At 39.5% G+C, this 72,089-nt stretch overlaps 3 protein-coding genes and 1 long non-coding RNA gene across 5 annotated transcripts in view; 2 read left to right on the top strand and 2 right to left on the bottom strand.

Moving 5' to 3' along the window:
• The window catches only part of LOC133578383 (uncharacterized), a 12,615-nt gene extending 2,866 nt beyond the window's left edge, over positions 1–9,749 (bottom strand). Inside the window, exons 1-2 of one of the 2 annotated variants that reach the window (XR_012049388.1) lie at positions 9,647–9,749; positions 9,346–9,512 (exon numbers count right to left, since the gene is read on the bottom strand). This is a non-coding gene — a long non-coding RNA (uncharacterized lncRNA). Of the gene's footprint in view, positions 1–9,345; positions 9,550–9,646 lie in introns of both variants that reach the window. The other variant, XR_012049387.1, reaches the window with a different exon arrangement.
• A 1,997-nt stretch (positions 9,750–11,746) lies between these two features.
• Positions 11,747–26,803, top strand: LOC140677543 (uncharacterized). The gene is made up of 3 exons (XM_072912247.1): positions 11,747–12,072; positions 17,553–17,825; positions 24,420–26,803. The coding sequence occupies exons 1-3, from the start codon at positions 11,982–11,984 to the stop codon at positions 26,060–26,062; spliced, it is 2,007 nt and encodes a 668-aa protein (XP_072768348.1). The 5' UTR covers positions 11,747–11,981; the 3' UTR covers positions 26,063–26,803.
• A 7,515-nt stretch (positions 26,804–34,318) lies between these two features.
• On the top strand, positions 34,319–43,227 carry LOC133578358 (uncharacterized). Its single transcript, XM_061932726.1, has 2 exons — positions 34,319–34,593; positions 39,660–43,227. The coding sequence occupies exons 1-2, from the start codon at positions 34,494–34,496 to the stop codon at positions 41,354–41,356; spliced, it is 1,797 nt and encodes a 598-aa protein (XP_061788710.1). The 5' UTR covers positions 34,319–34,493; the 3' UTR covers positions 41,357–43,227.
• Positions 43,228–50,894: 7,667 nt separating this feature from the next.
• Positions 50,895–70,658, bottom strand: LOC140677607 (uncharacterized). Its single transcript, XM_072912605.1, has 3 exons — positions 70,371–70,658; positions 62,046–62,164; positions 50,895–53,739 (listed from the first exon to the last, which is right to left on the bottom strand). The coding sequence occupies exons 1-3, from the start codon at positions 70,540–70,542 to the stop codon at positions 52,996–52,998; spliced, it is 1,035 nt and encodes a 344-aa protein (XP_072768706.1). The 5' UTR covers positions 70,543–70,658; the 3' UTR covers positions 50,895–52,995.
• Positions 70,659–72,089: the final 1,431 nt, after the last annotated feature.

The following is a 72,089-nucleotide window of genomic DNA, read 5'->3' as shown; positions in this document are numbered from 1 at the left end:
TTCGCTCTCGGAGCGATGACGTCACAATGTGACGTCACCAGTGTTGGGACTAACGCGTTACAAAGTAACGCGTTACTGTAACGCCGTTAGATTCGGCGGTAACTAGTAATCTAACGCGTTATTTTTTATATTCAGTAACTCAGTTACCGTTACTACATGATGCGTTACTGCGTTATTTTACGTTATTTTTCATGTAGTATTGGCTAGAAACAGAAGATCTGAGTGTGTTTTATTGCAGCGCTTAGGTGGAAAGGAAAAGGCGTGCTTTGTGTGGGTGGGGGCGGGGGGGACTCCCATACCGCAGTTGAGGAGCACAGGGGAGACGTTCCTCCAGGGCCTATGTACGTCTTCGGGGCTAACAACCTTCACTTTACCCGGCAGTGGGTCTTTACAGCTGAGGGTGAATGACGAGACGGGCGGTTTGTTGCAACTTTGTGATTTTATTGGACGCAGCCATCCACCAAGCTAGAGCACCTGCACGCACTCACTGTCGCCGCTCGCTCACCTCTCTCGCCCACTCACTCACTGACGTCACTCACCTCACATGCTGTCATATCTTAAAGGGCCACACACACACACACACATACGCTACTCTCATAACAACTAACAAGACATCATGGCGAAGCCAGAAGTCGAGTTTTTTAACATGGAGACATTCTCAATACTTTTCTTTCGTCGAGCACAAAGAAAATAACATTTTAGTTAAATGTAAGTTGTGTCTTGGATCAAAGATCCTATCTACTTAAAGTTAAAGTGCCATTATGTTGCAGCTATTTAAAATAGTTTTGTCAATTTGTTCTGGCCTGAAATAAATTGGCCTTTTGAAACATATCTTTGTCTTTGTGTGTTGTATGTAGACCACATTGCTTAGCAGAGTTCAGTGATGCAAATGCATGTCAAGTTGATCAACACATTGTATTATTCTCCAGTGCAATAACAGTACTGAAATGAAGGCTAAAAGGGCATTAATGGGAGCCTTAAAAAAAAGGGGGGGGGAAAGAAGTAACTAAATAGTTACTTTTCACAGTAACGCATTACTTTTTGGTGTAAGTAACTGAGTTAGTAACTAAGTTACTTTTGAAATAAAGTAACTAGTAACTGTAACTAGTTACTGGTTTTCAGTAACTAACCCAACACTGGACGTCACATCGGGAAGCAGTCCGCCATTTTCTCACTTTCGTCGGTGTGTTGTCGGAGGGTGTAACAACACGAACAGGGACGGATTCAAGTTGCACCAGTGGCCCAAAGATGCGAAAGTGGCAAGAAGTTGGACGAAATTTGTTCAAAATACGAGGCTGTGGGGAAAGCCGACGAAATGGTCAGTCGTTTGTTCCGCACACTTTACCGACGAAAGCTATGCTACGACAGAGATGGCAAGAATGTGTGGATATCCTGCGACACTCAAAGCAGATGCATTTCCAACGATAAAGTCAAAGAAATCTGCCGCCAGACCCCCATTGAATCTGCCGGAGTGTGTGAGCAATTCAGGGACAAAGGACCTCGGTAGCACGGCAAGCAATGGCGGCAGTTTGTTCCCGCAGACGAGCGAGCTAAACCCCCTGGATGTCTTGGCTCACACCGTCCCTTATGCCAGTGGTTCTCAAATGGGGGTACGCATACCCCTAGGGGTTACTTGAAGGTATGCCAAGGGGTATGTGAGATTTTTTTCAAATATTCTAAAAATAGCAACAATTCAAAAATCCTTTATAAATATAAATAAAAACCTATCTTTTTTTCCAAATAGTTCAAGAAAGACCACTACAAATGAGCAATATATTGCACTGTTATACAATTTAATAAATCAGAAACTGATGACATAGTGCTGTATTTTATTTCTTTATCTCTTTTTTTCAACCAAAAATGCTTTGCTCTGATTAGGGGGTACTTGAATTAAAAAAAAAATTCACAGGGGGTACATCACTGAAAAAAGGTTGAGAACCACTGCCTTATGCCACCGACGATGATCAAGAGAAGAATATCGACCCTAGCTTCCCTGGCTTGCTGACATCAACTCCAAAACTGGACAGATCAGCTTTCAGGAAAAGAGAGCGGATGAGGGTATGTCTACAGAATATATTAATTGATGAAAACTTTATTCATTACTCGCGGTTTTACGTAAATTATTATACATAAACTGTGTTTACCAATAATTTAGCTTAAAAACATTTATTTTTTTCAATCATTCGAGTACATTCGTGTAGTCTTGTGTAATGCAGTATTTTGTGTCTATTTAGGTATGGTTAACCTGAGTGCTGAAATCGTGGAAAAATATATGTTCTTAGCGCGCCTGAAATGGGCTGTCTGCACTCTCAAAGTGCATGTTGTTGCCAAATGTATTTCATATGCTGTAAACCTAGTTCATAGTTGTTAGTAATTATCTTATCAGACAGTGTTAAGCCGCTGAAATCCGAGTCTGAATCCGAGCTAACGTCGCTATACCTTGCTGTTTGTTTGTATTGGCATCACTGTGTGACGTCACAGGAAAATGGACGGGTGTATATAACGATGGTTAAAATCGGGCACTTTGAAGCTTTTTTTAGGGATATTGCGTGATGGGTAAAATTTTGAAAAAAACGTTGAAAAATAAAATAAGCCACTGGGAACTGATTTTTAATGGTTTTAACCCTTCTGAAATTGTGATAAAGTTTCCCTTTAAGCCATTCTGCCTCTTATATCTTCACACCGTGTCTGCTTGTAAGTACTGCGTACGTCTGAGTTGCTGAACATGCGCCTCTGTTCCAGCAATATCACAACGGCGCACCATAATGTCTGTAAAAAATTTTTTTTAAATAAATAAATAAGCCACTGGGAACTGATTTTTAATGGTTTTAACACTTCTGAAACTGTGATAATGTTCCCCTTTAATTAAAAAAACAAAAAAACAATAGTGTCACAGTGGCACCCCCCTTTTAGACCAGTTGATCTGCCGTTTCTTTTCTTTTCTCCTCTGCTCCCCTCTTCCTTGTGGAGGGGGGGGCACAGGTCTGGTGGCCATGGATGAAGTGCTGGCTGTCCAGAGTCGGGACCCGAGGTGGACCGCTCGCCTGTGCATCGGCTGGGAACATCTCTGCGCTGCTGACCCGTCTCCGCTTGGGATGGTGTCCTGCTGGCCCCACTATGGACTGGACTCTTACTATTATGTTGGTTCCACTATGGACTGGACTCTTACTATTATGTTAGATCCATTATGGACTGGACTCTCACAATATTATGTCAGACCCACTCGACATCCATTGCATTCGGTCTCCCCTAGAGGGGTGGGGGGGTTACCCACATATGTGGTCCTCTCCAAGGTTTCTCATAGTCATTCACATCGACGTCCCACTGGGGTGAGTTTTTCCTTGCCCTTATGTGGGCTTTGTACCGAGGATGTCGTTGTGGCTTGTGCAGCCCTTTGAGACACTTGTGATTTAGGGCTATATAAATAAACATTGATTGATTGATTGATTGATTGATACACTTGCATCGCATCTCATAAACTTGACAACCCATTGTGTCCAATATTTTCCACAAAGATAGAATAAGTCATATTTTTGAATAGTTAAAACAAATTTAAATAATGGATCCCATATTACAATATATGACTCATTATTATCTAATCTAAATGCATTTTTTTCTACTGATATCAACTCCATAGCTTGTGTGTACCAGTCAGTTTGAGTTGGACTATCAACATCTATCCATTTTTTAAATATTACCCCTTTTGTTATTATGCATATTGAAAGAAAAGCATTTTTACTCTTTGATGACACGTTACTAAATTGATGGAGATCACCAAGAATACAAGTTTGCAGTGTCATTGGGATGTTTGTATTAAAGGGGAACATTATCACCAGACCTATGTAAGCGTCAATATATACCTTGATGTTGCAGAAAAAAGACCATATATTTTTTTAACCGATTTCCGAACTCTAAATGGGTGAATTTTGGCGAATTAAACGCCTTTCTATTATTCGCTCTCAGAGCGATGACGTCACAACGTGGCGTCACATCGGGAAGCAATCCGCCATTTTCTCAAACACCGAGTCAAATCAGCTCTGTTATTTTCCGTTTTTTTCGACTGTTTTCCGTACCTTGGAGACATCATGCCTCGTCGGTGTGTTGTCGGAGAGTGTAACAACACGAACAGGGACGGATTCAAGTTGCACCAGTGGCCCAAAGATGCGAAAGTGGCAAGAAATTGGACGTTTGTTCCGCACACTTTACCGACGAAAGCTATGCTACGACAGAGATGGCAAGAATGTGTGGATATCCTGCGACACTCAAAGCAGATGCATTTCCAACGATAAAGTCAAAGAAATCTGCCGCCAGACCCCCATTGAATCTGCCGGAGTGTGTGAGCAATTCAGGGACAAAGGACCTTGGTAGCACGGCAAGCAATGGCGGCAGTTTGTTCTCGCAGACGAGCGAGCTAAACCCCCTGGATGTCTTGGCTCACACCGTCCCTTATGCCACCGAAGATGATCAAGAGAAGAATATCGACCTTAGCTTCCCTGGCCTGCTGACATCAACTCCAAAACTGGACAGATCAACTTTCAGGAAAAGAGAGCGGATGAGGGTATGTCTACAGAATATATTAATTGATGAAAACTGGGCTGTCTGCACTCTCAAAGTGCATGTTGTTGCCAAATGTATTTCATATGCTGTAAACCTAGTTCATAGTTGTTAGTTTCCTTTAATGCCAAACAAACACATACCAATCGTTGGTTAGAAGGCGATCGCCGAATTCGTCCTCGCTTTCTCCCGTGTCGCTGGCTGTCGTGTCGTTTTCGTCGGTTTCGCTTGCATACGGTTCAAACCGATATGGCTCAATAGCTTCAGTTTCTTCTTCAATTTCGTTTTCGCTACCTGCCTCCACACTACAACCATCCGTTTCAATACATGCGTAATCTGTTGAATCGCTTAAGCCGCTGAAATCCGAGTCTGAATCCGAGCTAATGTCGCTATAGCTTGCTGTTCTATGCGCCATGTTTGTTTGTGTCGGCATCACTATGTGACGTCACAGGAAAATGGACGGGTGTATATAACGATGGTTAAAATCAGGCACTTTGAAGGTTTTTTTTAGGGATATTGCGTGATGGGTAAAATTTTGAAAAAGACTTCGAAAAATAAAATAAGCCACTGGGAACTGATTTTTAATGGTTTTAACCCTTCTGAAATTGTGATAATGTTCCCCTTTAAGGAATGTGATTGCTTCTTTTGTTGTTTTCAACCATAACTTTTTTATTCTCTGACATTCCCATAATAAATGAACAAGAGTTGCCTCGGCTGCCCGACACTTCATACATAACTTGCTATCTACTACGCCAATTTTAAACAGCTGAGAAGATGTCAAATACAATCTATTCAAGATCTTAAATTGAGTCAGCCTATCTTTAATGCTTCTAAAGGGCTTATTGGCATTTTTCCAAATATCATTCCATGTATCCAAAAGTTGTTTAACATAAACATAGTGGACCGGGTTCACGTTTAGAGCATCAATACAACCAGGACTAAACTATTCTGGTTTCTTTCTGAGATGCAGTTAACTTCAGATTAAATTCCAAACTTGGAGGCAAGCCGCAGATGAACACAGTGGCCCCTACCTTGTGGGAGAACAGAAACACACATGTTGACAACCTAAAGTCCATCCATCCATCCATTTTCTACCGCTTGTCCCTTTCGGGGTCGCGGAGGTGGCTGGAGCCTATCTCAGCTGCATTCAGGCGGAAGGCAGGATACACCCTGGACAAGTCGCCACCTAAAGTCACTGGCTAAAATACTCTTAAGTAGAAGACGTCGCTCATTTCTACTTACTAGATTGTTTTTTAATGTACAATTATAATTAGTATAGATGTCCGATAATGGCTTTTTTGCCGATATCCCGCTATTGTCCAACTCTTGATTACCGATTCCGATATCAACCGATACCGATATATACAGTCGTGGAATTAACACATTATTATGCCTAATTTTGTTGTGATGCCCCGCTGGATGCATTAAACAATGTAACAAGGTTTTCCAAAATAAATCAACTCAAGTTATGGAAAAAAAAAATGCCAACATGGCACTGCCATATTTATTATTGAAGTCACAAAGTGCATTATTTTTTTTTAACATGCCTCAAAACAGCAGCTTGGAATTTGGGACATGCTCTCCCTGAGGGAGGCGGGGTTGAGGTGGGAAGGGGGTAGGGGGTAGCGGGGGGTGTAAATTGCTGCAAGAGGTTCTGGGTATTTGTTCTGTTGTGTTTAAGTTGTGTTACGGTGGCGGATGTTCTCCCGAAATGTGTTTGTCATTCTTGTTTGGTGTGGGTTCACAGTGTAGCGCATATTTGTAACAGTGTTAAAGTTGTTTATACGGCCACCCTCAGTGTTACTGGGCCGGCACGCAAAGGCAGTGCCTTTAAGGATTATTGGCGCTCTGTACTTCTCCCTACGTTCGTGTACCACTCCGTACAGCGGCGTTTTAAAAAGTCATACATTTTACTTTTTGAAACCTATACCGATAATTTGCGATATCACATTTTTTCAAGCATTTATCTGCCGATAATATCGGCAGTCTGATATTATCGGACATCTCTAATATTTAGTCTATGTAAATCATACTTGCCAACCCTCCCGAATTTTCCGGGAGACTCCCGAAATTCAGCGCCTCTCCCGAAAACCTCCCGGGACAAATATTCTCCCGAAAATCTCCCGATTTTCAGCCGGAGCTGGAAGCCACGCCCCCTCCAGCTCCATGCGGACCTGAGTGAGGACAGCCTTTTTTCATGACGGGAGGACAACAGGGTGACAAGAACTAAATCATCCAGACTAGAGATAAATTGTATTACTATGTTTATCTTACCTACAAATAAATATATTTGTTAATTAAAAAAAAACAACTAAATAAATGTTTACTATATTTTGCTAAAAACATCAAAATTAATTGTATTTTTATTTGTATTTTTTCTGACTCCTTATTACATCCAGTCATAGAATTATACATTTAAATAAACATCCATCCATCCATTTTCTACCGCTTATTCCCTTTGGGGTCGCGGGGGGCACTGGAGCCTATCTCAGCTACAACCGGGTGGAAGGCGGTGTACACCCTGGACAAGTCGCTACCTCATCGCAGGGCCAACACAGATAGACAATATTCACACTCACATTCACACACTAGGGCCAATTTAGTGTTGCCAATCAACTTATCCCCAGGTAAATAAACATGTTTGAAATAATTAATTTTAAATGATCATAATAATTAATTTAAAATGACCATATCTAATTATTAAAATAATTATTTCTTTATCAACAACTTTAGCATTTTATTCATTACATTTTGAAGCTCTCAGAAGCCAAGTTATGTTATATTAAGATTTATTTATGCAAGTTTGAAGTATCAATTATCTAAACACAGTTTTGTTTGCATATTTTCAGGATGTGTGTATGTATATACAGGTAAAAGCCAGTAAATTAGAATATTTTGAAAAACTTGATTTATTTCAGTAATTGCATTCAAAAGGTGTAACTTGTACATTATATTTATTCATTGCACACAGACTGATGCATTCAAATGTTTATTTCATTTAATTTTGATGATTTGAAGTGGCAACAAATGAAAATCCAAAATTCCGTGTGTCACAAAATTAGAATATTACTTAAGGCTAATACAAAAAAGGGATTTTTAGAAATGTTGGCCAACTGAAAAGTATGAAAATGAAAAATATGAGCATGTACAATACTCAATACTTGGTTGGAGCTTCTTTTGCCTCAATTACTGCGTTAATGCGGCGTGGCATGGAGTCGATGAGTTTCTGGCACTGCTCAGGTGTTATGAGAGCCCAGGTTGCTCTGATAGTGGCCTTCAACTCTTCTGCGTTTTTGGGTCTGGCATTCTGCATCTTCCTTTTCACAATACCCCACAGATTTTCTATGGGGCTAAGGTCAGGGGAGTTGGCGGGCCAATTTAGAACAGAAATACCATGGTCCGTAAACCAGGCACGGGAAGATTTTGCGCTGTGTGCAGGCGCCAAGTCCTGTTGGAACTTGAAATCTCCATCTCCATAGAGCAGGTCAGCAGCAGGAAGCATGAAGTGCTCTAAAACTTGCTGGTAGACGGCTGCGTTGACCCTGGATCTCAGGAAACAGAGTGGACCGACACCAGCAGATGACATGGCACCCCAAACCATCACGCAACCATGCAAATTTTGCATTTCCTTTGGAAATCGAGGTCCCAGAGTCTGGAGGAAGACAGGAGAGGCACAGGATCCACGTTGCCTGAAGTCTAGTGTAAAGTTTCCACCATCAGTGATGGTTTGGGGTGCCATGTCATCTGCTGGTGTCGGTTCACTCTTTTTCCTGAGATCCAGGGTCAACGCAGCCGTCTACCAGCAAGTTTTAGAGCACTTCATGCTTCCTGCTGCTGACCTGCTCTATGGAGATGGAGATTTCAAGTTCCAACAGGACTTGGCGCCTGCACACAGCGCAAAATCTACCCGTGCCTGGTTTACGGACCATGGTATTTCTGTTCTAAATTGGCCCGCCAACTCCCCTGACCTTAGCCCCATAGAAAATCTGTGGGGTATTGTGAAAAGGAAGATGCAGAATGCCAGACCCAAAAACGCAGAAGAATTGAAGGCCACTATCAGAGCAACCTGGGCTCTCATAACACCTGAGCAGTGCCAGAAACTCATCCACTCCATGCCACGCCGCATTAACGCAGTAATTGAGGCAAAAGGAGCTCCAACCAAGTATTGAGTATTGTACATGCTCATATTTTTCATTTTCATACTTTTCAGTTGGCCAACATTTCTAAAAATCCCTTTTTTGTATTAGCCTTAAGTAATATTCTAATTTTGTGACACACGGAATTTTGGATTTTCATTTGTTGCCACTTCAAATCATCAAAATTAAATGAAATAAACATTTGAATGCATCAGTCTGTGTGCAATGAATAAATATAATGTACAAGTTACACCTTTTGAATGCAATTACTGAAATAAATCAAGTTTTTCAAAATATTCTAATTTACTGGCTTTTACCTGTATATGTGTGTGTATGAAATACTTGACTTGGTGAATTCTAGCTGTCAATATACTCCTCCCCTCTTAACCACGCCCACAACCACGCCCTGCCCCACCCCCGACCACGCCCCCACCTCCCGAAATCGGAGGTCTCAAGGTTGGCAAGTATGATGTAAATTGTGATTTGTGTTATCATTTATGGGTGTCTGGAACGGCGAAATTGGATTTAAGAATGTTTTTTTAACAAAATATTATAAAAACACTGTAGATCTCTTCTCTTTTATGGCTTTTCGTCTCCTCTGATTTGAACTTCAGTGCCTTTTCCAAGCTAACAATCATGGCGGTTCTTTGTTTACCTTTCTCAACGCTCTGTTCAGGGCTCAGGCTGCTTTCCAAAATGATATTGTCGGATACTTCAAGTCTGCCGTTTTTGCCTTTTTCTTCCATTGGTGACGCCGAATCTCTTTCGTGTTGACTGGACGTGGTCGCCATCTCAGCACAGCAGTGGTCGTCCAGACAGGTTCTGTCATCAGTTCTTCACGTCACATAACACTCCATTTCTTCAAACACAATTTCCGGTTGTTTTTTTTACTTTAAAAAAAATACAAAAATGTGTAGCTATGCTGTTAGATTGTAAATTTGGAGAATTTCGCTTACCCGGGGTCTGTTGAGCTGCCCGATCCGTTTGCGCATGCGCCAAATGTCAACCACTTTTGTTCCTTTCTGAATTGCCTTATTTTATTTGTCTATTTAAACAAGGGAATAAGCGGTAGGAAATGGATGGATGGATTTAAACAAGGGTGTGGAGATGTCCCCATTCTCTATAGAAGAGATCGAATTTGGTATTTTTGTGAACGACTGTGACATAGAAATGTTTGTCAACATTATTATGCTCCAGGCAAAACATTTTCTACATAAATGTCGATTTATGAAAGTAAGGCCTACATTTTCTAATTGGCTTGAAAGGGAAAAGCGGTAGGAAATGGATGGATGGATGGGTTACAATTATCAATCAATTCTTGGAGAATGATTAAGTGTTCAAAAGCCCTTAAATTGATATCCTTGTTAAAAACATTTAAAGTGATTTTGGTAGCCCTTTTGTCTTTTTTATCTTTATTTTTTCATATTTTATTTAGTATTATTACTCTACCTGTATTTGCTTTTGTTTTCTTTCCTTGATTTTGAAAGGGCCTTGACTTTTGTGTGAATTATAAATGCATGTTTGTTAAAAAAAAATAAAATAATAATAAAACATTTAAAAAATAAATAAATAAATAAAAATACAAATTAATAAATAAAATAAAAAAATAATCTATTTAACTGTTGTATCATTATGTTCCATCAAAAAATATTATTTAAAAAAAAATATTTGTCTTCTATACAATGGAATTACCGTTATATAAAAAATAGAAATAATTACATCTTTGTATTAAAAGGCATTTATCAAAATATATAGGCATCCTATTATTTAAGGATTTTGTGTGAATTATAAATGCATGTTTGTTAAAAAAAAAATTTAAAAAAAAAAAAAAAAAAAAAAAAAAAAAAATTAAAAATTAAAAATTAAAAAATTAAAATAAAATAACATTAAAAAAAAAAAAAAATACAAATTAACAAATAAAATAAAAAAATAATCTATTTAACTGTTGTATCATTATGTTCCATCAAAAAATATTATTTAAAAAAAATATTCGTCTTCTATACAATGGAATTACCTTTATATAAAAATTTGAAATAATTCCATCTTTGTATTAAAGGGCATTTATCAAAATATATAGGCATCCTATTATTTAAGGATTTTGTTGCTAAGTACAACCTACAAACAAAAAAAGAGTTATATTTTATGACGTGTATCATATTTTCAGAAACCTGACTAAAGAAATCATAGACATCCATATGCTTTTGGTTTACAACATTATTATGCTCCAGGCAAAAAACTATTCTACATAAATGTCGATTTATGAAAGTAAGGCCTACATTTTCTAGTTGACTTAATGGTTTACAATTTATCAACCAAATCTCGGAGAATGATTAAGAGTACAAAATTGATATCTTTGTTAAAAGCATTTAAAGTGATTTAGGTAGCCCTTTTTGTCTTTTTTTATTTATTTATTTAAATTATTATTATTTATTCATATTTAATACTCTCTGCATTTGCTTTTGTTTTCTTTCATTGTTGTTGAAAGTGCCTTGACTGTTGAGTGAATTATAAATGTATGTTTGTTGTTCAATAAAAAAATAAAAAATACAATAAATAAATAAATTAAATTAAATTAAATTAAATAAAATACAAATAAAATAAAATAAAATAAAATAAAATACAATAAAAATAAATAAATAATTGTCTATTTAACTGTTGTATCATTATGTTCCATCAAAAAATATTATTTTATAAAAAATATTCGTCTTCTACATATGTCGATTTATGAAAGTAAGGCCTACATTTTCTAATTGGCTTAATGGTTTACATTTATCAATCAAATCTTGTAGAATGATTAAGAGTACAAAAGCCCTTAAATTGATATCTTTGTTAAAAACAATTAAAGTGATTTAGGTAGCCATTTTTGTCTTTTTAAAAAAAAAATCTATATATATATAAATATATATTTATATTGATACTATGTGCAGCTTATACTTCCAACCAAAAGATGGCAACGTTGGCACGCGTATGTCAGATGCCTTTGTTTATCGAGCAACATGTTGCATACTCCGATGCAGTAGATGGCGCTATGTACTTTTTAAGTCACGACTGCAATCCACCAGAAAACAAAAAGAAGAAGATTACTTTGTTGACCACCAAGATGGCGGACTGATGCCTCCGGTTTCTTGTGTCTTTCCGGAGAAGTTTCAAATTGACGATCTAACCGCAACATATGTTCACAGAAAATACATCATTATTCAAGATCTGTCTTTTCTAAAGCCTACAGAGTAGAAGTTGAAGCGATGGAGTGTTACCTGAAGTGAATATTTAAGACTTGATAGGACATAGACGATGGAAGAAAATTGCTACGCTAAGATGGAGACTTCTAGTCAAAGAGAATCTGTATCACCGACGGAGAAAAGGCAGAAAAGTACAGAAAACGGTAAGTGTGTGGAATTTTCGAACAACGTCATTTCGGAGGATATACTAAGTCATGAAAAGAGCGTTGATGAGAAACTAGCCGGACATGTTGAGCACAGAAACAAAGGACCGCCATGCTTGTTAGCACGAAGAAGGAAGTGGAGTTTCAATCAGAGGAGATGAAAAATTGTAAAAGTAAAATGAAGAAACTGGTTAAGCCAGGGGTCGGCAACCCGCGGCTCTAGAGCCGCCTGCGGCTCTTTAGCGCCGCCATAGTGGCTCCCTGGAGCTTTTCCAAATATGTATGAAAAATGGAAAAAGATGAGGGGAAATAATTTATTTTTTGTTTTAATATGGTTTCTGTAGGAGGCCAAACATGACACAAACCTCCCTAATTGTTATAAATCCCACTGTTTGTCATACTTGCCAACCTTGAGACCTCCGATTTCGGGAGGTAGGGGGGCGTGGTTAAGATATATATATATATATATATATATATATATATATATATATATATATATATATATATATATAAGAAATACTTGACTTTCAGTGAATTCTAGCTATATATATATATATATATGTGTATGTATATATATATATATATATATATATATATATATATATATATATATATATATATATATATAAATAAATAAAGAAAAGAAATACTTGAATTTCAGTGTTCATTTATTTACATATATACACACACATAACACTCCTCTACTCATTGTTGAGTTAAGGGTTGAATTGTCCATCCTTGTTCTATTCCCTGTCACTATTTCAGAACACACACATTATACAAATATACATTATAAAATCAATAAGAAAACGGGAGCTCTAATTTGGGAGTCTGAATTAGGATCAGAAGTTCCTATATAAACATTGCGCACTCACGTCGCCATTTTGTATTGATTACTGCAGCTGTGCACTGGATTCATTCACAAATACAAACTACAACTCACAAACACTTTAGAGTTAGGCTCCACCATCAGAATGTGTACTTAAACTTATAAAGATCACATGGATATTATTCAGTGAGTTGATTCACCAAAACTAACCTGTTATACAGGAGGAAAAAGCACACAGGACGTTTCAATTGTTCACAGACTGGTCGCGCTCATCAGAATGACAAGGCACTTCCGGTCTGCAGGTGATAGCATTCAATTGGGAAGAAACGCCCTACTGCTCCCTACTGACCAATGTGAATACTGATACATGTGTAATGACAGCTCCAAAAACGAATTCAAACCACAAAATAAACTAAATAAATCAACACAAAAATGTGACACATTATGGGTGGGTCACATGTGCATGTACAACAGGCTGTCAACACGTCACTCAGTTCCGCATGGAGCTGGAGGGGGCGTGGCCTCCAGCTCCGCCTGAATTTCGGGAGTTTTTCGGGAGAAAATTTGTCCCGGGAGGTTTTCGGGAGAGGCGCTGAATTTCGGGAGTCTCCCGGAAAATCCGGGAGGGTTGGCAAGTATGCTGTTTGTATTAAACATGCTTCACTGATTCGAGTATTTGGCGAGCGCCGTTTTGTCCTACTAATTTTGGCGGTCCTTGAACTCACCGTAGTTTGTTTACATGTATAACTTTCTCCGACTTTCTAGGACGTGTTTTATGCCACTTCTTTTTCTGTCTCATTTTGTCCACCAAACTTTTAACGTTGTGCATGAATGCACAAAGGTGAGTTTTGTTGATGTTATTGACTTGTGGGGAGTGCTAATCGGGCATATTTGGTCACTGCATGACTGCAAGCTAATCGATGCTAACATGCTATTTAGGCTAGCTATATGTACATATTGCATCATAATGCCTCGTTTGTAGCTATATTTGAGCTCATTTAGTTTCATTTAAGTCCTCTTAATTCAATTTATATCTCATGACACACTATCTGTATGTAATATGGCTTTTAATTTTTTTGCGGCTCCAGACAGATTTGTTTTTGTATTTTTGGTCCAATGTGGCTCTTTCAACATTTTGGGTTGCCGACCCCTGGGTTAAACAAATCAACTGCTTGTGATAATATACTAATAATTTAAAATAATATATTTGGGGGAAGAGTAAGAGATGTGCATTGTGACAAGAAGCACGTCTTGCATGATAGGGGTTTAAGATTCTCTGTTGGGAAAACTAAAGTCGTGTATTTTACAAAGAGGAAGGTTCAAAACAAGCTCCAAATTAAACTTTGTGGAGAAAATATAGAAGACGTACAAGTAGGGGTGTAACGGTACACAAACATTTCGGTTCGGTACGTACCTCGGTTTGGAGGTCACGGTTCGGTTCATTTTCGGTACAGTAGGAAAACAACAAAATATAAATTTTTGGGTTATTTATTTACCAAATTTGCAAAATATTCCACCAAAAATATTTGTTCTTAGTGGAATATTTGATGTGAAGTAATCAGAACCTTGGATAGGTCAATAATTCATAATAACATTGATTTTGATTCAATATTATGTTTTGAGCAATGGCAGTTTGAAAGAAAGAAAAAAGAGCTTTGTTTTATTAGTCAACATTGCAACTTTTTCTAAATTACATTTAACCTTTAAGCTTTTTTATTTCCCTTTGTTGTGTTTTTGTTTATCTTAATAGTATTTTTAGAATGTGCCGTGGGCCTTTAAAACATTAGCTGTGGGCCGCAAATGGCCTCCGGGGCACACTTTTGACACCCCTGCTATAGATAATAAAAAATTAAATCTGATAAATCTATGGATAAAAAGCAGAGCCTGGCGACGCATGCGCGTTTATCAATCAATCAATCAATCAATCTTTATTTATATAGCCCTAAATCACAAGTGTCTCAAAGGGCTGCACAAGCCACAACGACATCCTCGGTACAAAGCCCACATACGGGCAAGGAAAAACTCACCCCAGTGGGACGTCGATGTGAATGACTATGAGAAACCTTGGAGAGGACCGCATATGTGGGTAACCCCCCCCCCTCTAGGGGAGACCGAAAGCAATGGATGTCGAGTGGGTCTGACATAATATTGTGAGAGTCCAGTCCATAGTGGATCCAACATAATAGTGTGAGAGTCCAGTCCATAGTGGGGCCAGCAGGACACCATCCCGAGCGGAGACGGGTCAGCAGCGTAGAGATGTTCCCAGCCGATGCACAGGCGAGCGGTCCACCCCGGGTCCCGACTCTGGACAGCCAGCACTTCATCCATGGCCACCGGACCTGTGCCCCCCTCCCCTCAAGGAAAAGGGGAGCAGAGGAGAAAAGAAAAGAAACGGCAGATCAACTGGTCTAACAGGGGGGCTATTTAAAGGCTAGAGTATACAAATGAGTTTTAAGATGGGACTTAAATGCTTCTACTGAGGTAGCATCTCTAATTGTTACCGGGAGGGCATTCCATAGTACTGGAGCCCGAATAGAAAACGCTCTATAGCCCGCAGACTTTTTTTGGGCTCTGGGAATCACTAATAAGCCGGAGTTCTTTGAACGCAGATTTCTTGCCGGGACATATGGTACAATGCAATCGACAAGATAGGACGGAGCTAGACCGTGTAGTATTTTATACGTAAGTAGTAAAACCTTAAAGTCACTTCTTATCATAACTCTCTCTCTCTCTCTCTGTCTCTGCCCCTCCCTCACCAATGCTGCTGCACGCACAATTTGTTTTGTTTTTAACCCCTTCTTAACCCTGAACGTACATTGAAAATACACGCAACCCTAACTCAAAATGCCGGACATTTGAGGCATTTAAGAAACTCCGCCCTGACAGCTCCGCAAAAGAGGACATGTCCGGTGAAAAGAGGACGTATGGTCAGTCTATCGTAGCCCGTTAGCTGCTAGCATGCCGTGTGTTGTGCCTCGGTGTGCATTGTTTACACAACGTGCGTTACTCTACTTACCGGTAATATGTCCATGTGGAAACTCGTTCGGTACACCTCCGAACCGAAACCCCCGTACCGAAATGGTTCAATACAAATACACGTACCGTTACACCCCTAGGTACAAGTATTTAAATATTTAGGAATATGGTTCGATAAGTATTTTAACTGGTCAATCCACATCAGTAAATTAGTGGAGAAAAGTAAAAAGGTGTTAAATATAATGAGGGCTTTGAGGGGTAAAAATTGGGGGCCTGATAGACAGGCATTGAAAGCAATATATATCACTTTACAGTGTTTCCCCAAGAAAATGTGTTAGTTAAGGTGGTGACTCTCCAGGGGGAGGGGACCGGGGGAAGGGGGTAGGTGGGTGTAAGGATCGGTGTAACTCGGCCTGTCGCCATCACGTCTCCACCTCGTTCCTGCCACCACAGCCTGGAGGGGCAATAGACTGCAGACTGCGGTGAAGTAGGCCGGCTTCGTCGCGGTAAGAAGCCTACGACTTTTGGTTGTGTTTTCCACTCCATTTGCTGAATGGCGATATACGATATATATCTCGATATTTTTTCCGTAAAGTAAAAACAAAACCCATCCATCCATCCATCTTCTTCCGCTTATCCGAGGTTGGGTCGCGGGGGCAGCAGCTTAAGCAGGGAAGCCCAGACTTCCCTCTCCCCAGCCACTTCGTCCAGCTCCTCCCGGGGGATCCCGAGGCAAAACAAAACAGTCCTAGTTATTTGAGGCTTATTAAGTCAAAATAATGACATACAAAGTCAAATTAATGACTTACTGTAAGTAAGCGTTTGCAATAAACGTTTGAAAAAAGAGTTAAAAGTGGGGCCACATGCTGACATATGCTCAAGTCATCTTGCTTAATTCATTACAGCATTTGGGAAGCCTGTACTTGATTTTTATTATTTAAATGTTATATTTTTATCAACATGTGATAGCAGGGACCCTGCCATTCAAAACTAGGCTGCTACATTACCAATGATTAATGTAACTATAGCTGAAAAAATAGCACAATAGCAATAGGAGAGACTATTCATCCCTGAACACCATGGAGTTTGCTTAATGATGCAGTTACATTATTATATCAACTATCAGAGACAGAAACTCTTCATTTAACTTAAGGTCCTTTTTTGCTGCTTCAACACAGAAAAAGGTAAAGTGAAATAACTTAGTTGTTAACTGTAGGTCAATAAAGCTTGTCTTTCTCTCAGACAGACAGGGCTTTGCTGTCCGTAACACACACACGCACGCATGCATGCACACACTGCGGCCGCCTTAACAACAAAGCGCTGTGGGAAACCCTGTAGTATGTATATTGTCCCACTGGGCAGTAACTTGAAACACTTTTTTTTGGAAATGTTGTGAACGCATCGCGCTAGGGCTAATGTATGCACAATAGAAACGAGGCAACCTGCCAGGCACGGAAGAAAACCCTCCATGGCAACGCTGCTATCACTTTTACTCATTGAGTAATGTTTCTCTGTTTGGTTCAAGCCCAGTCGATGTCACACAACACTGTAAAGTGCTATTCACATAACACTCGCGGACCGCACTAACATTAAACTTTCAACTTAAGGTGGGGGGCCGCACATTTCATGGGTCCTGTCTGAGCTCAAGTGTGTTTGTGTTGTCTGTTTCCCAAAGACGTCCAACAGCTGACCGGTCATCCAGAACTTCCCCCTCAGCCGCAGCGTGGGAGCTCCACTTTTAATCCGGGGCCACTTCACATTAAAGAGGAACAGGAGGACGTGTGGATCCCTCAGGAGAAAGAGTGTGTTCTCCAGCTGGAGGAATCTGATCGCACCAAATTGCCACTCACTGCTGTCTCTGTGAAGATTGAAGATGGCGAAGTCAAAGCACATGCACACATCCTCGCGGCGGAGGACAGAGGTGAAGAACCTTGGAGCAGCCATACAGGTACAAATTGTGATATGAGGACTCACACTGACAACAGACCAAATCTCTAAATCACGGGTGTCAAACATCACGCGTACGGCCCGAGGGCCAAATCTGGCCCTCGGGCCGTACGCGTGATGTTTGACACCCGTGATTTAGAGATTTGGTCTTGCACCTAGTGATCCCCAGAAAGTGCATCTGTAAACTCAACAATGGACTTAGTGACTTGCCGATGGCCTCTAGTACCTCGATGCCTTGCCAAAAAAGGGTGAGATGTTTGGTTTTAGGGTCATTGGAGAGGATCTGAGTGATTGCCGTCTGCTGATCATGGCTTGCCGAGATCCCCATATAGTGGTACACTCCATTTTCAAGGAGTGCTCTGGCACTTTCAGTTCTTCTGCTCGCTCCTTCCTCTTTCTTCAATTGTAGGATAAAGGTGCTGACCACTTTTTTACAGACCTCCGTTGCACGGCCAATCCTGTTGTCAGGTTTCTTACTTGGCCCCTCTTGACGTTTGACAAGCTTAAAAACGTAGAGCAGCAACCTTTCTCTGCGTTTTTTGTTGGTTTGAACAGTTTCACTTTATAATGGACTATTGACTAGGGATGGTGTTTGAAAAGAAATTATCGAGTTCGAGCCCATTATCAAATCCTCTTATCGAACCGATTCCTTATCGATTCTCTTATTGAATCCAGATAGGTTGTTGTCCATCCATCCATCCAAGGCGGGGTACACCCTGGACAAGTCGCCACCTCATCGCAGGGCCAACACAGATAGACAGACAACATTCACACTCACATTCACACACTAGGGCCAATTTAGTGTTGCCAATCAACTTATCCCCAGGTGCATGTCTTTGGAGGTGGGGAGGACATGCAAACTCCACACAGAAAGATCCTGAACCCGGGATTGAACCCAAGACTACTCAGGACCTTCGTATTGTGAGGCAGATGCACTAACCCCTCTTCTACCGTGCTGCCCTATAGGTTGTTGTATATGGAAAAAAAACACAATATTTGGTTTAACAAAAGCTCACTTTTATTTTATAAGAAAAAAATAAAATACAATAAATAAAAAAATAAAAAAATATTGACTGTTACCCCCCTAAAACAAAAATATTGACTGTTGTTACCCAAAGTATATTAAGTGGGATTTTTCAGAAAGACAAATATATACAGTAACACAAAAACAACCTGTCTCTGTGATCACTATAAGTGTATAAATAATAATATAGTGTTAAAGGGGAACATTATCACCATTTCAGAAGGGTTAAAACCATTAAAAATCAGTTCCCAGTGGCTTATTTTATTTTTCGAAGTTTTTTTCAAAATTTTACCCATCACGCAATATCCCTAAAAAAAGCTTCAAAGTGCCTGATTTTAACCACTTGTCCATTTTCCTGTGACGTCACATAGTGATGCCAATACAAACAAACATGGCGGGTAGAACAGCAAGGTATAGCGACATTAGCTCGGATTCAGACTCGGATTTCAGCGGCTTAAGCGATTCAACAGATTACGCATGTATTGAAACGGATGGTTGTAGTGTGGAGACAGGTAGCGAAAACGAAATTGAAGAAGAAACTGAAGCTATTGAGCCATATCGGTTTGAACCGTATGCAAGCGAAACCGACGAAAACGACACGACAGCCAGCGACACGGGAGAAAGCGAGGACGAATTCGGCGATCGCCTTCTAACCAACGATTGGTATGTGTTTGTTTGGCATTAAAGGAAACTAACAACTATGAACTAGGTTTACAGCATATGAAATACATTTGGCAACAACATGCACTTTGAGAGTGCAGACAGCCCATTTCAGGCGCGCTAAGAACATATATTTTTCCACGATTTCAGCACTCAGGTTAACCATACCTAAATAGACACAAAATACTGCATTACACAAGACTACCCGAATGTACTCGAATGATTGAAAAAAATAAATGTTTTTAAGCTAAATTATTGGTAAACACAGTTTATGTATAATAATTTACGTAAAACCGCGAGTAATGAATAAAGTTTTCATCAATTAATATATTCTGTAGACATACCCTCATCGCTCTCTTTTCCTGAAAGCTGATCTGTCCAGTTTTGGAGTTGATGTCAGCAGGCCAGAGAAGCTAGGGTCGATATTCTTCTCTTGATCATCTTCGGTGGCATAAGGGACGGTAGAAGCGGTGTGAGCCAAGACATTCAGGGGGTTTAGCTCGCTCGTCTGCGGGAACAAACTGCCGCCATTCCTTGCCGTGCTACCAAGGTCCTTTGTCCCTGAATTGCTCACACACTCCGGCAGATTCAATGGGGGTCTGGCGGCAGATTTCTTTGACTTTATCGTTGGAAATGCATCTGCTTTGAGTGTCGCAGGATATCCACACATTCTTGCCATCTCTGTCGTAGCATAGCTTTCGTCGGTAAAGTGTGCGGAACAAATGACTGACCATTTCGTGGGCTTTCCCCACACCCTTGTATTTTGAACAAATTTCGTCCAATTTCTTGCCACTTTCGCATCTTTGGGCCACTGGTGCAACTTGAATCCATCCCTGTTCGTGTTGTTACACCCTCCGACAACACACCGACGAAAGTGAGAAAATGGCGGATCGCTTCCCGATGTGACGTCACAACACTCCGAGAGCGAATAATAGAAAGGCGTTTAATTCGCCAAAATTCACCCATTTAGAGTTCGGAAATCGGTTAAAAAAATATATGGTCTTTTTTCTGCAACATCAAGGTATATATTGACGCTTACATAGGTCTGGTGATAATGTTCCCCTTTAAATAAAATCAGTCCCTTGGGCACACAACTGAAAATAATACAGCTCTCCAAAAAGTGCACTTCTGCTGCTATTGGAACATACTAACTACACACACTATGACACTAAGAACATCACAGTCATCAATCAACAATTCTTCCCCCCTTACATGCGAAGCCTGGCAATAATTGCATATTGCCTGTTCTGCCCTCACTATACGTGTTGAGGTTATACAGCTAGCTTGGCAGACAGCTAACAAACAATCCACAGCAGATTAATCCATTTAGGCTCTTTATTGTTGTTGATCTTGCTTTGTCTTTTCCTATCTTTACTTTTGTCTTGCACTGGACTGTTTTTTTTTTTTTTTTTAAACTGAAATACACACAATGACAAATGTATAAGCTATGTGATTCAATTAACATACTGAAATGTAATACATAATATGTAAATATTAGCTTCACACAAATATACAGTACTATCATCAAACAAATACTTCTGAGTGTTGAAACTATTTCGATGGTGGAAATACACGACTGGCAGCCATTTTAAAGGGGAACATTATCACCAGACCTATGTAAGCGTCAATATATATCTTGATGTTGCAGAAAAAAGACCATATATTTTTTTAACCGATTTCCGAACTCTAAATGGGTGAATTTTGGCGAATTAAACGCCTTTCTAATATTCGCTCTCGGACGTTGTGACGTCATCGCGGGAAGCAATCCGCCATTTTCTCAAACACCGAGTCAAATCAGCTCTGTTATTTTCCCTTTTTTCGACTGTTTTCCGTACCTTGGAGACATCATGCCTCGTCGGTGTGTTGTCGGAGGGTGTAACAACACGAACAGGGACGGATTCAAGTTGCACCAGTGGCCCAAAGATGCGAAAGTGGCAAGAAATTGGACGTTTGTTCCGCACACTTTACCGACGAAAGCTATGCTACGACAGAGATGGCAAGAATGTGTGGATATCCTGCGACACTCAAAGCAGATGCATTTCCAACGATAAAATTAAAGAAATCTGCCGCCAAACCCCCATTGAATCTGCCGGAGTGTGTGAGCAATTCAGGGACAAAGGACCTCGGTAGCACGGCAAGCAATGGCGGCAGTTTGTTCCCGCAGACGAGCGAGCTAAACCCCCTATCAACCCTAGCTTCCCTGGCCTGCTGACATCAACTCCAAAACTGGACAGATCAGCTTTCAGGAAAAGAGCGCGGATGAGGGTATGTCTACAGAATATATTAATTGATGAAAATTGGGCTGTCTGCACTCTCAAAGTGCGTGTTGTTGCCAAATGTATTTCATATGCTGTAAACCTAGTTCATAGTTGTTAGTTTCCTTTAATGCCAAACAAACACATACCAATCGTTGGTTAGAAGGCGATCGCCGAATTCGTCCTCGCTTTCTCCCGTGTCGCTGGCTGTCGTGTCGTTTTCGTCGGTTTCGCTTGCATACGGTTCAAACCGATATGGCTCAATAGCTTCAGTTTCTTCTTCAATTTCGTTTTCGCTACCTGCTTCCACACTACAACCATCCGTTTCAATACATGCGTAATCTGTTGAATCGCTTAAGCCGCTGAAATCCGAGTCTGAATCCGAGCTAATGTCGCTATATGTTTGTTTGTGTTGGCTTCACTATGTGATGTCACAGGAAAATGGACGGGTGTATATAACGATGGTTAAAATCAGGCACTTTGAAGCTTTTTTAGGGATATTGCGTGATGGGTAAAATTTTGGAAAAAACTTCGAAAAATATAATAAGCCACTGGGAACTGATTTTTAATGGTTTTAACCCTTCTGAAATTGTGATAATGTTCCCCTTTAAGTCCTCAAAACATCCATTGAAACAGTGCACAAAAATCGTTTTTCAATACCGTATTTTCCGCACTATAAGGCGCATCGGATTATAAGGCGCACCTTCAATGAATGGCATATCTCAAAACTTTGTTCATATATAAGGCGCACCGGATTATAAGGCGCACCTATGTCAACAAAACAGTCAGATAGGTCAGTCAAACTTTATTAATAGATAACAAACCAGCGTTCTGACAACTCCGTTCACTCCCAAAATGAATAAACAGCTGATTTACTTGTGTTACGTAAATCAAACGTGCAATCACAATATAGTAACACGTGAAATAGTGCAGAGCAATAACAATATATCAATAACTCAACGTTGTTCAAACGTTAATGTCACACAACACAACACACTAAATAAAAATGTAAAGCTCACTTTATGAAGTTATAGCTCATTCACAAATCCCTCGAATTCTTCTTCTTCAGTGTCCGAATTAAACAGTTGAGCGAATACGGCATCCAACATGGCCGGCTCCGTCTCGTCGAAGTCGTCATTAATGGAGTCAGTGTCGTTGCCGTTTATTAGTTCAGTGACAATTCCTGCCTTCCTGAAAGCTCGGACCACAGATGAGACTGAATCAGCCCAGGCATTTACCATCCACTGGCAGATAGTGGCGTATGTCGTCTGGCGCTGTCTCCCTGTCTTGGTGAACGTCACGTGTGTTCGCCTTCTGTCATCCACTGTTCCCACGCAGTTAGCAGTCTAGCTTCGAATGCCCTGTTGACACCAATATCTAGCGGCTGGAGGTCTTTTGTCAATCCACCCGGAATGACGGCGAGTATTGAATTAAGCGCGTAAGCGTGTCTCTTAATGTGATGTTATGAGCTAGCAAATATAACAACTACACTACCCAGCATGCAACGATAGTGACGAGCATGCGCGGTAGCCCTGAGAAGCGTTGTTGTATGCTGGCAGTTAGAATGTGGTTATGAGCACGCTGTGAGTAAACGTTGAGAACTCAGTTAACACGCCTCGTCTGCATTATTTATAATTAGACAGACAACACACTTAATAGGAGCCATTTTGGGGTCTTTACATAAACACACAAATGGAAATGAAACGTCACATATCCCAGCATGCACCGCGCGCTTCTTCTTCTTCTACGGGGAAAAAAGATGGCGGCTGTTTACCGTAGTTGCGAGACCGAAACTTTATGAAAATTAATATTAATATTAACCCATATATAAGGCGCACCGGATTATAAGGCGCACTGTCAGCTTTTGAGAAAATTTGTGGTTTTTAGGTGCGCCTTATAGTGCGGAAAATACGGTAAACATCTTAGTATCAAACTCAACCACTTTCCACCTTAATATTGAGTTACATAAACAAGTTAAACAGTTTACTTACAGACTTATCTTTTCCAAGGCTTGTAAGAGCTAACACAACTTGTCTACTTCTCAACTGCCCAAACTAATGACGCGTAGTATTTTCATATCGCCACAAGGTGTCAGTAAGAGTCCACAATCAAATGGGCATAACATTGCAGGTCCCACAGGGCATTTCCTGTAAGTGAGAAGGGATTCGTTCCCAGGGATTCGAATAAAGAACCAACTCTTTTTCTTTACTATAGTGGCCTCGATAACGGGAACCGGTTCTCAAAAAGGGATTTGTGTCCATGGAATCGGTTTTTTTCTTATCGAACAACCGGGAGAACCGATTTCGAACATCATCCCTACTATTGACTCTGAAAATACCTCAAGCTAAATATCTACGGAAAGCATTTCCACAGGCGAGAACAGTGCATGAGTGGCATTTTCAATGGACTTTTAGCGAGAATTACGCAGTGTTTTACCTCCATTTGCCTTTATCTAAGGCGACAGCAACTAGACGTGACGTCAGGTGCAACCCAGCAATCCGGATTTATCCACAAGCTGCAAGCAGGAATAAGCCTTACTTGTCCCCAGGCAAAGCCAAGTCATGTCAACACTACGCAAACATGAAAACATGTAGCGAGCTCAAGAAGAAACATCTCATGGATCTTGTTTGAGTTAACTTGCGTTTGTGTCCTGCAGATGTCCAGCAGCTCATTGTCCCTCAAGAAGAACTTCCCCCTCAACCACAGGGCGGGAGCTCAACATTGAAGCAGGAGGCTCCACAGTCCACCTACATTAAAAAGGAAGAGAAGGAACTCTGGATCACTCAGAAGGGAGAGTGTCTTCTAGGGCCAGAAGAGGCTGATCCCACCAAATTGCCACTGACTGTTGTCTCCGTGAAGATTGAAGATGATGAAGTCAAACCACAAGTGGACAACCTCTTAGCGCCACTGTCAGATAGTGAGGCTGAAGACGCTGTTGAAGAACCTTTGAACAGAAATAAAGACTGTGAAGATGATTCAAAGATTCACACAGACAACAAACACTCTGAATGCTCTAAAGTGAAGAGCAGCAAAAAACGTTTAAGCTGCTCAGTTTGTGCTAAAAGCTTTAACCAAAAGAGCAATTTGACCCAACACATGAGAACGCACACAGGAGAAAAACCATTCAATTGTCCAGTTTGTGCTAAAAGCTTTACTCAGAAGGGCAATTTGACTCAACACATGAGAAGGCACACAGGAGACAAAACATTCAATTGCTCAGTTTGCAGTCAAAGCTTTTTTTCCAAATCAGGGTTAACTCGACACTTCGTGAAACACACCGGAGAAAAACCATTAAATTGTTCAGTCTGCAGTAAAACATTCCTTCATAATGCAGACCTGGTGAGACACATAAGAACACACACTGGAGATAAACCATTTGGTTGTTCAGTTTGTGATAAAACTTTTTCTCAAAAGAACAATTTGACTGAACACATGAAAACACACACAAACGAAAACATTTGTTGCTCAGTTTGTGGTAAAGGCTTTAACCGAAATGGCAATTTGACTCAACATATGAGAACGCACTCGGGAGAAAAACCTTTTATTTGCTCAGTTTGTTGTAAAAGCTTTTCCCAAAGGAGCCATTTGACTGAACACATGAAAACACACACTGGAGAAAAACCCTTTAGTTGTTCAGTTTGCGGTAAACGATTCATTCATAAGGCAGACATGGTAAGACACATAAGAACACACATTGGAGAAAAAACATTCAGCTGTTTAGTTTGTGGTTTAGGCTATACTCAGAGGCGAAATTTGTCTGCTCACATGAGAACACACACGGGGGAAAAATCATTCTGTTGTACAATTTGCGGGAAAAGCTATGCTAAAGTGAACATTTTCACCAATCACATGAGAACACACACAGGAGAGAAACCATTTGAATGTTCAGATTGTGGTAAAAGTTTTACTCAAAAAGCCAATTTGACTCAACACATGAAGAAACACACTGGAGAAAAACCCTTCAGTTGTTCTTTTTGCAGTAAAAGATTTTCTGCCAAATACCAAATGAAATGTCATATGAGAATGCACACAGGAGAAAAACCCTTTAGTTGCACGGTTTGTTGGAAAAGGTTTACTCAGAAGATAGATAAAGTAAGACACATGAGAACACACACAGGAGAAAAACCATTTAGTTGCTCAGTTTGCGGTAACAGATTTACTCAGAAAACAACCATGGTAAAACACATGATTACACACTCTGAAGAAAAACCTTTTGGTTGCACAGTTTGTGGCAAACGATTTACACGAAAATCAAATATGGTCACACATGAAAACTCACACGGAGGAAACCACTTTTAACTGCTCAGCTTCGTTTAATCAGCTTGTGGCCAATGGTACTCTGACAAGGGAGCAATTGTTGTACCGGTAGACATGATATCACGCATATGTGAATATCTTTTTAAATGCTCAAATGGTGGAAAACGTTATTTGGTTATGAAATGACTACTAGCTCGTTCAAGGTTTGCTGTATGTATGATACCAGATGCCCCCATGAGTTAGGGTGGTGCTCAGGACAGCAGGTACACAACTTTGCTTGGTTTAGAACAACATGGATTGTGGAGTTTTCCTCACCTTCTTTTTGGATTAGAGAAGTGTACATGAATGATCATGGAATTGTGTATGTGTTGTACATTCACACAAAAGTGTAAGTCGCAAGATGTCCTCTATGTTTAACAAGACTTGCATTTGTCTTAATACATAAATAATAATTGCCATGTAACACAAACATAAGACTAAGTAGACTGCAGGGTCCTCTTTTGGGACATACCGTAATTAAAAAAAATTGTATTTGTAAATTATTTTATTGCTACAACCTTCTGCTGTAAAACTTTAATAATATACTTTACAAAACATTTGACTACAGCATATACTGCACAACAATGACATGACAGTCTTATATAATAAAGACTGAAACGAATTAAGGCTCCAGTAGGTTTGATATCACGATGAATCAGTCAATAATAGTGTATTAGTGCATCATCAATGATGTAATGTCTCATTATATGGATACGGATGGATATGTGCTGAAGCAATGTGATACCAATGTGACACAAGTGCAATTAGAGCAATCAAAATAGCTAAAGAAAGGTCACTGTCAGGTTCAAACACTGATGACATCTATTAAACAAGACAAGAGGCAAAGAATTAAACAGAGACAGAATTCAATTTGGACTCAATATATTGAGGAGAGTCGCCCGGACATTGTATCCTTCTACAATCTCCAGCACGCTCTGCCCAAAGATTGCACTCCTCCTTCTTTATTTGACTTTCTCCCCCTACCTGACCACAGCTGCTTCCGGAGGGAAGTGGGTCGTAAACAGCGTTGCCTTTGGTTACCGAACAGTTCAAAAGAAGAGGTCGTAAAATAGTTCAAAAAGAGTTCCATAAAATAGTTCAAAGAGAGTTTGTGAAATAGTTCAAAAAGAGTTTGTCTGGAAATTGGGCAGATCCTGCCATCTCTCCGCTTTGAAGTCCTTGAGCCAGAACAACATCCTTCTGTTGATTACCATACATGAAAGAACACAGGAACACCATCTTGCTCCCCCCACCCCCCTACACAGTGGAGTTTTACGAGCCTTACTCTTGGTAGGTTTCAAAAGACAGCCTTTTGTCTTCTTGTCAGGAACACAATGTAATACAAAGTTTTTGTGATAATTTAGAAACAATTATTCTAACAGTCACACTCTAAACTTGGTGGCTCTGTGCATGCCCACCTCAAAATGTATAAAAGATGATGTTCAACTCGAGAAAATCAGTTCTTTTGTGGAAAGACGCTTCCTCTGTGTTGAATAAAAAACTGTTGGAATTTACCTGACCTGCCTAATGCTTGTATTCCGGCAACGTGACTTATTCCTGGAGGTGAAAAAAAAGCGGTGGTTAACCAAGCCAAGATGGCTGTTGTGCAGCAAGCAGCGCAAACTATATGAGCACGGGCCTAAATCTTCCTGCAAAAAGCAGATATGAGCAAAAAAAATCTAACTATGCAATGGAATATATCCCTATACTTTATCCAAAAACAAAATTGTCGAGTGATGTCAAGGATCATCCCATGGTGGAGTTCCCAGATGTCATTCTGCATGACAAAACAAGACAACTTGAAAAAGCATGGAGGTCTCCTACTTCTTTGTGTGTGGCTGGGTCAAGGACATTGGTATCAGGACCCTCCTGGATAAATATGTTTTTGCTCGGGTAAAGTTGCATTTCACGATTCAACTTTACGTCTTGCATCCATGTAGACAAACTAGCACCCAACAGCTCGACACCCGTGACTGCATATCCATTTAACAAACTAACAATTACTAAATCATCACCGTATTTTATTTTAGTCTTGTCATTAAAGGGGAACATTATCACAATTTCAGAAGGGTTAAAACCATTAAAAATCAGTTCCCAGTGGCTTATTTTATTTTTCGAAGTTTTTTTCAAAATTTTACCCATCACGCAATATCCCTAAAAAAAGCTTCAAAGTGCCTGATTTTAACCATCGTTATATACACCCGTCCATTTTCCTGTGACGTCACATAGTGATGCCAACACAAACAAACATGGCGGGTAGAACAGCAAGGTATAGCAACAATAGCTCGGATTCAGACTCGGATTTCAGCGGCTTAAGCGATTCAACAGATTACGCATGTATTGAAACGGATGGTTGTAGTGTGGAGGCAGGTAGCGAAAACGAAATTGAAGAAGAAACTGAAGCTATTGAGCCATATCGGTTTGAACCGTATGCAAGCGAAACCGACGAAAACGACACGACAGCCAGCGACACGGGAGAAAGCGAGGCTGAACACCCTTTCGCAGGTACCCAGAAAGGTTTCGAGTACCACCAAAAAAAAATGAATCTCTGAAGACAGTATAAAAATCTGTGTTAAAGGTGTACAAATACTGTTTGTATAATAAGCATGTTATTGTTTACAAATGAGGGTCAAGAGTTCAGTACTAAAAAAAAAAGAAAAAAAGAATGTGGCTTAAGTACCGTTTTTTAATTAAGCTGCTGCATTTTTTTGGTTGGGTTGTTTATTTATTTTGAGTAACTTCTACATTTCTAAAAGGGGAGGAATGTAATAGAGTGATCTATGTTTGTCTGTTGCCATCACCTGGTGAATGTTGGCTATAGCGTACTGGGGTTACTTTTTGGTTGGCCAACGATTTACGTGGTGTTGCGCACCTGACGTCAAGTGTGTGAGTCTGTTCTGAAGTCTACAGTAAAGAGACGTACTTCATCACCTCGCCTGGTTAATGCCTCCAACTCAATATATTACAACAACATTGCTGTTTACGGCAGACGAACTGCTTTACGGTAGAATAAAAAATGACTGCTGTTGTTGTGTGTTGTTACCGCGCCGGGAGGACGTTAATGAAACTGCCTAACAATAAACCCACATAAGAAACCAAGAACTCGCCCTCCATTCTACAGTTATAACGTGTTTGGGCAGGCACGCTGTTTATATTGTGGGAAAGCGGACGTGAATACAGGCTGTTGACACGTCACTCAGGTCCGCATGGAGCTGGAGGGGGCGTGTGGCTTCCAGATCCGCCTGAATTTCGGGAGATTTTCGGGAGAAAATTTGTCTCGGGAGGTTTTCGGGAGAGGCGCTGAATTTCGGGAGTCTCCCGGAAAATCCGGGAGGGTTGGCAAGTATGCTTCTTTGGTTATTGGGTTTATGTTTATAGTCTCTATCTAAGGATAGTTCTCCTCGCTGATTTCAACTGGGTTTGTGGGCATGTTCCTATTAAGTATCTCTTTGAAGTGTTCTTTTTACCTTTTTTCTCCTTTTTTCCTTCCATCTTTATCTTAACATATATATATATATATATATATATATACATATATATAAATAAATACTTGAATTTCAGTAAAAATTCAAGTATTTCTCATATATATATATATATATATGTATATATATATATATATATATATATATATATATATATATATATGTATATATATATATATATATATATATATATATATATATGTATATATATATATATATATATATACATATATATATATATAAAATGAATACTTGAATTTCAGTGAATTCTAGCTATAAATATACTCCTCCCCCCTTAACCCCGCCCCCTGGCCCGCCCCGCCCACCTCAAGGAGATGTTTGTGCGTAAGTGTCTGGGAAGACAACAGATGCAGGTCGAATCTTAGATGTTTACATCAAGCTAAACATTTAGTCTCTTCTCATGGCTAGGGCCATCACCTTTGCATACCATGGTCCAACTTTATTGCCTCTTTTTCCGCAAGGACTAATCCAATCCACACACAAATATCAGTACTAAAAAGGGCCCTATTTGTTATTATATGCCCAAACTGAAATACCTACTATGGTTTGCTTTCTCCCAGATGAATATAAACATTTACCATATGCAAAACATAATATGAGTAAATTAATTCACATACTCTCTCTATACATGACTCTGAGCTATTGAACTATTCAGGATGCAGACGGTGTGTCCGCATTAAAACCAACAAAACTAAAGACAAGTTTATGTTATTGAGTTGATATATCAAGATGTCACATTGACTATGATTGCAACCTTTGCCAAATAGAACAAAGAATTACCACCCACCTATTTTACCAGTGCACATACAGTAGAAACATTTGAACACACATCCAACAGCTAATTTGCACCAACACCAGATATGTGATCAGCCTCCATGAGAGCGACATCCTCTTTTACTACAATAATCCATCCGCACCTTAATACTTTACCCTTCTGATCCAAAATCTTATAACTCTGGCCAAATGCCACATACACAAAACCAAATGGTCATAAAATAAACCAAAATCACATCATTATAACAATGGTGTCCTCCACCTCAGGGTGGAGAACAGAGTAAAACAACTTGCACTGAGCCTAGTCTATAAAATCCGCTACACCTCCCTGATACCGAAGTACATGTCAAACTACTTCCTTAATTAAAGGGGAACATTATCACAATTTCAGAAGGGTGAAAACCATTAAAAATCAGTTCCCAGTGGCTTATTTGATTTTTCGAAGTTTTATCCCTAAAAAAAGCTTCAAAGTGCCTGATTTTAACCATCGTTATATACACCCGTCCATTTTCCTGTGACGTCACATAGTGATGCCAACACAAACAAACAGCAAGGTATAGCGACATTAGCTCGGATTCAGACTCGGATTTCAGCGGCTTAACACTGTCTGATAAGATAATTACTAACAACTATGAACTAGGTTTACAGCATATGAAATACATTTGGCAACAACATGCACTTTGAGAATGCAGACAGCCCATTTCAGGCGCGCTAAGAACATATATTTTTCCACGATTTCAGCACTCAGGTTAACCATACCTACCGTAAATAGACACAAAATACTGCATTACACAAGACTACACGAATGTACTCGAATGACTGAAAAAATTTTATGTTTTTAAGCTAAATTATTGGTAAACACAGTTTATGTATAATAATTTACGTAAAACAGCGAGTAATGAATAAAGTTTTCATCAATTAATATATTCTGTAGACATACCCTCATCCGCTCTCTTTTCCTGAAAGCTGATCTGTCCAGTTTTGGAGTTGATGTCAGCAGGCCAGGGAAGCTAGGGTCGATATTCTTCTCTTGATCATCTTCGGTGGCATAAGGGACGGTGTGAGCCAAGACATCCAGGGGGTTTAGCTCGCTCGTCTGCGGGAACAAACTGCCGCCATTGCTTGCCGTGCTACCGGGGCCCTTTGTCCCTGAATAGCTCACACACTCCGGCAGATTCAATGGGGGTCTGGCGGCAGATTTCTTTGACTTTATCGTTGGAAATGCATCTGCTTTGAGTGTCGCAGGATATCCACACATTCTTGCCATCTCTGTCGTAGCATAGCTTTCGTCGGTAAAGTGTGCGGAACAAACGACTGACCATTTCGTCGGCTTTCCCCACAGCCTCGTATTTTGAACAAATCTCGTCCAATTTCTTGCCACTTTCGCATTTTTGGGCCACTGGTGCAACTTGAATCCATCCCTGTCCGTGTTGTTACACCCTCCGACAACACACCGACGAAAGTGAGAAAATGGCGGATTGCTTCCCGATGTGACGTCATGTTGTGACGTCATCGCTCCGAGAGCGAATATTAGAAAGGCGTTTAATTCGCCAAAATTCACCCATTGAGAGTTCGGAAATCGGTTAAAAAAATATATGGTCTTTTTTCTGCAACATCAAAGTATATATTGACGCTTACATAGGTCTGGTGATAATGTTCCCCTTTTAACGTAAATGACCGCCATAACTACAACACCAGGGGGAGTTCCACTATCCACGTTAAACCCAGATTCCGATCTAACAAAGGTCTAAACTCATTCTCCTTCTATGCCACATCAATATGGAATGCACTCCCAACAGGTGTAAAAGAAAGTGCATCTCTATCCTCCTTCAAAACCGCACTAAAACAACACCTCCAGGCAACTTCAACCCTAAACTAGCACCCTCCCCCCACCACATCCCACCTCCCCGGATTGTAAATAACCAAATGCAAATAATCAAATGTATTTCTAATGTATATACTTGTTCTTATGCTATCTGAACTCACTATGTTCTCTGCTCGCTGTACATATCCTACCAAGTCAGACCTACACTGTTTCAATGTCCATTTCTCTGATGATGCAATTGTTGATGACTGAAGTGTTGATATCAACCAAACCCTCCACATCCCACCCCCCGGATTGTAAATAATGTAAATAATTCAATGTATATACTCTGATGATTAACTTGTGTGATGACTGCATTATGATGATAGTATATATTTGTACCATGAATTGATTAATGTGGACCCCGACTTAAACAAGTTGAAAAACTTATTGGGGTGTTACCATTTAGTGGTCAATTGTACGGAATATGTACTGAACTGTGCAATCTACTAATAAAAGTTTCAATCAATCAATCAATCAATCAATCAATGGGCATATATACAAACACACTCCCCACCCCCATCCAACGCCCCTCACCACCACCGCTTAATTCCTCTTCGGGGTTATGGACGGCTAGTAGCGCTTAATAGCAGCAGGCCGGCCTCCCGGGCCCCAAATCCCCCCCCCCCCTGTTGCGAGTTGTTGTGATTATATGAAACATGTTTATGTGTGCTATGCTTAATTAGGTTTTTTCCCTTGGACTCAGTCTGGACCCCCTCCCGAGGGTCCAGCCTTAGACTGATATTTTTTACTCTTCCCCCCCTTTCCCGATATCACCTTTTTCCCATCTTTTTCAAGGAGCGCCGTAAGTGGCTGACCCGTTGGCGGTCCCGTCTTGTCATACTTGCCAACCCTCCCGAATTTTCCGGGAGACTCCCGAAATTCAGCGCCTCTCCCGAAAACATCCCGGGACAAATATTCTCCCGAAAATCTCCCGATTTTCAGCCGGACCTGAGTGAGGACAGCCTTTTTTTCACGACGGGAGGACAACAGGGTGACAAGAACTAAATCATCCAGACTAGAGATAAATTGTATTATTATGTTTATCTTACCTAAAAATAAATATATTTATTAATTTAAAAAAAAAACGAAATACATTTTTACTATATTTTGCTAAAAACATCAAAATTAATTGTATTTTTATTTGTATTTTTTCTGACTCCTTATTACATCCAGCCATAGAATTATACATTAAAATAAACATATTTTAAATAATTAATTTTAAATGATCATAATAATTCATTTAAAATGACCATATTTAATTATTAAAATAATTGCTTGTTTATCAACAACTTTAGCATTTTATTCATTACATTTTGAAGCTCTCAGAAGCCAAGTTATGTTATATTCCTTAATATTTATTTATGCAAGTTTGAAGTATCAATTATCTAAACACAGTTTTTTTTTTGCATATTTTCAGGATGTATATATATATATATATATATATATATATATATATATATATATATATATATATATATATATATATATATATATATATATATATATATATATATATATGTATGTATGTATATATGTATGAAATACTTGACTTGGTGAATTCTAGCTGTCAATATACTCCTCCCATCTTAACCACGCCCCCAACCACGCCCCTCGCCCCCCACCTCCCGAAATCGGAGGTGGGGGGCGAGTATGCGTCTTGTCTCCCTTTAACGTATGTCTGCTCTTAGTGGGACTGTGCCGAAAATGACATTTCAGTTAAAGAATGGACAATAATAAAGCATCTTGAATCTTGAATGGTACATGGTAGACCAAAAGCCAGTTAAAATCTGCAACATATACAATAAATAATAGCCAGATACATTAATGCTGATTGTCCTCTGCATTGTTTAATCGGTTGTAGTTAGCTTTATTTTTTCTTTCTTTCTTTATTTTTGTACCATTTCTTGTATTTTTACTTGACTCGTTGCATTATATAAGTACTTCCATTATTTTTTGTGGGTTTGATTTCGGTCTAACTCAATTGTATTTGTCATATGATTTACATTTAATTCAAACCTGCCATTAAAATAAAATTGACAGGAAATGACGTCGTCCTTGCGCATGCGTGGATCGACCGGGTAGTGACGAGGCGAAAAAGCTTTGTGGCAAACAAGATGGCGGACTGAGCGGCGGTAGCTTTCAGTAGAAGTTTAAATTTGGCGATTTAACCGCGACATAGATTAATAGCAAATATAGCAATACATACTTCAAAGACACGTCTTTTCTTAAGCCCACGGAACGGACGTTTGGGTGTAATGCAGTGTTATCTGAAGTGAAGACTTAATAAAACATGAAAGAACACGGCTGTGCTGAAATGGCGTCGGCCGGTAAAACAGAACACATTTCGAGCCAATCATTAACGGATATAACGCTGAAACCTGCAGAAAACGGTGAGTGATTGAATTGATGTTTCCAACAACGCATTTTTTGGAGGCCATCGCAATCCCTGAAAAGTGTGTTGATGCGAAATTCGCCGACCGTTTTGTGCAAGATAAACAAAGAACCGCCATGTTTGTTAGCTGGAAGAAGCTAGCAGCATTGGCTGCTGTGACGCGAGAAATTGGGCCGCCATCTTGAAGTGGTGACGAGGAGCCGGCGAGCAGCCTAAACTGACAGTTGACAGGTAGAAAACAAAGATGGTGTTCAGCGTTTTCCTGCTCTAATGAGCGGAATCTTACTTTTCACAAGTAAGATTTAACATTAACGTACTATTGGTTGTATTTTGTGAAAAGAATAATACCACAGAGTTGAGAGGGAGCAAAGATCTTCAATAGTACTGCAAAAAGTGTGTGTTCAAAAACAAGAACAAAAATGAGGGGTATTTTATTTGAACTAAGCAAAATTATCTGCCAATAGAACAAGAAAATTCGGCTTGTCAAGACTTTCCAAAGCAAGTCAAATTAGCTAACTTTAATGAACCCAAAAATACCTTAAAATAAGTATATTCTCACTAATAACAAGTGCAATTTTCTTGGTAGAAAAAAAGAGACCTTTTTGCTCAATATGTTGAGAAATATTCTTACATTAAGTAAATGCTAGGGTCATTATCTTGACATAATGATATGCGCTCGGCATCATGATTTTTCTTTTCATGCTTGAAGTAAGAAATTATTACTTTAAAAAAGTAGTTTTATACTTGTGAGTGTTGATGACACAGCTTTGCAACAGTTGATATTCTAGTTTCAAGCATGTTTTACTCAATATAGGTCATCAAATCTCGGCAACAAGCTGTAATATCTTACTGAGATCATTTAGGACCAAAACCCTTAAAACAAGTAAAACACTCTAACATAAAATCTGCTTAGTGAGAAGAATTATCTTATCAGACAGAAAATAAGCAAATATCACCCTTATTTGAGATATTTCATCTTACTTAGATTTCAGTTTTTGCAGTATGACCATAATAGAATTGCTTGTCAATGAAATTAATTACATTTAAAAATGTCATACTTGAATAACATAAAGTTGAAAGAAGTGATTGTGACACCTAAAACAAAATTCACCAGCCGCCACTGATTATGATGCATTCCCATTTTAAGCAAAGTATAAGACAATACTTTCTTAATTGTAACCAGGAATAAGTCTTCAAGTAACAATATTCAAAGCTACGATTTGATAACAAATAGATTATTGATGCATCTCTAATTTGTGTATATTGGTGCAGTTTTACATTTCTTTTCGTTTCACTAAATAAGCGTTTATCACTTGTAACTTTAAAAAAACTATTTATTCGGTATAACAAGCAGTTAAATTAATTTCCACATTTATTATGGGGACGGCGTGGCGCAGTGGAAGAGTGGCCGTGCGCGACCCGAGAGTCCCTGGTTCAATCCCCACCTAGTACCAACCTCGTCATGTCCGTTGTGTCCTGAGCAAGACACTTCACCCTTGCTCCTGATGGGTGCTGGTAGCGCCTTGCATGGCAGCTCCCTCCATCAGTGTGTGAATGTGTGTGTGAATGGGTAAATGTGGAAGTAGTGTCAAAGCGCTTTGAGTACCTTGAAGGTAGAAAAGCGCTATACAAGTACAACCCATTTATCATTTATTTATCATTTATTAAATTAATGAAAATGTGTGCAAAACTGGTCGGATCTCTCAGTGAGGTGGCTCGCTGCAGTCAGCCACGTTTTAGAACTGTCTGCGTTACTTTATTTACAATAAAGAAATCAACGATGGATTATTGACGTTTACTAATCGATTATTTTAACACAGGTTAAAAAAAGGTGACGCAAACCAGTTGAATGTCAAAGTTGATCAACGTCTCGTTTGATGGCCACAACCTTCTAGTGATTAATAATTTTGAATTAGCTAACCGCAGGCAGGCGGGCCACAACTTTACTTGTCCCAGTCATATTAACATTGATCCATCATTCTGACAAGCCACTAAATGAATGGCTATTTAACACCATACACATGTACAGGGATCATACTTGCCAACCCTCCCGAATTTTCCGGGAGACTCCCGAAATTCAGCGCCTCTCCCGAAAACCTCCCGGGACAAATATTCTCCCGAAAATCACCCGATTTTCAGCCGGAACTGGAGGCCACGCCCCCTCCAGCTCCATGCAGACCTGAGTGAGGACAGCCTTTTTTCACGATGGGAGGACAACAGGGTGACAAGAACTAAATCATCCAGACTAGAGATAAATTGTATTATTATGTTTATCTTACCTAAAAATAAATATATTTATTAATTAAAAAAATAAAAATAAATAAATGTTTACTATATTTTGCTAAAAACATCAAAATTAATTGTATTTTTATTTTTTTATTTTTTCTGACTCCTTATTACATCCAGCCATATAATTATACATTAAAATAAACATATTTGAAATAATTAATTTTAAATTATCATAATAATTCATTTAAAATGACCATATTTAATTATTAAAACAACTGCTTGTTTATCAACAACATTAGCATTTTATTCATTACATTTTGAAGCTCTCAGAAGCCAAGTTATGTTATATTCCTTAATATTTATTTATGCAAGTTTGAAGTATCAATTATCCAAACAGTTTTGTTTGCATATTTTCAGGATGTATATATATATATATATATATATATATTATATTATTATTATTGGCGCAGTGGGAGAATGGCCGTGCGCGACCCGAGGGTCCCTGGTTCAATCCCCACCTAGTACCAACCTCGTCATGTCCGTTGTGTCCTGAGCAAGACACTTCACCCTTGCTCCTGATGGGTGCTGGTTAGCGCCTTGCATGGCAGCTCCCTCCATCAGTGTGTGAATGTGTGTGTGAATGGGTAAATGTGGAAGTAGTGTCAAAGCGCTTTGAGTACCTTGAAGGTAGAAAAGCGCTATACAAGTACAACCCATTTATTTATTTATTTATTTATATATATATATATATATGTATGAAATACTTGACTTGGTGAATTCTAGCTGTCAATATACTCCTCCCCTCTTAACCATGCCCCCAACCACGCCCGGCCCCACCCCCGACCACGCCCCCCCACCTCCCGAAATCGGAGGTCTCAAGGTTGGCAAGTATGACAGGGATTCTCAGACTGTGGTATGGGTACTGTTAGAATAATTGTTTGTAAGTTATCACAAAAAACTTTGTGTTGAAATGAGTTCCAGGCAAAAAGACAAACGGCTGTCTTTGAAACCAACCAAGAGGAAGGCTCGTAAAACTCCACTGTGACTTCAAAGCGGACAGATGGCAGGATCTGCCCAATTTCCAGACAAACTCTTTTTTAAAGTATTTTACGAACCCTTTTTGAACTATTTTATGGAACTCTTTTTGAACTATTTTACGACCTCTTCTTTTGAACAGTTCGGTAACCAAAGGCAACGCTGTTTACGACCCACTTCCCTCTGGAAGCAGCTGTGGTCAGGTAGGGGGAGAAAGTCAAATAAAGGAAGAAAGTCAAATAAAGGAGGGGGGGTGCGATCTTTTGGCAGAGCGTGGGTGACACTGTAAGAGGTTACAGGTCGACACTTTTTCTCAATTTTGAGTCCAAATTGAATTCTGCCTCTGTTTGATTCTTTGCCTCTTGTCTTGTTTAAAGGGGAACATTATCACCAGACCTATGTAAGCGTCAATATATACCTTGATGTTGCAGAAAAAAGACCATATATTTTTTTAACCGATTTCCGAACTCTAAATGGGTGAATTTTGGCGAATTAAACGCCTTTCTATTATTCGCTCTCGTGTGACGTCACATCGGGAAGCAATCCGCCATTTTCTCAAACACATTACAAACACCGAGTCAAATCAGCTCTGTTATTTTCCGTTTTTTCGACTGTTTTCCATATCTTGGAGACATCATGCCTCGTCGGTGTGTTGTCGGAGGGTGTAACAACACGAACAGGGACGGATTCAAGTTGCACCAGTGGCCCAAAGATGCGAAAGTGGCAAGAAATTGGACGTTTGTTCCGCACACTTTACCGATGAAAGCTATGCTATGACAGAGATGGCAAGAATGTGTGGATATCCTGCGACACTCAAAGCAGATGCATTTCCAACGATAAAGTCAAAGAAATCTGCCGCCAGACCCCCAGGAAAAGAGTGCGGATGAGGGTATGTCTACAGAATATATTAATTGATGAAAACTGGGCTGTCTGCACTCTCAAAGTGCATGTTGTTGCCAAATGTATTTCATATGCTGTAAACCTAGTTCATAGTTGTTAGTTTCCTTTAATGCCAAACAAACACATACCAATCGTTGGTTAGAAGGCGATCGCCGAATTCGTCCTCACTTTCTCCCGTGTCGCTGGCTGTCGTGTCGTTTTCGTCGGTTTCGCTTGCATACGGTTCAAACCGATATGGCTCAATAGCTTCAGTTTCTTCTTCAATTTCGTTTTCGCTACCTGCCTCCACACTACAACCATCCGTTTCCATACATGCGTAATCTGTTGAATCGCTTAAGTCGCTGAAATCCGAGTCTGAATCCGAGCTAATGTCGCTATAACTTGCTGTTCTATCCGCCATGTTTGTTTGTATCGGCATCACTATGTGACGTCACAGGAAAATGGACGGGTGTATATAACGATGGTTAAAATCAGGCACTTTGAAGCTTTTTTTAGGGATATTGCGTGATGGGTAAAATTTTGAAAAAAACTTCGAAAAATAAAATAAGCCACTGGGAACTGATTTTTAATGGTTTTAACCCTTCTGAAATTGTGATAATGTTCCCCTTTAATAGATGTCATCAGTGTTTGAACCTGGCAGTACCACGAGTGGTACGCAGGCTCAATTTAGCGGCACGCCAAAGATTTGATTAATTATTTAAATACAGTGTTTTAATGTTGGTTATTATGCTGATACTTGGAGAGCCGAGTATTTTTTGAGGTGGTACTTGGAAAAAGTTTGAGAACCACAGACATAGAAAAAAGTGTGTTTCAAGTTCAAGAAGATTTCATGGATCATGTTGCGAGTTCAAGAAGTTTTCATGGATCATGTCTGAGCTTAAGTGTGTTTGTGTCCCATAGGTGTCCATCAGCTGATTGGTCATTCAGAAGAAATTCCCCCTTCGCCACAGCCCACGTGCATCATTGTGAAGAAAGAGGCTCCACAACCCCACCACTTTAAAGACGAAGTGGAGGAATTCTTGATCACACGGGAGGGAAAGGGTCTTGTAGGGCCAGTGCACGCTGATTTGACCAAATTGCCACTGACTGGTGTTTCTCTGAAGACCGAAGACCATAAAGAGAAACCACTTGAGACCTTACCTAGGTCTCCCACAGACATCCAGCAGCTTATTGGTCCTTCAGAAGAATTTCCCCCTCACGGGGGGAGCTCTTCTTTGAAGCAGGAGGCTCCACAGCTCCCCTATGTCAAAGAGGAAGAGGAAGAGGAAGACATTTGGAACACTCGGGAGAGAGAATGTCTTCCAGGTCCACAGGAGGAGGCTGATCTCACTAAGTTGCCACTGACTGTGAAGATTGAAGATGATGAAGAGGAACCTCCAGAAGACAACCTGTTAGCTCCACTATCCGATAGTGAGGCTGAAGACGGGTCTGAAGAACCTTTGAGCAGCGATACAGACTGTGAAGGTGACACTGACAACAAAAACGCTCATTGCTCTGAAGAGACGAGAGCTAATAAACGTTTCAGCTGCCCATTTTGTACTAAAAGGTTTTTTACTACACCAGGTTTGACTCGGCACATGATGAAACACACTGGAGAAAAACCATTTCGTTGTTCGGTTTGCGGTAAAAGGTTTTTTCAAAAGAACCATTTGACTCAACATATAAGAACACACACTGGAGAAAAACCGTTTAATTGTTCAGCTTGTGGCAAAAGCTTTTCTCACAAGAGCAATTTGACTGTACACATGCAAACACACACAGGAGATAAACCGTTTAGTTGTTCCGTTTGTGATAAAAGCTTTTCTCAAAAGATACATATGACTGAGCACATGAGAACCCACACAAAGGAAAAAGCCACTTGCTTAGTTTGTGGTAAAAGCTGTACTCAAAAGTGCAAATTGACTCAACATATGAAATTGCACACTGGCGAAAGATTTATTTGTTCAGTGTGTGGTAAAAACTGTTTATCTAGAGTAAGTTTGACTCGTCACACATTAAAGCACACCATGGAAAAAACGTTAAGTTGTTCAGATTGTGGTAAAAGATACTTTTATAAAAAACACTTGGCAAGACATATTAGAACACACACTGGAGAAAAACCATTCTGCTGTTCAGTTTGCGGTAAAAGCTATACCCAAAATACTAATTTGACTTACCACATGAGAACGCACACATTAGAAAAACCATTCAGCTGTTCAGTTTGTGGTAAAAGTTATTCTCAAAGGAGCAATTTGACTTATCACATGAAAACACACACTGGCGAAAAAACTCATAATTGTTCAGTTTGTGTCAAAAGATTTCCAACGAAATACCTGTTGGAATGTCACATGAGAACGCACACAGGAGAAAAACCCTACAGTTGCTCAGCTTGCTTGAAAAGATTTACTCAAAAGTCGAGTGTCCGACTACACATGAGAATCCATACGGGAGAAAAACCATTTATTTGCCCAGTTTGTGGTAAAGGATTTACACAGAAGGCAACTATGGTAACTCATGCAAACGTACACAGAAGAGAAACTAAAAGTGTAATTATGCACATGCCGACACACTCCGGTAAAAACCAACCTTCAATCATTGAATCAATCAATAGCCCTTAATCACAAAGGTCACAAAGGGCTAAAAGTGATGGTCAGAATCATTATATGGAAAACAAGGGAGCATTTTATGCACACATGACAATAATCCTTTTAATGTTCAAATGGACGTTGACACAACTGAGAATAATTAATTCCTGTTTAGTGTACGTTAAAAATGGTCAAATTATAGAAGTGTAATGTCACATGTGAGAAGTACCGTATTTTCCGCACCATAAGGCGCCCTGGGTTATAAGCCGCGCCTTCAATGAACGGCATATTTCAAAACTTTGTCCACCTATAAGCCGCCCCGTGTTATAAGCCGCATCTAACTGCGCTAAAGGAATGTCAAAAAAACAGTCAGATAGGTCAGTCAAACTTTAATAATATATTAAAAACCAGCGTGATGTGGGCGCGCATGGAGTCGTATATCAACATGGACGGAGCTGCGTGAAAAAAGCCACCCGGCCTCTTCGCGTAAACTTACCTTATCCACTCGCTCATCTTTTCTTCATCCATCCATCCCTTCGAGTTAGCTTTTATGATGACGCCGGCTGGAAAGGTCTCTTTTGGCAAGGTCTTCCTTTTGAATATCACCATGGGTGGAAGTTTCTGGCCATTAGCATGGCAAGCTAGAACCACAGTGAAGGATGACTTCTCATTCCCTGTGGTGCGAATATTCACCGTACGTGCTCCCGTTGTATCCACAGTGCGGTTCACAGGAATATCAAAAGTCAGTGGAACCTCGTCCATGTTGATAATGTTCTCTGGCCGGATCTTTTTTTCAGCTATCTTGTTTTTACAATATGCACGGAAAGTAGCCAGCTTTTCTTGAAAGTCTTTAGGCAGTTGCTGTGAAATAGTAGTCCGTGTGCGGATGGAGAGATTGCGTCTTTTCATGAACCGGATCCCTGTCGCTTAGTAGGAGCCATTTTGTGGTCTTTACAGATGTAAACACACAAAGGAAATGAAACGTAATATCCGCGCGCTTCTTCTTCTTCTTCTACGCGGGCGGGTGGTTGCTTACAGTAGAAGAAGAAGCGCTTCCTGTTCTATGGGGGCGGGTGCTTACCTTGGCGGTTGCTTGCGTAGAAGAAGAAGCACTTCCTCTTCTACGGGGAAAAAAGATGGCGGCTGTTTACCGTAGTTGCGAGACCGTAACTTTATGAAAATTAATCTTAATATTAATCCATATATAAAGCGCACCGGGTTATAAGCCGCACTGTCAGCTTTTGAGTAAATTTGTGGTTTTTAGGTGCGGCTAATAGTGCGGAAAATACGGTAACCAAAAATTGATGATCTGTGTGTGAAAGCAAATTCTCTCATGAGTTCCGAGGTTAGTGTGGCGCTCAGAACAGCAGTTACACAACTTTTGATTGTTTCGAACAACATGTATGGTGGAATTTGTTCACCTCCCCTTTGATATGTGTATATTCATGATCATGAACTGGTATTTGTGTTGTGAGAATGTTGCGTAACGGGGTTGTACATTTTCACAAGTGCAAGTTCAAGGTATCCTCAATGTTCAACTACAATAAATACATGAGATGTGCCCTGTGACAAACATAAGATAAAGGAGACAGCGACTATGTGGGACACAATACTTTTTTATTACTATTTGTTTGTAAATATGACGTGTCGCAACCTCCTGCTATAACATGTTTATGATACTTACCCAAAAATGCCTAATTTCAGCAAATACAATTGTATAACAATCGAGCTAAAAATAATTAGCAATCTTTTTAAGGCCCCAGTGTTTGATGTAAGGATGACTTGGTTAGTTCAGTAAATAGCTCCATTTTGTAACGGAGCAATGACATAATGCCTAACTATGTATGGGCAGAATGTGTGTTGAAGCAGATGACTTCTTTGTCAATGAACTTAAAATAAACTGAAACATATTCAATCATGTGTTTGATTTTTCTATTCTTCAAACATTTGAACAGTTCTTTTTTAAAATTCATTAGTGGGAGGGCAAAATGGGACACAATTAAATACATTTCTTCAATTACTCCACTTGAAATGCTACATGCTCTAGGTCAGGGGTCGGCAACCCAAAAAGTTGAAAGAGCAATGCTGGACCAAAAATACAAAAAACAAATCTGTCTGGAGCCGCAACAAATTAAAAGTCTTATTTAAGTGTTATAATGAAGGCAACACATGATGTAAGTGGCTAATTAGCTATATTAGCCTACTATCAAAAATGATTATGTGTCGCAGGCTGACGCAAATCTTCGTTGACAGAAATGTTGAAATGTAATATTTATAATGCACTTTTTTACAACATTGGAAAACATTAGTAAAACTTTCTCAGAGGGTTAGATAACTCCTGGAAATGACTGTCTTAACATGGCCAAAGGTATAGAAGTGTGTGTCCAAGTTAAAGTTCATACTTGCCAACCTTGAGACCTCCGATTTCGGGAGGTGGGGGGGCGTGGTCGGGGGTGGGGTCGGGCGTGGTTAAGAGGGGAGGAGTATATTGACAGCTAGAATTCACCAAGTCAAGTATTTAATTCATATATACAGGTAAAAGCCAGTAAATTAGAATATTTTGAAAAACTTGATTTATTTCAGTAATTGCATTCAAAAGGTGTAACTTGTACATTATATTTATTCATTGCACACAGACTGATGCATTCAAATGTTTATTTCATTTAATTTTGATGATTTGAAGTGGCAACAAATGAAAATCCAAAATTCCGTGTGTCACAAAATTAGAATATTACTTAAGGCTAATACAAAAAAGGGATTTTTAGAAATGTTGGCCAACTGAAAAGTATGAAAATGAAAAATATGAGCATGTACAATACTCAATACTTGGTTGGAGCTCCTTTTGCCTCAATTACTGCGTTAATGCGGCGTGGCATGGAGTCGATGAGTTTCTGGCACTGCTCAGGTGTTATGAGAGCCCAGGTTGCTCTGATAGTGGCCTTCAACTCTTCTGCGTTTTTGGGTCTGGCATTCTGCATCTTCCTTTTCACAATACCCCACAGATTTTCTATGGGGCTAAGGTCAGGGGAGTTGGCGGGCCAATTTAGAACAGAAATACCATGGTCCGTAAACCAGGCACGGGTAGATTTTGCGCTGTGTGCAGGCGCCAAGTCCTGTTGGAACTTGAAATCTCCATCTCCATAGAGCAGGTCAGCAGCAGAAGCATGAAGTGCTCTAAAACTTGCTGGTAGACGGCTGCGTTGACCCTGGATCTCAGGAAACAGAGTGGACCGACACCAGCAGATGACATGGCACCCCAAACCATCACTGATGGTGGAAACTTTACACTAGACTTCAGGCAACGTGGATCCTGTGCCTCTCCTGTCTTCCTCCAGACTCTGGGACCTCGATTTCCAAAGGAAATGGAAAATTTGCTTTCGTCAGAAAACATGACTTTGGACCACTCAGCAGCAGTCCAGCTCTTTTTTTCCTTAGCCCAGGTGAGACGCTTTTCGCGCTGTTTCTTGGTCAACAGTGGCTTGACACGAGGTATGCGGCAGTTGAAACCCATGTCTTTCAAGCGTCTCTTGGTGGTGGATCTTGAAGCACTGACTCCAGCAGCTGTCCACTCCTTCTGAATCTCCCCCACATTTTTGAATGGGTTTTTTTTCACAATCTTGACCAGGGCGCGGTGATCTTTATCGCTTGTACACTTTTTCTGACCACAGTTTTTCCTTCCCTTTGCCTCTCCATTAATGTGTTTGGACACAGAGCTCTGAGAACAGCCAGCCTCTTCAGCAATAACCTTTTGTGTCTTTCCCTCCTTGTGCAATGTGTCGATGGTTGCCTTTTGGACAGCTGTCAAATCTGAAGTCTTCCCCATGTTTGTGTAGGCTTCAGAACTGGACTGAGAGACCATTTAAAGCCCTTTGCAGGTGTTTTGAGTTAATCAGCTGATTAGTTTGTGGCACCAGGTGTCTTCAAAATTTAACCCTTACACAATATTCTAATTTTGTGACACACGGAATTTTGGATTTTCATTTGTTGCCACTTCAAATCATCAAAATTAAATGAAATAAACATTTGAATGCATCAGTCTGTGTGCAATGAATAAATATAATGTACAAGTTACACCTTTTGAATGCAATTACTGAAATAAATCAAGTTTTTCAAAATATTCTAATTTACTGGCTTTTACCTGTATGTTGCAGCAGCAGCAGAGAGTTTATTCTGTCTTGACACTTTGTATTGATATTTTGTATTACATTCTTCCCTTAAATGATCATGTTTACAGTGATTATTTTATATGTATTTTGTATGTATGTCGCTTTGGATAAAAGCGTCTGCCAAATATACTTAAACATAAACATATATAAACACCTGAAAGTCTTTATATCAGCTAAAACCATCAATCTGTTTCACTGGATTCAGAATAAAACCAAATTATGTCTTACCCATCAATGTTAGTATTTGAATATTGTTACTTGAAGACTTATTCCTGGTTACAATTATACTGTTAAGAAAGTATTGTCTTATACTTATTGCCTGAAATGAGAATGCATCGTAAGTGTCAGGATTTGTAGGTGCCGAACCCCAAGATGCAGAGAAGGCGGAAGGCATTGTGCAAGAAAACATGATTTAATTAAACACTAAGGCAAAACAACAAACAAAAGGGTAATAACAAAAGGCGCGCACAAGGCGAAGAACAAACTTGGTTATGAACTAAAATAGCACAGAGGCTAACTTTGGACAAGAAACAAAACACTTACTGTGACACGAAGGAACTAGGACATGAGCAGAGTGAAACAAAGGTAGACAGAGCTACATCGACAAGTATTAAGACAGGTAGTAATGACAATGACAACGACAATAATCCAGCACTGACTGGAGGGGAAGGCAGGTTTAAATAGCAGCTGGCTGATTGACACCAGGTGTGGCCAGGTGCCAATCAGCCACAGCTGAGGGGAAGCAGCACTCAGGGAGACAATCAGGAATAGAAGACAAAATAAAAAGCGCTGACAGAAAACTAAGACAAACGCAGAGGAAAAACTAAAACACAGTCAAACTGTCAGGGACAAGCCTGACAATAAGGGGGTCATCCTCCCCCAGAAGATGTCTTTGTGTTTTTCACATACAAATATTGAAGATCTTTGCTCCTTCTCAACTCTGTGCTAATATTCTTTTCACAAAACACAACCGATAGTACGTTAATGTTAAATCTTACTTGTGAAAAGTAAACCCCCCGATTCCTATTTTCAACAGTGCGCTCATTTGAGCAGGAAAACGCTGAACACCATCTTTGTTTTCTACCTGTCAATTGTCAGTTTAGGCTGCTCGCCGGCTCCTCGTCACCACTTCAAGATGGCGGCCCAATTTCTCGCGTCACAGCAGCCAAGAACACGCCCTCGATCATTCTACACTTTTGGCAGCTTGCTCAAATGGATCAATTCCAGCAGTTTGAGCTATTATTTAAGGTGGCGAGCCTTTGGAACAGGGTCCAATTTGTTTAAATAAAGTCCAGACATTTTTTGTCTTTCGTACGATCCATTTGAATCAAGTGGGTTGCTCTCTCTGTCACAACCATGTAAATGTAACAAACAGTTAAAGGGGAACATTATCACCAGACCTATGTAAGCGTCAATATATACCTTGATGTTGCAGAAAAAAGACCATATTTTTGTTAACCGATTTTCGAACTCTAAATGGGTGAATTTTGGCGAATTAAACGCCTTTCTATTATTCGCTCTCGGAGCGATGACTTCACAACGTGACGTCACATCGGGACGCAATCCGCCATTTTCTCAAACACATTACAAACACCGAGTCAAATCAGCTCTGTTATTTTCCGTTTTTTCGACTGTTTTCCGTACCTTGGAGACATCATGCCTCATCGGTGTGTTGTCGGAGGGTGTAACAACACAAACAGGGACGGATTCAAGTTGCACCAGTGGCCCAAAGATGCGAAAGTGGCAAGAAATTGGACGTTTGTTCCGCACACTTTACCAACGAAAGCTATGCTACGACAGAGATGGCAAGAATGTGTGGATATCCTGCGACACTCAAAGCAGATGCATTTCCAACGATAAAGTCAAAGAAATCTGCCGCCAGACCCCCATTGAATCTGCCGGAGTGTGTGAGCAATTCAGGGACAAAGGACCTCGTTAGCACGGCAAGCAATGGCGGCAGTTTGTTCCCGCAGACGAGCGAGCTAAACCCCCTGGATGTCTTGGCTCACACCGTTCCTTATGCAACCAAAGATGATCAAGAGAAGAATATCGACCCTAGCTTCCCTGGCCTGCTGACATGAGGGTATGTCTACAGAATATATTAATTGATGAAAATTGGGCTGTCTGCACTCTCAAAGTGCATGTTGTTGCCAAATGTATTTCATATGCTGTAAACCTAGTTCATAGTTGTTAGTTTCCTTTAATGCCAAACAAACACATACCAATCGTTGGTTAGAAGGCGATCGCTGAATTTGTCCTCGCTTTCTCCCGTGTCGCTGGCTGTCGTGTCGTTTTCGTCGGTTTCGCTTGCATACGGTTCAAACCGATATGGCTCAATAGCTTCAGTTTCTTCTTCAATTTCGTTTTCGCTACCTGCCTCCACACTACAACCATCCGTTTCAATACATGCGTAATCTGTTGAATCGCTTAAGCCGCTGAAATCCGATTCTGAATCCGAGTTAATGTCGCTATAGCTTGCTGTTCACTATGTGACGTCACAGGAAAATGGACGGGTGTATATAACGATGGTTAAAATCAGGCACTTTGAAGCTTTTTTTAGGGATATTGCGTGATGGGTTAAATTTTGAAAAAAACTTCGAAAAATAAAATAAGCCACTGGGAACTGATTTTTAATGGTTTTAACCCTTCTGAAATTGTGATAATGTTCCCCTTTAATGTTAAATCTTACTTGTGAAAAGTAATCCCCCCGATTCCTATTTTCAACAGTGCGCTCATTTGAGCAGGAAAACGCTGAACACCATCTTTGTTTTCTACCTGTCAACTGTCAGTTTAGGCTGCTCGCCGGCTCCTCGTCACCACTTCAAGATGGCGGCCCAATTTCTCGCGTCACAGCAGCCAAGAACACGCCCTCGATCATTCTACACTTTTGGCAGCTTGCTTAAATGGATCAATTCCAGCAGTTTGAGCTATTATTTAAGGTGGCGAGCCTTTGGAACAGGGTCTAATTTGTTTCGATAAAGTCCAGACATTTTTTTGTCTTTCGTACGATCCATTTGAATCCAGTGGGTTGCTCTCTCTGTCACAACCATGTAAAAGTAACAAACAGTTAAGGCATACTTGCCAACCTTGAGACCTCCGATTTCGGGAGGTGGGGGCATGGTCGGGGGTGGTGCGTGGCGTGGTTGGGGACGTGGTTAAGAGGGGAGGAGTATATTGACAGCTAGAATTCACCAAGTCAAGTATTTCATATATATATATATATATATATATATATATATATATAGGCCCTGCGATGAGGTGGCGACTTGTCCAGGGTGTACCCCGCCTTCCGCCCGATTGTAGCTGAGATAGGCTCCAGCGCCCCCCGCGACCCCAAAAGGGAATAAGCGGTAGAAAATGGATGGATGGATGGATATATATATAAAATCTACATCCTGAAAATATGCAAACAAAACTGTGTTCAGATAAATAATTGATACTTCAAACTTGCATAAATAAATATTAAGGAATATAACATAACTTGGCTTCTGAGAGTTTCAAAATGTAATGAATAAAATGCTAAAGTTGTTGATAAACAAGCAATTATTTTAATAATTAAATATGGTCATTTTAAATGAATTATTATGATAATTTAAAATCAATTATTTCAAATATGTTTATTTTAATGTATAATTCTATGGCTGGATGTAATAAGGAGTCACAAAAAAATACAAATAAAAATACAATTTATTTTGATGTTTTTAAGCAAAATATAGTAAAAATGTATTTAGTTTTTTTTTTTAAATGAATAAATATATTTATTTTTAGGTAAAATAAACATAATACAATTTATCTCTAGTCTGGATGATTTAGTTCTTGTCACCCTGTTGTCCTCCCGTCATGAACAAAGGCTGTCCTCACTCAGGTCCGCATGGAGCTGGAGGGGGCGTGGCTTCCAGCTCCGGCTGAAAATCGGGAGATTTTCGGGAGAATATTTGTCCCAGGAGGATTTCGGGAGAGGCGCTGAATTTCGGGAGTCTCCCGGAAAATTCGAGAGGGTTGGCAAGTATGAGTTAAGGGTGTCCCAAGTTACCGGAGAGTGTGAGGCAAGGAGGAGTTTTGTCCCTCCAGAGTTGCCGTAGGGCTGTGACGTAAGATGTCTATGAAGGTGGGTTGTTGAATAAGGTGTGTGAAGATACATTTTTTTTTTTTTTTGGGTGTGAAGATAACATTAAAAAAGTGGTGGCGACCAGACCTGTTCTCATGACTCCAATTTATTATTTTATTAGATAGGTACACCGAATATGCGAACCCAGGATCCTCGGCTACATAAACAACAACTTTGTCCCGCAACAATGGCTACCCAGCCCCCACAATGCATTGCGAAATCACAAATTCGAGCCCTATGTGTTTTATGATTTGACAACTTCAACAATATTGCCTTCGCCTTTTGACTAGTGTTTTTCTTTCTTTTTTGCAAGTACAAATAGCTACAGCCACAGGTACTCTAAGCCGCGCCACCTTAAAGACGTGCCCGCAGCGGAAGTTAAATTAGAGCATACTTGCCAACCCTCCCGAATTTTCCGGGAGATTCCCGAAATTCAGCGCCTCTGCCGAAAACCTCCCGGGACAAATATTCTCCCGAAAATCTCCCGATTTTCAGCCGGAGCTGGAAGCCACGCCCCCTCCAGCTCCATGTGGACCTGAGTGAGGACAGCCCTTTTTCATGACGGAGGACAACAGGGTGACAAGAACTAAATCATCCAAACTAGAGATAAATTGTAGTATTATGTTTATTTTACCTAAAAATAAATATATTAATTAAAAAAAACAAAAAACTAAATAAATTTTTACTATATTTTGCTAAAAACATCAAAATGAATTGTATTTTTATTTGTATTTTTTCATGACTCCTTATTACATCCAGCCATAGAATTATACATTAAAATAAACATATTTGAAATAATTGATTTTAAATTATCATAATAATTCATTTAAAATGACCATATTTAATTATTAAAATAATTGCTTGTTTATCAACAACTTTAGCATTTTATTCATTACATTTTGAAACTCTCAGAAGCCAAGTTATGTTATATTCCTTAATATTTATTTATGCAAGTTTGAAGTATCAATTATTTATCTGAACACAGTTTTGTTTGCATATTTTCAGGATGTAGATTATATACATATATATATATATATATATATATATATATATATGAAATACTTGACTTGGTGAATTCTAGCTGTCAATATACTCCTCCCCTCTTAACCACGCCCCCAACCACGCCCCGCCCCCGACCACGCCCCCACCTCCCGAAATCGGAAGTCTCAAGGTTGGCAAGTATGAATTAGAGAGACAATATTTTTATTATTATTATTATTTTTTTTTAATAAAAATGTTTTATTGAACAACAAACACACATTTATAATTCACACAAATGTCAAGGCACTTTCCACATCAAGTAAAGAAAACAAAAGCAAACACAGATAAGAGTATTAAATATTAATAAATAATAATAGAGTAACAAACAGTTCAGGGTGTCCCAAGTTACCGGAGAGTGTTCGGTAAGGAGGAGGAGTTTTGTCCCTCCAGAGTTGCCGTAGGGCTGTGACGTAAGAGGTCTATAAAGGTGGATTGTTGAAGAAGGTGTGTGGTGATGACATTAAAGAAGTGGTGGAGACCGGACCTGCTCTCATGACTCCCATTTATTATTTTATTATTATATTATATCAGTACACAGAATATGCGAACCCAGGATACTCGGCTACAATAAAATAAATAATAAATAAAAAAGACAAAAAGGGCTACCTAAATCACTTTGAATGTTTTTAACAAAGATATCAATTTAAGGCATACCTGCCAACTTTTGAAATCAGAAAAACCTAGTAGCCAGGGTCCAGGGGCCGCAGGCCCCGGTAGGTCCAGGACAAAGTCCTGGTGGGGGGTTCAGGAGGGCGAAGCAAAAATGATTATTAGCATTCAGACAGGTTAAAATGTTGCTAAAACCATCACTTTTCTATCAGTCACAGTGACTTTTCAAAACAAAAATATTACAGCAAAAATCATATGGGTTGATTGACATGTTTATTCTGTAAGCTAACTTCAATAGTTTGAAATTATTTTGACAGTTAATGCCAGTTATCCTGACAATACTTTTCCAATGTCGTCATCGAAATATCGAACACAAATGGGGTACAGTTTTACATCGTCATAATCGGTGCTGCCGTCAGTCGACATGCTAAATGGTTCCGTCTTCATGACATCGGCGATACTTTTTGAGGATTCTGTTCCAAGACACTGAATAATGTTTGATGTTTTGGTTCGACCACATCCATATTTTTGGGCGATTTTCGAGTCGGGAAACATTTTCCGAAATAACTGTCCCATGTGATCAGCCAGTGCGATTGGAAGTCCGTGCTCAATTATTGCCTCCGTAAATAAAACTTGGGCATTTATCACATCCAAAGAATCTGTTTGGGCGACGAAAAACGTTGAAAGTTTTCCACTTGTATCGCTAGCAACGGCATTAGACTTGTGTTTTTTTGTCCCAACGTGGTCTTTTACATCGCTAATTCCTCCGTGTCCGATCGAAAAATCTTGTCCGCACAAGGTGCAATTCGCGTAGTTTTCACCCTTTTTGGAACGGATAATTATTCCCGGATAGGCTTTTGAATATTCTTCACGGAATGACTGCAGTTTTCTTTTCGGTTTAAGACTCGTTTGCGATTTTTCTCCGGCTGATTCCATGATCGTTCGCTTGTTTGGAAACAATGGCAACTGGTGCCTCGTGCTTGGCAGCGGTGCTATAAATAGCCTCGCACATGGCATTCGGAATGGCTCGATAGGAAGTTACGGGAAGCAGTGTCGATTGTCATTGTTGTTACGCGATTTCGTGAATAAAACTTAAATTTTTTTTTTTTTTTTTAATTAATGAAAAACCGTATTTTTTATCACTGCAACCGTAACCCGGAATAGGTTGATGAAAACCGTACTAATTACGGGAAAACAGGAGTAGTTGGCAGGTATGTTAAGGGCTTTTGTACTCTTAATCATCCTTCAAGATATGATTGATAATTGTAAACCATTATGCCAATTACAAAATGTAGGCCTTACTTTCATAAATCAACATTTATGTAGAAAACATTTTTGCCTGGAGTATAATAATGTTGACAAACATTTCTATGTCACAGTCATTTATAAAAAAAATACCAAATTTGATCTCTGCTATAGAGAACGGGGACATCTCCACACCCTTGTTCCTCAGCCAATCGCGAGGGTTTCTAAACTAGCGTCCCGGAAGAGTTGGTGCTGCAGGGAATTCTGGGAATTGGTTCTGTTGTGTTTATGTTGTGTTGCGGTGCAAGTATTCTCCCAAAATGTGTTTGTCATTGTTGTATAGTTTGGTTTTACTATATGGCACATGTTTATGACAGTGTTGGGGTGGTTTATACGGCCACCCTTAGTGTGACATGTATGGCTTCATTCACTTAACAGGTATCATGGTCATCATATCCGACATAAAATGTGTCGGGTGTTAACGATTCTGGACAGGGAACTGTTTAATCTCCATTGTGTGTCCTCACATGTGCTGTTAATGTCTTCTTATAGGAATAACTTTTACCACAAACTGTGCATTTAAAGGGTTTTTCTCCCGTGTGTGTTCTTCTGTGTGCAATCAAAGATACTTTTTGGACAAAACTTTCGCCACAGATTGAGCAAATAAAAGGTTTTTCTCCTGTGTGGGTTCTCACGTGCGCCAGCATATTTGCCTTTTTAGCGAACGTTTTACCGCAATCTGAACAACTGAAAGGTTTTTCTCCCGTGTGCGTTCTCATGTGTGATATCATGTGGGCCTTTTGGGTAAACTCTTTGCCACAAACCGTGCAACTAAAAGGTTTTTCTCTCATGTGCATTCGCATGTGTTGCGTCACGTTGCTTTTTCGAGAAAAGCTGTCGCCGCAAACGGAGCATTTAAAAGGTTTTTCTCCTGTGTGCGTTCTCTTGTGGGATACCATAGTTGAATGGTGGGAAAATCTTTTAGCGCAAACCAAGCATCTGAAAGGTTTTTCTCCGGTATGTGTTCGCATGTGTTCTTTCAAGTGACTCTGAAAAGAAAATCTCTTAGCACAAACTGAGCAAGTAAACCCGTCTTTACGCATCTTCTTTTCAGAGTTGTCAGTGTGAGTCCTCATATCACCTTCACAGTCTGTATCGCTGCTCAAAGCTTCTTGGGTGTCTCTCCTGTCTTCATCCTCAGGAGAGTGTGATGCCGTGTCCTTGCTATATGTTAGTGAAGCTAAGACCTTGTTTGCTTTTGGTTCCTCGTCATCATCTTCAGTCTTCACAGAGACAACGGTCACATCAGCCTCTTCTGGCCCTAAAAGACACTCTCCCTCCTCTTCCTCTTTAACTTGTGGGGGGTGCTGGACATCTGCAGGACACAAACAACATGAACACATTCCGCTCAGACATGTCAAATGCCTATATGTCTATTTTGCAAATGGAAAGACATATGGAATGAGCCTGACATATTTATTATTATGAATTGTGTAATTCATCTTGTTTACTTCAATTACAGTAACTTTGAGACACTTGTGATTTAGGGCTATACAAATAAACATTGATTGATTAACTTGGTGCACCCCCAAGTTCAAGACTCTCATGGGAAAAAATGCATTCTACTATTTTGCCACCACACAGTGGAATGCACTACCAACAGACCTTAAAATTTGAACTTCCCTACTAAATTTAAAAACTGCCATAAAATCATGGCTCAGCTCAACATCTACCTGATCTGAACCAAAATTGATCCCCAGCAACTCTTCCAAGCATCAAACAGGTTTATATGTGGTTATAGTGTATATATATTTATATGTGGTTATAATGTATATATATATTTATATGTGGTTATAGTGTATACATATGTAAATGTGGTTATAGTGTATATATATTTATATGTGGTTATAATGTATATTTATATATATATTTATATGTGGTTATAGTGTATATATATTTATATGTGGTTATAATGTATATATATATATTTATATGTGGTTATAGTGTATATATATATTTATATGTGGTTATAGTGTATATATATGTAAATGTGGTTATAGTGTATATATATTTATATGTGGTTATAATGTATATATATATTTATATGTGGTTATAGTGTATATATATATGTAAATGTGGTTATAGTGTATATATATTTATATGTGGTTATAATGTATATATATATTTATATGTGGTTATAGTGTATATATATTTATATGTGGTTATAGTGTATATATATTTATATGTGGTTATAATGTATATATATATTTATATGTGGTTATAGTGTATATATATATATTTATATGTGGTTATAGTGTATAAATATGTAAATGTGGTTATAGTGTGTATATATTTATATGTGGTTATAGTGTATATATATTTATATGTGGTTATAATGTATATATATATATTTATATGTGGTTATAGTGTATATATATGTAAATGTGGTTATAGTGTGTATATATTTATATGTGGTTATAATGTATATATATATTTATATGTGGTTATAGTGTATATATATATATTTATATGTGGTTATAGTGTATATATATTTACCGGTATATGTGGTTATAATGTATATATATATTTATATGTGGTTATAGTGTATATATATTTATATGGGGTTATAATGTATATATATATTTATATGTGGTTATAGTGTATATATATTTATATGGGGTTATAATGTATATATATATTCATATGTGGTTATAGTGTATATATATTTATATGGGGTTATAATGTATATATATGTATTTATATGTGGTTATTGTCAGAGTTTGTAGGACGCAAACCCCAAGATGCAGAGAAGGCGGAAGGCGTTATACGGGAAAACATGATTTAATGTTCGAAATAAAGTAAAAACACAAACTAGGAACAGGCAAAACGGAAACAGGAACCAGAAAACAGAAAAACTGGAAATAGCAAACGGCTAACAGGATCTGGCTAACAGGAAAACAAGAAGCTAGGAGAAACCAACCGTAAATAGCTATAAGGAACAGCTTACCGCTATGACGACAGCGACAAGGACAGGTAGACACGACAATGACAATCAGGTAGTGATGACAGCATACAGCAAACAACGACACGACAGGTAGGAACGACAATGATCCAGCAGTGACTGGAGGGTAGGGCAGGTATAAATAGCAGCTGGCTGATTGACACCAGGTGTGGCCAGGTGCCAATCAGCCACAGCTGAGGGGACACAGCACTCAGGGAGACAAGTAGGAAATAAAGACAAAATACAAGTGCTGGACAGAAAACTAAGACAAACGCAGAGAAAAAACTAAAACACAGTCAAACTGTCAGGGACAAGCCTGACAGTTATAATGTATATATATATATTTATATGTGGTTATAGTGTATATATATTTATATGTGGTTATAGTGTATATATATTTACATGTGGTTATAGTGTATATATATGTATATGTGGTTATAGTGTATATATATTTATATGTGGTTATAGTGTATATATATTTATATGTGGTTATAATGTATATATATATGTATATGTGGTTATAGTGTATATATATTTATATGTGGTTATAATGTATATATATATGTATATGTGGTTATAGTGTATATATATTTATATGTGGTTATAATGTATATATATATTTATATGTGGTTATAGTGTATATATATATTTATATGTGGTTATAGTGTATATGTATGTAAATGTGGTTATAGTGTATATATATTTATATGTGGTTATAATGTATATATATATACCGTATTTTCCGCACCATAAGGCGCCCTGGGTTATAAGCCGCGCCTTCAATGAACGGCATATTTCAAAACTTTGTCCACTTATAAGCCGCCCCGTGTTATAAGCCGCATCTAACTGCGCTAAAGGAATGTCAAAAAAACAGTCAGATAGGTCAGTCAAACTTTAATAATATATTAAAAACCAGCGTGATGTGGGCGCGCATGGAGTCGTATATCAACATGGACGGAGCTGCGTGAAAAAAGCCACCCGGCCTCTTCGCGTAAACTTCCCTTAACCACTCGCTCATCTTTTCTTCATCCATCCATCCTTTCGAGTTAGCTTTTATGATGACGCCGGCTGGAAAGGTCTCTTTTGGCAAGGTCTTCCTTTTGAATATCACCATGGGTGGAAGTTTCTGGCCATTAGCATGGCAAGCTAGAACCACAGTGAAGGATGACTTCTCATTCCCTGTGGTGCGAATATTCACCGTACGTGCTCCCGTTGTATCCACAGTGCGGTTCACAGGAATATCAAAAGTCAGTGGAACCTCGTCCATGTTGATAATGTTCTCTGGCCGGATCTTTTTTTCAGCTATCTTGTTTTTACAATATGCACGGAAAGTAGCCAGCTTTTCTTGAAAGTCTTTAGGCAGTTGCTGTGAAATAGTAGTCCGTGTGCGGATGGAGAGATTGCGTCTTGGAAACCTGTCGCTTAGTAGGAGCCATTTTGTGGTCTTTACAGATGTAAACACACAAAGGAAATGAAACGTAATATCCGCGCGCTTCTTCTTCTTCTACGCGGGCGGGTGGTTGCTTACAGTAGAAGAAGAAGCGCTTCCTGTTCTATGGGGGCGGGTGCTTACCTTGGCGGTTGCTTGCGTAGAAGAAGAAGCACTTCCTCTTCTACGGGGAAAAAAGATGGCGGCTGTTTACCGTAGTTGCGAGACCGAAACTTTATGAAAATGAATCTTAATATTAATCCATATATAAAGCACACCGGGTTATAAGCCGCACTGTCAGCTTTTGAGTAAATTTGTGGTTTTTAGGTGCGGCTAATAGTGCGGAAAATACGGTATTTATATGTGGTTATAATGTATGTATATATATTTATATGTGGTTATAGTGTATATATATTTATATGTGGTTATAGTGTATATATATTTACATGTGGTTATAGTGTATATATATTTACATGTGGTTATAGTGTATGTATATGTATATGTGGTTATAGTGTATATATATTTACATGTGGTTATAGTGTATATATATGTATATGTGGTTATAGTGTATACATATTTTCTCATTCTGTTTTGCACACTCTTGGAGTCAACATGTGCATAGTCATGTACATAGTGTATATACCCCCCCCCCCATTTTTTGTATATATTGTTTTACAAATCACATGTATACTGTGTATATAATAATAATAATAATAATAATAATACCGGTAATAATAATAATAATAATAGATTTTATTTGTAAAAAGCACTTTACATTGAGTAAACAACCTCAAAGTGCTACAGTGTATTAAACAAATAAAAATAAAAAGATAACAAATAAATACAAATAAAAATTAGAACAGCCAAATAGCTAAAACAAGTATGCATATATCTAAAAAAAAAAAAAGCTTTTTAAAAAGAAGGGTTTTTAAGCCTTTTTTAAAAGCATCCACAGTCTGTGGTGCCCCCAGGTGGTCAGGGAGAGCGTTACACAGACTGGGAGCGGCAAAGCAGAAATGATACACACTATGTACATAATTTATCCCTAATTTTTTATATACATGTTACAGGTTATATATATTTTATTATTGAATGTATCAAATGTGATGACAATTTAATAAAAATAATTTGATGAGCATTCCTCATCTTTCTCGGTCTTTTTTGCCACTTGTGCCAGCTTTTTTGAAACATGTTGCAGGCATCAAATTCCAAATGAGCTAATATTTGCAAAAAATAAAGTTTTCCAGTTCGAACGTTAAGTATCTTGTCTTTGCAGTATATTCAATTAAATATAAGTTGAAAAGGATTTGCTAATCATTGTGTTCTCTTTTTATTTACCATTTACACAACGTGACAACTTCACTGGTTTTGGGGTTTGTAAATATTTATTTTTGAATTACTGTATTGCAATGATTCCACAAAATTATACAATATATTGTCCCTCAACGGTGCGTCTTTTATGAATAACCAATCATTACAGTGAATGTCCTAAAAAAATATACATTAATTATAATAAAATAATAGGGACAAGAGAGAGGAAAAAGAAAGAAAACACTCCCATCTCTATATTAGAGTTGTACAGTATACCGGTATTAGTATAGTACCGCGATAAAATGAATCATATTCGGTACTATACCGCCTCTGAAAAGTACCGGTCCGCCATCCACCCCTCCCCCCCCAGTAAATGAACAAGTAGATTAATAATTCATTTTCTACCAATTGTGCTTAATAATTTTGACAAAATAATAAGTGCATAAATGACACAATATGTTACTGCATATGTCAGCAGCTAAATTAGGAGCCTTTGTTTGTTTACTTACTACTAAAGACAAGTTGTGTAGTATGTTCACTATTTTATTTAAAGGGGAACATTATCACAATTTCAGAAGGGTTAAAACCATTAAAAATCAGTTCCCAGTGGCTTATTTTATTTTTCGAAGTTTTTTTCAAAATTTTACCCATCACGCAATATCCCTAAAAAAAGCTTCAAAGTGCCTGATTTTAACCATCGTTATATACACCCGTCCATTTTCCTGTGACGTCACATAGTGATGCCAACTCAAACAAACATGGCGCGTAGAACAGCAAGCTATAGCGACATTAGCTCGGATTCAGACTCGGATTTCAGCGGCTTAAGCGATTCAACAGATTACGCATGTATTGAAATGGATGGTTGTAGTGTGGAGGCAGGTAGCGAAAACGAAATTGAAGAAGAAACTGAAGCTATTGAGCCATATCGGTTTGAACCGTATGCAAGCGAAACCGACGAAAACGACACGACAGCCAGCGACACGGGAGAAAGCGAGGACGAATTCGGCGATCGCCTTCTAACCAACGATTGGTATGTGTTTGTTTGGCATTAAAGGAAACTAACAACTATGAACTAGGTTTACAGCAAATGAAATACATTTGGCAACAACATGCACTTTGAGAGTGCAGACAGCCCAGTTTTCATCAATTAATATATTCTGTAGACATACCCTCATGTCAGCAGGCCAGGGAAGCTAGGGTCGATATTCTTCTCTTGATCATCTTCGGTGGCATAAGGGACGGTGTGAGCCAAGACATCCAGGGGGTTTAGCTCGCTCGTCTGCGGGAACAAACTGCCGCCATTGCTTGCCGTGCTAGCGAGGTCCTTTGTCCCTGAATTGCTCACACACTCCGGCAGATTCAATGGGGGTCTGGCGGCAGATTTCTTTGACTTTATCGTTGGAAATGCATCTGCTTTGAGTGTCGCAGGATATCCACACATTCTTGCCATCTCTGTCGTAGCATAGCTTTCGTGGGTAAAGTGTGCGGAACAAACGTCCAATTTCTTGCCACTTTCGCATCTTTGGGCCACTGGTGCAACTTGAATCCGTCCCTGTTCGTGTTGTTACACCCTCCGACAACACACCGACGAGGCATGATGTCTCCAAGGTACGGAAAACAGTCGAAAAAAACGGAAAATAACAGAGCTGATTTGACTCGGTGTTTGAGAAAATGGCGGATTGCTTCCCGATGTGACGTCATCGCTCCGAGAGCGAATATTAGAAAGACGTTTAATTCGCCAAAATTCACCCATTTAGAGTTCGGAAATCGGTTAAAAAAATATATGGTCTTTTTTCTGCAACATCAAGGTATATATTGACGCTTACATAGGTCTGGTGATAATGTTCCCCTTTAAGGACAAACTTGCAATAAGAAACATGGACCACAATGGAAACAAGCCTTTTGGCTTTTTGTGCCATCCATTTGCCTTTTTAAAGCATTACATGGATTCAATTCTTGAAGATGTCAATAAACTTCTCAATCAATCAATCAATCAATCAATCAAGTTAGCAGCAACTTTTCCAGGGCAGCTGTGGCTACAAATGCAGTTTATGACTAATGATCTACTGCTAACGATGGATTCTGATGCGTCATCTATGTTGCTGCTTCTTGATCTTAGCGCTGCTTTCGATACCGTCGATCATAATATTTTATTAGAGCGTATCAAAACACGTATTGGTATGTCAGACTTAGCTTTGTCGTGGTTTAACTCTTATCTTACTGACAGGATGCAATGCGTCTCCCATAATAATGTGACCTCGGACTATGTTAAGGTAACGTGCGGAGTTCCTCAGGGTTCGGTTCTTGGCCCTGCACTCTTTAGTATTTACATGCTGCCGCTAGGCGACATCATACGCAAATACGGTGTTAGCTTTCATTGCTATGCTGATGACACCCAACTCTACATGCCCCTAAAGCTGACCAACACGCCGGATTGTAGTCAGCTGGAGGCGTGTCTTAATGAAATTAAACAATGGATGTCCGCTAACTTCTTGCAACTCAACGCCAAGAAAACGGAAATGCTGATTATCGGTCCTGCTAAACACCGACATTTATTTAATAATACCACCTTAACATTTGACAACCAAACAATTACACAAGGCGAATCAGTAAAGAATCTGGGTATTATCTTCCACCCAACTCTCTCCTTTGAATCACACATTAAGAGTGTTACTAAAACGGCCTTCTTTCATCTCCGTAATATCGCTAAAATTCGTTCTATTTTATCCACTAGCGACGCTGAGATCATTATTCATGCGTTCGTTACGTCTCGTCTCGACTACTGTAACGTATTATTTTCGGGTCTCCCTATGTCTAGCATTAAAAAATTACAGTTGGTACAAAATGCGGCTGCTAGACTTTTGACAAGAACAAGAAAGTTTGATCATATTACGCCTATACTGGCTCACCTGCACTGGCTTCCTGTGCACTTAAGATGTGACTTTAAGGTTTTACTACTTACGTATAAAATACTACACGGTCTAGCTCCGTCCTATCTTGTCGATTGTATTGTACCATATGTCCCGGCAAGAAATCTGCGTTCAAAGAACTCCGGCTTATTAGTGATTCCCAGAGCCCAAAAAAAGTCTGCGGGCTATAGAGCGTTTTCTATTCGGGCTCCAGTACTATGGAATGCCCTCCCGGTAACAATTAGAGATGCTACCTCAGTAGAAGCATTTAAGTCCCATCTTAAAACTCATTTGTATACTCTAGCCTTTAAATAGCCCCCCTGTTGGACCAGTTGATCTGCCGTTTCTTTTCTTTTCTCCTCTGCTCCCCTTTTCCTTGAGGGGGGGGGGGGGCACAGGTCCGGTGGCCATGGATGAAGTGCTGGCTGTCCAGAGTCGGGACCCGGGGTGGACCGCTCGCCTGTGCATCGGCTGGGAACATCTCTGCGCTGCTGACCCGTCTCCGCTCGGGATGGTGTCCTGCTGGCCCCACTATGGACTGGACTCTTACTATTATGTTGGATCCACTATGGACTGGACTCTCACAATATTATGTCAGACCCACTCGACATCCATTGCTTTCGGTCTCCCCTAGAGGGGGGGGGTTACCCACATATGCGGTCCTCTCCAAGGTTTCTCATAGTCATTCACATCGACGTCCCACTGGGGTGAGTTTTTCCTTGCCCTTATGTGGGCTTTGTACCGAGGATGTCGTTGTGGCTTGTGCAGCCCTTTGAGACACTTGTGATTTAGGGCTATATAAATAAAGATTGATTGATTGATTGATGATTGATTTACAGCACCATAAAGTATGTGATTGAATAACAGGGCCGTGTCCTTACTATATGTTAGTGAAGCTACGACGTCGTTTGCTTTTGGTTCCTCGTCGTCATCTTCAGTCTTCACAGAGACGACGGTCACATCAGCCTCTTCTGGCCCTAAAAGACACTCTCCCTCCTCTTCCTCTTTAACTTGCTGGACATCTGCAGGACACAAACAAACACATTCATGTCAAATGCTTTATTGTCTATCAAATATGAATATTTTACATATGGAATGAGCATGATGTATTTATTATTATTATGAATTGTGTATTTAGGTGGACTTTCATCTTGTTTACTTCAATAACAGTAACTTGGTGCAATTTAGCAGCCACTTTTCCATCAGGCTACCCCAGGTCAGCTGTGCCTTCAAATGTAGTTTACACCACCATCAGTCTGTCAATGAATAACGGGGCTCACTGTGCTCCGAGTGCTTTGGGTGTCTGGAAAGAAGCTATTTTAAATCAAATCCATTATTATCATTTCCTAGCGATGTTCCGATAAGGGTTTTTGCTGCCGATTGCAATCATTTATGAGTGTGATAGGCTGATACCAATACCGAAACCTATCACACCTATTAACTGTAACATTTTCAATGTATTTATGATGACTGTTTGTCAGGTTCAAACACTGATGACATTTATTAAACAAGACAAGAGGCAAAGAATTATACAGAGACAGAATTAAATTTGGACTCAATATATTGGCTGGGCCGGTAAGCTTTTAATATGGAGGAAAAGTGGATTCCTGGACAGCATGCGGCTGTTAATGGGTGAAGGTTTCAGGTGATAGAGGACGTTAAAGGCAGTGTCTTTTAGGCACGCCCCCAATATTGTTGTCCGGGTGGTAATCGGGAGAATGGTTGCCCCGGCAGATTTTCGGGAGAGGCACTGAAATTCGTGAGTCTCCCGGGAAAATCGGGAGGGTTGGCAAGTATGAGGCAGCGTGCAGGTAAAAAGGTATCTAATGCTTAAACCAAAAATAAACAAAAGGTGAGTGCCCCCAAAAAAAGGCATTAAAGCTAAGGGATGGCTATGCAGAACGAAACTAAAACTGAACTGGCTACAAAGTAAACAAAAACAGAATGCTGGACGACAGCAAAGACTTACTGTTACTTACAGAGACGGCGTCCACAAAGTACTTCCGTACATGACATGACAATCAACAACTTAAATATTCTTGATTGCTGAAACAAAACAGGTGCGGGGAATAGCGCTCAAAGGAAGACATGAAACTGCTACAGGAAAATACCGATAAAACAGGAAAAAGCCACCAAAATAAGAGCGCAAGACAAGAACTAAAACACTACACACGGGAAAACAGCAAAAAAAGTCAAAATAAGTCAGGGCGTGATGTGACAGGCGGTGACAGTACACCTACTTTGAGACAAGAGCTATAGTGATGCATGCTTGGTTATGCTTTAAAGGCCTACTGAAAGCCACTACTACCGACCCCGCAGTCTGATAGTTTATATATCAATGATGAAATCTTAACATTGCAACACATGCCAATACGGCCGGGTTAGTTTACTAAAGTGCAATTTTAAATTTTGCGCGACATATCCTGCTGAAAACGTCTCGGTATGATGACGCCTGCACGTGACGTCGCGGATTGTGGAGGACATTTTGAGACAGCATGGTGGCCAGCTATTAAGTCGTCTGTTTCATCGCAAAATTCCACAGTATTCCAGACATCTGTGTTGGTGAATCTTTTGCAATTTGTTCAATGAACAATGGAGACAGCAAAGAAGAAAGCTGTAGGTAGGAAGCGGTGTATTGCGGCCGACTGCAGCAACACAAACACGGCCGGTGTTTCATTGTTTACATTCCCGAAAGATGACAGTCAAGCTTTACCATTGGCCTGTGGAGAACTGGGACAACAGAGACTCTTACCAGGAGGACTTTGAGTTGGATACGCAGACACGGTACCGTGAGTACGCTTCCAAACATTTGATCGCTTGCCCATACGTGCGTGCCGCTATGTGCATGTCACGTAAATAATTCAATGTATACACCCTGATGATTATCTTGTGTGATGACTGTATCATGATGATAGTATTATAGGGTTAGGGGTTATATGGACGGGACCGGGGAGGTGTTTGTTATGCGGGATTAATTTGTGGCATATTAAATATAAGCCTGGTTGTGTTGTGGCTAATAGAGTATATATATATAAACAGTTTATTTACTGTTTTAGTCATTCCCAGCTGAATATCAGGTCCCACCCGCCTCTCACAGCATCTTCCCTATCTGAATCGCTCCCACTGCCCTCTAGTCCTTCACTCTCACTTTCCTCATGCACGAATCTTTCACTCTCGCTCAAATTAATGGTGAAATCGTCGCTTTCTCGGTCCGAATCGCTCTCGCTGCTGGTGGCCATGATTGTAAACAATGTGCGGATGTGAGGAGCTCCACAACCTGTGACGTCACGCTACTCGTCTGCTACTTCCGGTACAGGCAAGGCTTTTTTTATCAGCGACCAAAAGTTGCGAACTTTATCGTCGATGTTCTCTACTAAATCCTTTCAGCAAAAATATGGCAATATCGCACAAATTATCAAGTATGACACATAGAATGGACCTGCTATCCCCGTTTAAATAAGAAAATCGCATTTCAGTAGGCCTTTAAATCATACTTGCCAACCTCGAGACCTCCAATTTCGGGAGGTGGGGCGTGGGGGCGTGGTCGGGGTTGGGACGGGGCGTGGTTGGGGGCGTAGTTAAGAGGGGAGGAGTATATTGACAGCTAGAATTCACCAAGTCAAGTATTTCATACATACATATATATATATATATATACAAGGCTTCTTTCAGGAACCAAAACCTGCGGAATACCACAGAACTCAGCAAACACATTTGGGACCTCAAAGACAATAATGTTGAATATTCAATAACATGGCAAATTCTTGCATCCAGCACACCCTACAATAGTGGTAATAAAAGATGCAACCTATGCTTGAAAGAGAAACTGTTTATTATATACCATCCAGACCTGTCATCCCTCAACAAGCGCAGCGAAATTGTATCAGCATGCCGCCACAGACGGAAACACCTCCTAGGTAACACATGAGCCAATCACCACGCCCCTACGCCAGCCTGTACCCACCCACTCTGTGCCCTATATAAACCATGGTATGTGAATGCTCCCATTAAAATCTCCTGATGATTGAGGGAACCCCTCATGAAACAGGCCTGTAGAGATGAAGTAGTCTTGTGATTTTTTTTCCCCACACATACATATATTGCGCTCTACTGCGGTATCGAGCACTATTTTTTGTATAACCTTATTAAGACATATATACATATATATATATATATATATATATATATATATATATATATATATATATATATATATATATATACATCCTGAAAATATGCAAACAAAACTGTGTTTAGATAATTGATACTTCAAACTTGCATAAATAAATATTAAGGAATATAGCATTGCTTGGCTTCTGAGAGTTTCAAAATGTAATGAATAAAATGCTAAAGTTGTTGACAAACAAGCAATTATTTTAATAATTAAATATGGTCATTTTAAATTATTATGATAATTTAAAATCAATTATTTCAAATATGTTTATTTTAATGTATAATTCTATGGCTGGATGTAATAAGGAGTCACAAAAAAATACAAATAAAAATACAATTAATTTTGATGTTTTTAGCAAAATATAGTGAAAATGTATTTAGTTTTTTTAAATTAATAAATATATTTATTTTTAGGTAAAATAAACATAATAATACAATTTATCTCTAGTCTGGATGATTTAGTTCTTGTCACCCTGTTGTCCTCCCGTCATGAAAAAAGGCTGTCCTCACTCAGGTCCGCATGGAGCTGGAGGGGGCGTGGCTTCCAGCTCCGGCAGAAAATCGGGAGATTTTCGGGAGGATATTTGTCCCGGGAGGTTTTCGGAAGAGGCGCTGACTTTCGGGAGTCTCCCGGAAAATTCGGGAGGGTTGGCAAGTATGCTTTAAATTCATATCCAACAATTGCGACATCGACATTTTATTGTCTACTGAGTTTAATTTCTTAATGATTTCTGCTGGTGGTGTGTCTCTGCATTTTTTTCAATGAAAAAAAAAGCGCCTTGGCTCAAAAAAGGTTGAAAAACACTGCTCTAAACAACATGCTTTTGTTTTATAGTGTTTGATACGTTTCCCCGTCGCCCACTTTATGCATTGAGGACAAAAATACCAAGTGTAGTACAATGTAAAGTAGGTATTCTAAAAATATTATTATTATTATTAGGGCCCGCATGGCCAATTGCATAAGGACTCCCACAGGGAGTCCTTATGCAATGGGACATAAGGACCTATTGAATTTGTAAGGTTTTATTCTTTCTTTCTTATTCTTTCGCCGCCTCTTTGAGCACTAATTTGACCCACTTAACATGCTTCAAAACTCACCATATTTGACCCACACATCAGGACCTGCGAAAATTGCCTTTTAATAAAAAAACCGAACCCCAAAACTCAAAATTGCGCTCTAGCGCCCCCTAGGAAAAAAAAAACCAGACTGCCTGTAACTCCTACTAGGAAGGTCGGAAAGACATGAAACAAAATCCTCTATGTAGGTCTGACTTAGACCTAGTTTTCATAATTGTATATCCTTGGGCTAAAATCAACAGGAAGTTGGCAATTCCCCCTTCAAGACAAAAAAGTACTAAAAACAGTCACTTTTGCCTCTTTGAGCTGTAATTTGACCCCCTTAACATGCTTCAAAACTCACCAAACTGAACACACACATCAGGACTAGCAGAAATTGCGATCTAATAAAAAAACCTAACCCCAAATTTAAAAATTGCACTCTAGAGCAATTTTTTAATAAAACGGAGAAAAAACTGCTCCTCGGAAGAAAAAAAATGACAAAACTGCCTGTAACTCCCACTGGGAAGGTCGGAGAGACATGAAACAAAAACTTCAATGTAGGTCTCACTTAGACCTACATTTCATAAATTGACCACCCCCAGCAAAAATCAACAGGAAGTTTGCTATTCCCCCTTCAAAACAACATTTTTGTAAAAACCGGTCACCTTCCTTCAAAATCTATCTCCACTGAGCGCGTTTGTCGTTTAGGCTTCAAACTAACACAGAAGAGATTGAACCCTTGTGTATAAAAGTATAGAACAGCTTTTTAATACCTGCTCCGGTTTTGATTTTATGACCCTTCAAAGACCCGCTGCACTGATGCTGCTGCGCTGCTGTTTTTTTAAGATGGCTGCTCAAAAGCAGGAAGCACCAACGTGCCCACACAATGCAGACAAGGTAGGTACACTAGACAAAAGTCTTGGGACACTTCAGACTAAAAGTAGACAAAAGTATTGGGACACTTAGGACTAGCACCTGCCAAATACGCGGGCCCGACCAACGCTGCTTGCAGCTTTAATTCTTTCTTTCTTATTCTTCCGCCGCCTCTTTGAGCACTAATTTGACCCACTTAACATGCTTCAAAACTCACCATATTTGACCCACACATCAGGACCTGCAAAAATTGCCTTTTAATAAAAAAAACGAACCCCAAAACTCAAAATTGCGCTCTAGCGCCCCCTAGGAAAAAAAAAAACAGACTGCCTGTAACTCCTACTACGAAGGTCGGAAAGACATGAAACAAAATCCTCTATGTAGGTCTGACTTAGACCTAGTTTTCATAATTGTATATCCTTGGGCTAAAATCAACAGGAAGTTGGCAATTCCCCCTTCAAGACAAAAAAAAGTACTAAAAACAGTCACTTTTGCCTCTTTGAGCTGTAATTTGACCCCCTTAACATGCTTCAAAACTCACCGAACTGAACACACACATCAGGACTAGCAGAAATTGCGATCTAATAAAAAAACCTAACCCCAAATTTAAAAATTGCACTCTAGAGCAATTTTTTAATAAAACGGAGAAAAAACTGCTCCTCGGAAGAAGAAAATGACAAAACTGCCTGTAACTCCCACTGGGAAGGTCGGAGAGACATGAAACAAAAACTTCAATGTAGGTCTCACTTAGACCTACATTTCATAAATTGACCACCCCCAGCAAAAATCAACAGGAAGTTTGCTATTCCCCCTTCAAAACAACATTTTTGTAAAAACCGGTCACCCTTCCTTCAAAATCTATCTCCTCTGAGCGCATTTGTCGTTTAGGCTTAAAACTAACACAGGAGAGAGATTGAACCCTTGTGTATAAAAGTAAAGTTAAAAGTTAAAGTTAAAGTAGCAATGATTGTCACACACACACTAGGTGTGGCGAAATTATTCTCTGCATTTGACCCATCACCCTTGATCACCCCCTGGGAGGTGAGGGGAGCAGTGGGCAGCAGCGGTGGCCGCGCCCGGGAATCATTTTTGGTGATTTAACCCCCAATTCCAACCCTTGATACTGAGTGCCAAGCAGGGAGGTAATGGGTCCCATTTTTATAGTCTTTGGTATGACTCGGCCGGGGTTTGAACCCACAACCTACCGATCTCAGGGCGGACACTCTAACCACTAGGCCACTGAGTAGTTGTAGTAGTATAGAACAGCTTTTTAATACCTGCTCCGGTTTTGATTTTATGACCCTTCAAAGACCCGCTGCACTGATGCTGCTGCGCTGCTGTTTTTTTAAGATGGCTGCTCAAAAGCAGGAAGCACCAACATGCCCACACAATGCAGACAAGGTAGGTACACTAGACAAAAGTCTTGGGACACTTCAGACTAAAAGTAGACAAAAGTATTGGGACACTTAGGACTAGCACCTGCCAAATACGCGGGCCCGACCAACGCTGCTTGCAGCTTTAATTAATCGTTGGCAGAAGTGGGTAGTAACGCGCTACATTTACTCCGTTACATCTACTTGAGTAACTTTTGGGATAAATTGTACTTCTAAGAGTAGTTTTAATGCAACATACTTTTACTTTTACTTGAGTATATTTATAGAGAAGAAACGCTACTTTTACTCCGCTACTTTTATCTACATTCAGCTCGCTACTCGCTACTAATTTTTATCGATCTGTTAATGCACGCTTTGTTTGTTTTGGTCTGTCATAGTGCCTGCGTTTCAACAAATACAGTCACTGGTGACGTTCACTGCGTTCCACCAATCAGATGCAGTCACTGGTGACGTTGGACCAATCAAACAGAGCCAGGCGGTCACATGACCTGACTTAAACAAGTTGAACAACTTATTGGGGTGTTACCATTTAGTGGTCAATTGTACGGAATATATACTGTACTGTGCAATCTACTAATATAAGTTTCAATCAATCAATCAAAAGTGTGAAGGAAAAAAGACCCTTTTTTTATTTCAACCGTACATGTCTTCACAATAAAAGTGCCGCTCCATCGCGCCTGCGCTTTCAAAACAAGAGTCTCCGAAACCCAGCGCAAACAAGCTAGCAAGCTACGGAGTTTGCCGCCAATGTATTTCTTGTAAAGTGTATAAAAACGAATATGGAAGCTGGACAAATAAGATGCCAAAAACCAACCACTTTCATGTGGTATTAGACAGAAAGGAGGAACTTTTTTTCTCCTCCATTTGAAAACGTGGACGCTATCAGCACTACTGTCTGATTACAATCAATGCAAGTCATCAGAATCAGGTAATACACCAACTTATATTCTTGTCTTCATGAAAGAAAGGAATCTATATGTGTTAAACATGCATGTATATTCATTAAAACACCTTTAACATGTAAACAAAAACGGCAAAATAAATAAATATAAATTATATACTGTATATATATATATGTGTGTATGTATATATATATATATATATATATATAAATGTGTGTGTGTGTATATATATATATGTGTGTGTGTATATATATATATATATATATATATATATGATATGTGTGTGTATGTTACTCATCAGTTACTCAGTACTTGAGTAGTTTTTTCACAACATACTTTTTACTTTTACTCAAGTAAATATTTGGGTGACTACTCCTTACTTTTACTTGAGTAATAAATCTCTAAAGTAACAGTACTCTTACTTGAGTACAATTTCTGGCTACTCTACCCACCTCTGATCGTTGGAACCCAATCTGCCACAAAGCTCCCGTGCCAGCAACTTCAGGGTTCCAGGTTCGATCCCCGCTTCCGCCATCCGAGTCACTGCTGTTGTGTCCTTGGGCAAGACACTTTACCCACCTTCTCCCAGTGCCACCGACACTGCTTTAAATGTAACTTAGATATTGGCTTTCACTATGTAAACGCTCTTTGAAACACTAGAGAAAAGCGCTATATAAATATAATTCACTTCACGTTGGCCGCCATCTTGGCTGATATATTTAACAGTTATTTTATAACGTTTCTGTCGTCTCATTGAGTCCACATATTTGATCAGATTAATTGTTTAAAAAGTCTGTCACAACAAAAGTTAGTCAACATACTTTTACCTTCTAGTACAGTCTGAGTCTTGCTAACAGCGTCCAGTTGTCGTCGATGTCGCTCCTTCTCCTCTCTTGTTCGAGAAAGTTCCTCCTCGTACGACGCTATCGTCCTTTCAAACAGCGCAAATATTTCATCCGCCGCCGCCATTAGTCGCTCCTTCACGAACTCTTTCAACATGTTGAATGTTTTCAAGTCCAATCCACTACGTCGCAGTTCCACTTAGTTTTTAGCTTCTACTTTTTGCAGCTATGCTAACTTCTTTTTTCTTCTTCTTTGGTTTAATGGCGGTTGGCAAGCAACCTTCTGGTGTGCATTACCGCCACCTTCTGGTATGGAGTGAACCCAGTCTTTTTGAATAATGTACATACTGCTTTGTATCCTACGTGTTGTGAGTGCAATCCTAAAATATATTCCACTACTAACCTAACCTTCTCTTTCGCTAACTTATTCTCCAGTATTTCCCTTTCTCTAAAACATGTCCTACACTTTCTATCTGATCAGAATCAGAAATACTTTATTAATCCCCGAGGGGAATATTAAAATTTCCAGCGCAATCCCATTCAAGATCAGACAAACATTACAGGGAGACAGAACAGGATGAAACATTACAGGGAGACAGAACAGGATCGCTGACAGGTCCGCCAACTTCCGGCACCATACTTGCCAACCCTCCCGAATTTTCCGGGAGACTCCCGAAATTCAGCGCCTCTCCCGAAAACCTCCCGGGACAAATATTCTCCCGAAAATCTCCCGATTTTCAGCCGGAGCTGTAGGCCACGCCCCCTCCAGCTCCATGCTGACCTGAGTGAGGACAGCCTTTTTTTTATGACGGGAGGACAACAGGGTGACAAGAACTAAATCATCCAGACTAGAGATAAATTGTATTATTATGTTTATCTTACCTAAAAATAAATATATTTATTAATATATTAAAAAAAAACAACTAAATACATTTTTACTATATTTTGCTAAAAACATCAAAATTAATTGTATTTTTTTCCCCTGACGCCTTATTACATCCAGCCATATAATTATACATTAAAATAAACATATATGAAATAATTAATTTTAAATGATCATAATAATTCATTTAAAATTACCATATTTAATTATTAAAATAATTGCTTGTTTATCAACAACTTTAGCATTTTATTCATTACATCTTGAAGCTCTCAGAAGCCAAGTTATGTTATATTCCTTAAGATTTATTTATGCAAGTTTGAAGTATCAATTATCTAAACACAGTTTTGTTTGCATATTTTCAGGATGTATATATATATATATATATATATATATATATATATATATGTGTATATGTATATGTATTAGAGATGCGCGGATAGGCAATTATTTCATCCGCAACCGCATCAGAAAGTCGTCAACCATCCGCAATCCACCCGATCTAACATTTGATTAGAACCGCATCCGCCCGTTGTTATATATCTAATATAGACGATGCAAGGCATTAGTGAGGTTATAAAGCTTTTGCCTGTTAAAGAAAGGAGACTGATCCAATGCAGCACAGACATTCGCGTGCCACGCTGTCACGACCCAGAAGCACACCAGTGCGCAATCATATGGGAGCCGCGCTGAGCGCACCTCCAAGCGCGTCTCGCTGCCGGCGACGGCCGGGTATATGGGCCCGACGCTCCAGCGCCATCCATTTTCAGGGCTAGTTGATTCGGCAGGTGGGTTGTTACACACTCCTTAGCGGGTTCCAACTT

Source organism: Nerophis lumbriciformis, linkage group LG03 (genome assembly GCF_033978685.3).
Source record: "Nerophis lumbriciformis linkage group LG03, RoL_Nlum_v2.1, whole genome shotgun sequence".
NCBI classification, from domain to species: Eukaryota; Metazoa; Chordata; class Actinopteri; order Syngnathiformes; family Syngnathidae; genus Nerophis; species Nerophis lumbriciformis.
This window is presented reverse-complemented; position numbering and strand designations above follow the sequence as displayed.

Bases quoted from the DNA above. Each gene is read 5' to 3' on its own strand.
- LOC140677543 (XM_072912247.1), top strand. From the start codon at position 11,982: ATGGAAGAAAATTGCTACGCTAAGATGGAGACTTCTAGTCAAAGAGAA. The intron at 12,073-17,552 runs GTAAGTGTGTGG...TGTTTCCCAAAG, and splicing joins GCAGAAAAGTACAGAAAACG to ACGTCCAACAGCTGACCGGT. The intron at 17,826-24,419 runs GTACAAATTGTG...TGTGTCCTGCAG, and splicing joins ACCTTGGAGCAGCCATACAG to ATGTCCAGCAGCTCATTGTC.
- LOC133578358 (XM_061932726.1), top strand. From the start codon at position 34,494: ATGAAAGAACACGGCTGTGCTGAAATGGCGTCGGCCGGTAAAACAGAA. The intron at 34,594-39,659 runs GTGAGTGATTGA...TGTGTCCCATAG, and splicing joins GCTGAAACCTGCAGAAAACG to GTGTCCATCAGCTGATTGGT.
- LOC140677607 (XM_072912605.1), bottom strand. From the start codon at position 70,542: ATGTTGAAAGAGTTCGTGAAGGAGCGACTAATGGCGGCGGCGGATGAA. The intron at 62,165-70,370 runs GTAAAAGTATGT...TGTGTCCTGCAG, and splicing joins GACTCAGACTGTACTAGAAG to ATGTCCAGCAAGTTAAAGAG. The intron at 53,740-62,045 runs GTCGTAGCTTCA...AAAGCAAACAAG, and splicing joins AGGAACCAAAAGCAAACGAC to GTCTTAGCTTCACTAACATA.